Source organism: Salvia hispanica, chromosome 4, assembly GCF_029641045.1.
Source record: "Salvia hispanica isolate PSC_SH4W2 chromosome 4, Shi_PSC_v1, whole genome shotgun sequence".
Classification (NCBI taxonomy): Eukaryota; Viridiplantae; Streptophyta; class Magnoliopsida; order Lamiales; family Lamiaceae; genus Salvia; species Salvia hispanica.
Genome location: NC_142695.1, coordinates 35,382,128 through 35,454,216, shown reverse-complemented (window position 1 = coordinate 35,454,216; position 72,089 = coordinate 35,382,128). Strand labels below are relative to the sequence as shown.

Below are 72,089 nucleotides of genomic sequence, written 5' to 3'. Positions count from 1 at the left end.
TCATTTTAACATATCCATGTATGCATGCGCAGATATAATAAATTTTGTTACACCTAAAAATATACCAAATTTATAATAAATCTCTTGATTTGATTAAAAATATACCAAATTTATAATACATCTCTTGATTTGATTATACCATTACTGGAAAATTATATGTTAATGCTATGGTAAGAAATGTCTACGTAGAATATTTACCTAATTACCTGATCTTTAACTTTTCCAAAAGTGAATCATCGTTCAAACAACGAAAGTTGCTCACTTAATCACTTTTCCCGATAAATGGATGAATACCCGGATATATTTTATGTTATGACTTCAAATTGGTTGTTTTTTTTTGGAGTGACTTGAAGTTGGTTGTCAAACCAAAATATTACCCAAAATCCTATAAAAAAAATTAGACCGTCAGATAAATGAAATCCGCGAGATTAACAAATCTATGACATAAACAAACCTGTTTCAAATACAAGGCAGTTTGATAGTAAAGATAAATAAGCAAAATATGATAATAACACACATTTTAGATCATTTTTGGTTATATAACTCCAAAATAAATGAGTTATCCTTTTTCAGTAAAATTTGATGTATAAAAACCAGAAATATTATGTGCAGTAAATTATGAAAAAGATGAGGGTCAGTTTGCAGCTTTGCTATAAAACGAGATAACAAAGGGGCAAAAAATTTTACTGTTAACATTTATTTTACAGATAATATTGGTAAACTACTTCGTTTAGCAACAAATACATTTAAAGCAAATATATTCATTATAAAACAAGTAAAAAAAGAATATTCTATTTGACGGCTAGCACCGATACGACAACACTCGTGTTCAAATATGAGAAGTAATTAAAAATTCTTACCGGTTTGAATGACTTCATCGTTAGGGGATTTGACCAAATTATAACAAGATTAATCACACTTTACTTGATACTACAAGTCTACAACCCTAGGCCTAGTAAAAAAAGTCCAAGTTTTGAAGTTGTAGAATAAACTCAACCTTCTGAAAATATTATGAATAATACAAAATTGTATATTTTCAAGCTTGAAACTCCAACAATGAAGACCCGAATCCAACATAACATCTAAAGACGATGAAGCGCAAATCAATTGGTAAAACGTTTCATCTCCAACTAATATGTTGAAGATTTGAGTCACTAAGAGCATCTCCAATCATTCGACTAAACTCAAACCCATTTTAGTGTAAACCTCACACTAAATATTGATTTTACTCCAACCATTTACCTAAACTCAAACTTAAAAGAATATTCACTATATTATGCCCTTTTGACTCACAAAATTTGAAAAACTTTTAGATTTAGGTTTAGTGTAAATCTAAAGATAGGTATTTTTTTCTCAAAAACCAAAAATAGGATTTGTTTTTTAGTACTATTGGAGCTAAATACCTATCCCATTTTAGATTTTGTACCCTTGGAGATGGTCTAGTGAGGAACTATTATTAATCATCTTTAAAATAAATAAACAAACATAACATCTAAACTAAACAAGTGGGGTTTTCCATTTTAAGAATCTACAGCAAGATTACATGAGGAAATTAGTATAAGGTAGTACTAGATTTCGAATCTGTGTGGGTGATCAATGACTAGAAAGTAGAATTGAACTTCTAGATTGGCCCACCATCTATATTATAAACAGAAATAGGTAGGCATCTAGACATGGTGACAACAAGATGAGTTAAAAGTGAAGATATTGCTCAACTACAAAGGATCCATCCAGATTCTAAATAGGATCCTTTTATTTATGAAAGAACAAGTAAAATGAGTAGAGCAATGCTTTTGGAGTTGGATATTCTTTTATTAGGAAAGCAACTTGTATTTAATTAATGCTCTTCTAGGATATATCTGAGATACCTTACACATTCGGGCCATACCTTGCTTTAATTGATTAGATCCGCATACACGCTCCCTTTGAATTCTATTATTCCTTTGTCGAGATAATTAATAAGAGATTTACTATATCTTGGCTCAGGTTTTAAGAAAGATAATTAATAAGAGATTTACTATATCTTGGCTCAGGTTTTAAGAAATTTAATGTAAATATATAAAAAAAGTTAATAAGAAATGAGTCCTACTTTTATACATTAGTTTTATAATAAAATATGAGTGAAATAAAGTTAGTGGGATGTGAGGTCCATTACCAAAAGGAATATAGAAGGAATAACTTGGTCAATTGATACAAGTGGTCGATTGTCACTCGACCGGGTAAAGGACCGACTTTGCGATCCAGAGAGCTTGTCTCGATCGAGTGGTCTCCTTAGTGGTGGATAGGTACGGTATACCTTACCGAAACCACCATACCGTATACCTTACCATAAATACGGTATGCGAAACAGTCATACTTTTACCTTACCAAAGTTTTCCATACCGATACCATACCTCATTTTCGGTATACCTTACTTTTGCGGTATATCTGAATTTCAACATCAATTAAAATAGAAAATTAGAGTTTTTAGAATATTATTTACTATATTTTATAATTATAAAAATAAATTAAATATAATTTGTTCCTAATTATATTTATATTTCACAATAGATTTTATAATTTAAAAATAAAAATATAATATATTTATATATAATTGTGTTCATATTTTTGTGGTATATACCTTAGTTTACGGTATATACCTTAATTTACGGTATATACCTAATTTCGGTATGCAGCGGTATACCGCGGTATTTGAAAATTCATATCGTTACCTTACCGGAATCTTTCGGTAAGGTATCATACTGTACCGAAAGTCACGGTATACCGAAAATTCGGTATTATCGGTATTTTTTCGGTACGATAAGACCGGTATTTCGGTATTTCGGTATTTTTCCCCAGCCCTAGGTCTCCTTGCAGAGAAGCCATTGTACTCGGCTCCGTGGCAAAGTTGTTTTGAACATGTACGATACATGGGAAAAAATGTGTATGCAAAGAATCGATCGTAGAATTGCGGGAAGAATCATGGCAATTGAAATGTCAGTGTTACTATACTGTGTGCACAGTAAGGAATATCAAGCTTCCTGGGTCCAGCGAATCCACTAGAGCACGGGGTCTAGGAACTCACCGAACGTTGGAAGATCTAGGTCGTCGGACACACAGAATACCTCTTCAAAACCCTCAACCACATATACTAAAATTAGCACAGGGAAGTAGGGATCGATCCCACAGAGATGAATGCGCAAATAAACATGTTCAAATACTCGGGACAATTTTTAGGTTGGCTGCTGCCACGCAATTTGGGTTGAGGAAATTAAACTAGACTTGGTGTTGAAATTTGTTATGCTAACAACTAGATCTAGGCAGAAACAGGAAAAATGCATATAAACCGGAACAAGCGAGACAATAACTAGATCTAAGAAAAACTATTCCCTAAATTACCTAGACCTGGGAAAACAACTGGCGGTGGGGACCATTTGCTGAAAAGGTAAAATACGGATGAAAAGCTGTAAAACAACTAACTAAAGTACTAACTAACAGCGACATCATCTTCTCCAACAATTGGCACGAAATATCCAATAAAACAGGTTGAGAACGTAATTCGAAACGAAGCAACAGAAATTAAAGCGACAATTTGAAGAACAATTAAAACTAAGGCAGATCTACGGCTACTAGACGAAGTAAAGTAAAAAGAAAGCAGACAGTTCAAAATCCATGCACAACTTGGTTTCCCCTGTTCAGATCCACACTTCGGATGCTAAATCCACTCCGGATCCAAGCATCCGAAACAAACTCCTTCCAAAATTATATCCATAACTACAGATTCGCCGATTCACCACAGATCAACAACAACAGCACAGATCCACAACCTATTTCCCAAATCAAGCACAGAAACATCCAAAAAGAGAATAACATTTAACTTCTGAAATTAAACCTCAAAACACAGAATCAACGTAAATCAACACAAAATAAACACCATCGTGACGTAAACTAAATGCATAAATAAACGGTAAGTAGCAAACAACCAATCGACTTCAGAAACGTTGAAGTTCGACGGAATAACAGCACAAAAACTGAATGTAAATAATTGTATCTTCGCCCTTCGTGAGGACGGTGTTACCACTGACTTTCTCCAGAAGATAAACCTCTAACTACCCCAGAATCCCCCTTTTCCCAAGTGTGTGTGAGTGTGTGAGCTGAGAGCTAAGATCATGTATGTTTCGTGTGCTGCATGCTCCTCTTTATATAGGTGTGGAAGTGGGTCCAGCAGGGTGTGAATAGTCTTCGTTACCCTCAGCTTTTGACTCCCTTCGTCCAGCCATTTTTCTCTTTAATTCTGCTCACTTTCTTTCGCTTTTCTTCGCCGGTCCACTGCCTTCAGCTCTTCCTGGACCTAGCGATTCCTTCACACATCTGGCTTAAAACTTGTGTTAGACCCAGTAAAAAGATGATTTTTCACCACATAACCGATGCATGAAATGCTCACACTTAAACCATACTTGTCCTCGAGTATAAAGACAAGAAAAAAAAATAAGACGAATTTCAACGCATGGTTATCCCCTGACCGACTCTCTAGACTCTAACTTAACACATACTCCTAGACCTAGACATAAACTGACGCACAAATAACAAACACTTAAATAAATAAATAAATAAAAAACACATAAACACATATGCATGAACTAGCTTCAACTTTTAGGCAACCGTCCCCACAAGATTAAGGTCAATCCAACAGGCTGCACTTCTCCAAATTGGCCCCTTCCCTTCTTCTACCTAATCAATCTGTCAGTTCGTCAAGATAGCCTTTCACCTCCCCAATTGTTGGATTCACTCGATCACTCATTCCTCACCGGGGATGTTAGGACTGACTCTCTCATAAGTTACTGTCATACCACTGAAGCGTCGGGTTATGAGAGTTTTCTCCTTTCTACACTTCGTTTCCCTTTTTTTTGCTGGGTCAGGTTACTATTGCTTCCTGCCCTTAGACATATTTCCCCTGGACTTCGTCCTCCAGCTTATACCTCCTCTTTTTTTTCATTCATTTTTTTCTCTCTCTGGACTTTGTCCAGCTTATTCCTCCATTTTCTTCTTTTTTTTTCCTCTGGACTTCGTCCAGCTTATACCTGAATTTGATGGAGTCCGCATCGAGGTCAGAAGTGTTCTTTAGTCAGAACGTTGAGAAAAACTCTCGAGCTAAGTCTACGGGCACCTTCTCCTGGCCGTGCTTCAATAACCACTCAAATCCGATTGCGTAGATACACGCGCGGAAGTCTTCATCACATGCAATTATCCTAAGTTCTTTGGAGCTGTACTGCTTGCCAGACTTAGCCATCTTCCCTGCACTGCATCTCTCTTTGTAAGCCGCGGCCCGTTTCTGATCGTCGAAGCGCCTCATTGACTCCAGCAGTTCCCTAGTCAGCCACACCTCTGGGCGCTCATGGCTAAACTCCTCATCAGATTCTCCAAGTTCGGAATTGGACCCAGGAGTAAGCTCGGCTTGTTCCTCGGTAGAGGGAACTTCGGTCACTGGGGAAAGGGGCTCCTCAACCTCCTTGACGGAGGGAGCTTTCCTTGACCGCTTCGACTGCGTCGCAGCTGCCTTACCTTTCCTCGCCCTTTCCTGGGCCAGGCGACGATCCTCCGCCTCTTCAGCTTCTGTCCCTCGGGCAGGGAACTCCTCTTTCTCAGAATAGACCAAGTCATCCACTTCGTATAGTAGACTCCTCCTGGCCCTTCGCCTCTTTGCTCTCTCGTCCATCCGGGGTTCGTCTTCTTCCTGGTCATCCACTAGGTCCACAATCAGATCTTGCCCTTCCTCGACGGGCTCTGGTACTCCAGTAGTATTTAGGTCTGTCTCTTCCAAAAGCTTTTCCGGGGTTTCCCCCACATCATCCACCATTGGGGTCCCCCCCTCGATATAAATAGGGGATTCCCTCCTGACATCACTCGGGGTCGCCCCCTCCTCCATCGGTTCAGGGGTCGCTCCCCTAAAATCCTTTGGGGTTTCATCCCCAGTCTCCATAGGGGTTTCCCCCTCAGCCATCAACTCTAGAACAGGGGTTTCCCCCTCAGCAAACTCTACCAACCCAGGGGTTTCCCCCTCAACAATCTCTTCCATAACAGGGGTTGCAGGCGTGATGTAAGCAACCGTACACCTCCCATAAATATCGGCCAATTTGAAATTCGAATTATCTCCATCCCTCCTAAAATTCCTTCTCTAGACTCTTCTTCCCTAGCTGATTTCCCTGACCACAACTTTACACTTAAAAAGAAATTGAAGACGCCAAACTCCTAGGTCAAGGATAGAATACAAGACAACGGTTTCCCTACGGAGTCTGGTGCTTCGAAAATATTTTTGGAAGATTTAAATTTTATATATGTATTTTTTATTTTTCCTATGTTTAAAACGCAATTAAACTATTTACACATTCCTTTTTAGTATTTCCGAGATCCCCTGGTTCAGTGTATATATTTAAAATGTAAACCAATTTACCTGACCCATGAATTCATCGAGAATACTTCCTTGTCTGACTAGGTGATAATAGGGAGTGCGCGTAGTGGCACTTCCTCCACTACACACAACTCAGAATTATCCCTATAGACTTTCACTCTGTGACCATTAACAAGAAAAGGAACAGAGTTAGAGGCACTTCCCTGGATCTCTACAGCTCCATTCGCGCGGAGGCCGACAATGGTATATGGACCGATCCATTTAGACTTCAACTTCCCTGGTATCAGCTTGAGCCGGGATTGGAAAAGGAACACCTTCTGTCCCACATGGAGTTCCTTGACCCGGAGATTCTTGTCATGTCATAACTTTGTCCTTTCCTTATACCACATAGTAGACTCATAAGACTCCAGCCTCAGTTCCTCTAGTTCTTGTAACTGTAACTTCCTTTCTTCTTGACAAGCCGAAGGCTTCATATTCATCTCTTTTACTGCCCAGTACGCCTTGTGCTCTATACCCACGGGCAAGTGGCACATTTTGCCAAACACCAGCCTATAAGGCGACATTCCGATAGGAGTCTTGAAAGCATTTCTGTAGGCCCATAATGCATCACCAAGCCTCTTACTCTAGTCTTTCCTTGATGGATTAACTGTCTTCTCCAATATTGCCTTGATCTCGCGATTAGAAATTTCTGCTTGGCCGTTAGACAGAGGGTGGTACGGAGTAGATACCCTATGGTGAACACCATATTTCTTCATCAGAGCTTCGATGGTGCGATTACAGAAATTTGTACCTTGCTCCGAAACGATGGCTCGAGGAACTCCATATCTGTTGAAGATATTGGCCTTCAGAAATTTTGCCACCTCCTTCGATTCACATGTTGTGGTGGCCTTAGCTTCTATCCATTTAGACACATAGTCTACTGCAACCAATATGTATGTGTTCCCGCAGGATGATGGAAACGGTCCCATGAAGTCCATCCCCCATACGTCGAAAATTTCACAGACAATTACCGGGACTTGGGGCATCTAGTCACTCCTTGAAATTCCCCCTGTCTGTTGGCACCTCTCGCAACACTGACAAAACTCGAAGGCGTCTTTATTAAGTGTCAGCCAGTAGAACCCACTATCTAGTACCTTCCTCGCTGTTTTCCTTGGTCCAAAGTGACCTCCACATGTCAAAGTGTGGCAATGATTCAGCACATCCCTTTGTTCCCATTCGGGAATGCAGCGTCTGATTACTTGATCTGAGCACATCTTCCATAACTACGGATCATCCCAAAAGTAATATTTAGCTTCACTTTTAATTTTCATCTTCTGGGCCCGGGAAACTTCTTCTGCTTGGCACCTCTCCTCTCCCGTGACCAAGTAGTTTGCCAAATCAGCGAACCATGGTTCTGCGTTTAGTGTTCGCTTCCCTTTGTCGGATTCTCCTAGACCGGTTAATGCCAATATTGCCTCCCAACTGATTGGTCTAGGAAATTCCCCTAGATGATACAAATGCTCTTCAGGAAAAGCATCGGGTATGGCCTCTTCTGTTTCCCCTTGAAAAATTCTGCTCAAGTGATCGGCTACTCTATTCTCTGTTCCTCTTTTATCTCTCACTTCCCAATCAAACTCCTGCAAAAGCAACACCCAACGAATTAACCTCGGCTTAGACTCCTTCGCCAGTAAGTACTTTATTGCTGCGTGATCTGTGAAAACTATAACCCTTGACCCAAGAAGATAGGGTCGGAATTTTTCGAACGAGTATACGACAGCCAACATTTCCTTCTCCGTGGTATCATAGTTCTTCTGAGCTTGATTTAGAGTCTTGGATGCATAGAAGATCACATAACTTTTCTCGTCTATCTTTTGCCCTAGGACAGCTCCCACAGTGAAATCACTCGCGTCGCACATTATCTCAAAAGGGTGATTCCAGTCTGGCGCCCTGATTATTGGTGTTGGACGAGTCTGTCCTTAAGCAATTGAAAGGCCTTCTTGCATCCTTCGTCAAAGACGAATTCCACATCTTTGTGCAACAAATGAGTGAGCGGTTGCGCGATTTTTGCGAAATCCCTGATAAACCTCCTATAAAATCCCGCGTGACCCAGGAAGCCTCTAACTTCTTTTTGGTTCGTGGGGTAAGGTAACTTTGATATCACATCTACCTTGGAAGCCTTGTCCACCTGTATTCCTCTTTCAGAAACCACGTGACCCAGGACAATACCTTCAGTCACCATGAAGTGCTATTTTTCAAAATTCAACACTTGGTGCTTCTCCTGGCATCTTTTCAATACTAGGTCAAGGCTGGCCAAACAAGTGTCGAATGAATTCCCGTATACGGTAAAATCATCCATGAATATCTCAATGCATACTTCAAGCAAATCCGAAAAAATACTCATTATACACCGCTGGAACGTTCCTGGTGCGTTACACAATCCAAACGGCATTCTTCGGTATGCATACGTACCAAAAGGGCACGTGAACGTGGTCTTCCCTTGATCTTCGGGGTTAACGTAGATCTGGAAATAGCCACTGTATCCATCAATGAAGCTAAAATACTGTTTGCCAGCCAACCTTTCTAACATCTGATCAATGAAAGGTAGGGGAAAGTGATCCTTCTTCGTGGTCTCATTCAGCTTCCTGTAGTCGATGCACATCCTCCACCCCGTCACCAGCCTAGTGGGCACCAACTCGTTCTTTTCATTTTTGACCACCTGTATTCCAGACTTTTTGGGCACCATATGGACAGGACTGACCCACTCACTGTCCGGAATGGAGTAGATGATCCCTAGAGAGAGCAATTTCAACACCTCCTTCAGAACTTCCTCTCGCATGTTCGGATTCAGTTTTCATTGTGCGTCTCGGTGAGCCTTTACACCCTCTTCTAAACGGATGTGGTGCATACAGAGATCGGGGCTGATTCCTACTAAATCAGAGAGGGTCCACCCTATTGCTTTCTTGTTCCGCCTGATCACTTCTAACAATTCCTTCTCCTGCTCCTTAGTCAAGTTACTGTTGACTATCACTTGGAATGCCTCATTCTCTTCCAAGTAAGCATACTTGAGACCTGGTGGGAGTGTCTTTAGTTCCTTCTTGGTGTTGTTCGTCTCCTGGGGCAAGGGATTTTTTTCTGCAATATCAGGCAATGTCTCCTTCCCAGACCCAGGAGAATTCTCCAGACTAGCCGCATGGGCTGATCCCCTGGATCTAGCTGACTCGGGATTTTTGCAAAACTCCATGATGGCTTCTGCTAGTTCCTCATCTGTCAATTCCATTGTATTCATTGCTGCACACCACTTTACAACTTCTCGGTCGATCAAATGGCTCAACTCCGAGTTGTCAATTTGTTCCTGTATCAATTCTGTCTCAAGATATTCTTGGACCAGGGGGTTAATAACATCTATAGCATACAAATTCTCAACATCTAATGGCTTTTTCATTCCCTCATCTATGCTAAATGTATATTTTTCCACATTATAGTCCAAACAAATTGTTCCATCGAAGACATCGATAATGTTCTTAGCAGTGCGTAAGAACGGTCTCCCTAGAAGCACGCCACTAGACTCAGCAGACTCATTATTATTCATTTTGATAACATGGAAATCAGCAGGATATAGAAAATCATGCACCTTAACTATGACATTCTCTAACACACCGTCAGGACAAATGCAAGTTCTATCTGCTAACTGGATTACCACCTTAGTAGCGACCATCCTAACCCCTGTCAGTTTCTTGTAGATCGAAAGCGGTAAAACATTTATAGACGCCCCTAGATCACACATAGCATGCTCGACTCTGATATCCCCTAGAGAAATGGGCAATGTGAACATACCTGGGTCTGTGCATTTCGAAGGCATCCTTCTCTTTTGTATCACAGCAGACACGTTCTCCCCGATCACAATCTTTCCGTCTGGCTTGGTCTTCCCAGCTATGAATTCCTTGATGAACTTGCTAAAGGCAGGCATCTTCAAGGCTTGCAAGAAGGGCAGGTTGATTTCCAGCTTGCTAAAAATTTCCATGAGGTCCTCTGTATCATCCTTCTTCTTCTTGGCTTCCCCTCGGTATGGAAACGGCTTTGCTCGCTTTACCGCATTTTTGGAACTCCCAGCTGGGGTTTCGCCAGCCTGCCTACTTCCTTCCTTACTTACTAACTTAGGCTCTGGATCTAGGAAAAATGGATCAGCTGCTCGAGGTAAAGATCCCTCTAAATCTCCCTTCTCGAGGTCATCCTGAGCATGAACTTCTCTGGGTCTAGGGCTATCCCCTTGAAACTCTTGACTTTCCTTCCCCTTACTTGCCTGTGCGGGTACTTCTTCGTCACTCTCCAGTGTCGGTCCTTCATAGCCGCGCCCTGATCTCAAGGTGATCTGACTAATGTTTGCTCGGTCAGGTGGCTTGACTGTGACAGGGAGTTTTCCTTCATTTCCTCGCATCTCATTCAAAGAAACCGCAATCTGAGACAGCTGCTTTGCCATCATGTCCATGGCTGCTTTGTGCTCCAACTGGGCGTCTTGGAGTTTATGCACCACGTCATTGTTGGAATGCAAATTATTCTGCATGAACTGCTGCGAATTCACTAGGTCGTGGACCATGTCATCCAAACTCCTTTGTGGCCTGGAGTTGAATTGATTTGAATTTGATCCTTGACCTTGGTTATGTTCCTGGTTTTGCCGATAGTTCCCTTGATTTCCTTGGTGGTTATTGTACTAGTTGCTAGACCATTGATTTCCTTGGTGATTTGGTTGGAAATTCTGATAGTTTCCTTGGTTATTCCTCTGGTGAGGTGGCACATAGGAGCTCCCTGGATTGTTCTGATTTTTGCTTCCCCAATTGGTATGGTCCTGATTCATGTATCCCAATTGCAGCTGCCCCTCCTGATTTCTCCCTGACCAGTTGGACTGCCTCTCTGGAGGGTGTGCATAATTTGTGATCTGCAGTGGGGGCGGCTAACTTTGATCATTGTTAGTCCATCTAAAATTGGGGTGAGTACTCCATGGGGCCTCCCTTTGCCTTCCTTGGTTCCAACTTCCATCCGGATTCCAGCTCTCCATCGAATTCGCCTGGGCTTGGCACTCCCCTTCACAAGGTTGACCGAAATAAGGTTGAAGTTGCCTTTCCTCTTGACCAGAGGGTTTCTCATTTGGTTGTACTTCTCAATTGCATTCAACAGTGCTTTCTCCAATTTATCTATCCTGTCCTCCACTTTCTTGTCATCTTGTTCTGTTACTGCATTGGCCGATCCCCTTCTCAAAATGCTCCGCGAGTTATCATAGGCCTTTTTCGCCTCGATCAATCTCCCCAAGGTCTCTCTGGCTTCACTTGCTTTATTCTTGGTAAATTTTCCCCCGCTTGAGGAATTCATCAAATCCTTTGATTCAGGGTTTGCACCTTCGAAAAACAGATAGTAAGTCTCTGCCTCGATCATCCTGTGGTTCGGACAAGCATCCAACAGTCCTTTAAAACGGGACCAATAAGAGCTCAGAGACTCATCAGATTCTTGCTTGCACTCCTGGATCTCTTTCTTCAAAGCGTTCGTCTTGTTGGACGGGAAAAAATAATCCAAGAACTCTAGCTTGAAATCTTTCCATGTGTTGATCGAGTCTGGTGGGAGCCTCAGCAGCCAAGTATTAGCCTCCCCCTTAAGGGCAAACGGGACTGCACGCAAACGATAGTCCTCCTCAGTCGCCTCGTTGGGTCGCTTTTGGATGTTGCACAGCTTACTAAACTCGATTAGAAATTCGTAAGGACACTCATTCCTTCGTCCACAGAATGTAGGCAAAACCCCAAGCACATTTGTCTTAATATCGATAGACCTCCGGCACGGGTTCAAGACTATGGCATGGGCGGGCTCACCGTCTAGATGTGCGGTGAGTGAACCTATCTCTGGATCGGGATCCACTAAGTGTGCCATATTTGCGTCTTCCTCACCCTCGGTCTCGGAATGCTCTGTTTCTGTGGACGACTTCAGTTCCTCTTCTCCTGACGAGTTCTACTCCTCACTTTCTGATTCGAACGGGAATGGGTCTACTGTCCTTAACCTTGATCTGGTAGTTACAGTGGAAGTAGAATCCTTGACTTGCCACTTGTATCGGGCGTTTCCTGACCCAGATGAACTAGCCCAACTTCCAGAATGGAAGCCTGTGTTCATAAACTGTCAAGAAAAACAAAATAACAGAAATTATACTATTTACACCAAATCCTCAAACACATAAACAATTTACGCCATCCATCCCCGGCAACGGCGCCATTTGAAGTGTCAATGTTACTAGACTGTGTGTACAGTAAGGAATATCAAGCTTCCTGGGTCCAGCGAATCCACTAGAGCACGGGGTCTAGGAACTCACCGAACGTTGGAAGATCTAGGTCGTCGGACACACAGAATACCTCTTCAAAACCCTCAACCACATATACTAAAATTAGCACAGGGAAGTAGAGATCGATCCCACAGAGATGAATGCGCAAATAAACATGTTCAAAGACTCGGGACGATTTTTAGGTTGGCTGCTGCCACGCAATTTGGGTTGAGGAAATTAAACTAGACTTGGTGTTGAAATTTGCTATGCTAACAACTAGATCTAGGCAGAAACAGGAAAAATGCATATAAACCGGAACAAGCGAGACAATAACTAGATCTAAGATAAACTATTCCCTAAATTACCTAGACCTGGGAAAAAACCTGACGGTGGGAACCATTTGCTGAAAAGGTAAAATACGGATGAAAAGCTATAAAACAACTAACTAAAGTACTAACTAACAGCGACATCATCTTCTCCAACAATTGGCACGAAATATCCAATAAAACAGGTTGAGAACGTAATTCGAAACGAAGCAACAGAAATTAAAGCGACAATTTGAAGAACAATTAAAACTAAGGCAGATCTACGGCTACTAGACGAAGTAAAGTAAAAAGAAAGCAGACAGTTCAAAATCCATGCACAACTTGGTTTCCCCTGTTCAGATCCACACTTCGGATGCTAAATCCACTCCGGATCCAAGCATCCGAAACAAACTCCTTCCAAAATTATATCCATAACTACAGATTCGCCGATTCACCACAGATCAACAACAATAGCGCAGATCCACAACCTATTTCCCAAATCAAGCACAAAAACATCCAAAAAGAGAATAACATTTAACTTCTGAAATTAAACCTCAAAACACAGAATCAACGTAAATCAACACAAAATAAACACCATCGTGACGTAAACTAAATGCATAAATAAACGGTAAGTAGCAAACAACCAATCGACTTCAGAAACGTTGAAGTTCGACGGAATAACAGCACAAAAACTGAATGTAAATAATTGTATCTTCGCCCTTCGTGAGGACGGTGTTACCACTGACTTTCTCCAGAAGATAAACCTCTAACTACCCCAGAATCCCCTTTTTCCCAAGTGTGTGTGAGTGTGTGAGCTGAGAGCTAAGATCATGTATGTTTTGTGTGCTGCATGCTCCTCCTTATATAGGCGTGGAAGTGGGTCCAGCAGGGTGTGAATAGTCTTCGTTACCCTTAGCTTTTGACTCCCTTCGTCCATCCATTTTTCTCTTTAATTCTGCTCACTTTCTTTCGCTTTTCTTCGCCGGTCCACTGCCTTCAGCTCTTCCTGGACCTAGCGATTCCTTCACACACCTGGCTTAAAACTTGTGTTAGACTCAGTAAAAAGGTGATTTTTCACCATATAACCGATGCATGAAATTAGCCTTATCAGCAATGAATGCATCAGAAATTTAATGTCGATCATGAGCAAAGAACAAAGATGGAAAATGATTTTGTGATTATGCAAGAGATGGTTAAGCAACTCATGATGTCCCATGAGTCGAACCACACTTTTGACAGTTCTATATGGATATAATTGGTCAATGTAACACAAACCAACTACAAACTCAATATTATGGAGTATTTCCATGGAAATTCACGCTTTTATTGTTTTTTTTAAGTAAGACTTTCTCCATTTTACTCTAAGTGACACATTTTTCAATTTAGGATGTTCCACTTTAAATGACACATTTTTTAAAATAGAAACATCATTTTCTTTGTTTTTTCTCTCTCTACTTAATTCACAAAATAACACTGCATAAAATCACGTGCCGAACAAGAAATGCTTCAATTAGAGTGGGACGAAGGAAGTATCTTTTATTCTTATTTATCATAATTTTTAGATTTAATGTTTATTGGTTATTCATTTGAGGTTTATTGGAATATTTAAGTAAAACAGTGATTAAAATAAAAGAAAATGTGATCCAAAATGCCACATTAGTGACAGACAATGTCGTCATAAATTAGCAAATAGGACGCAAAATTAGTGACGGAGATATATCTGTAACTATTAATAAATAGGCAATTATACAGAACAAGTAATGGATATACATATGTCAAAAATTAGTGACTGACCCATCTGTCAATGTTAATAGGCAAGACGGATTTATTGACATCGTCACTAAGTAGTGACGGGCCAGTGCGTCACTAATTTAGTCCTACGACCACAATAGCCAATAACTTGTGTGACAACATATTCCATCAATAAGATTGTGGGTAATATTAGTGACAGACAAATTTGTCGCTAACACTTTTTACCGACAATGCTTTTAGTTACTATTAGTATTCAACCGTAATCCGCCAGTAACACTGTTTAGCGTTGGCATTTAATGATTACTGAAAACCGCTATTTGTATTGGTTTATACTCCCTCCGTCCATAAAAAATAGATCACTTTGTGTATGACACGGGTTTTAATGTAGAATTGGTAAAGTAAGAGAAAGGGGGAGAAAAAGTAGGTAAAGTAAGAGAGATAGGGAGAAAAAGTGAGTAAAGTATTAGAGATGGAAGAAAAAGTGGGAAAAGTATGAGAGATAAACTTTCCATTTTAAGAAAGTGATCTATTTTTTGTGGACGTCCCAAAATGGCAAAAGTGATCTATTGTTTGTGGACGGAGGGAGTATTAATGAATATTAAAATATTTAGATTTTTATGAAGATTGTAATTATTTTGATATGTTAATTATTAATACGATATTTTTATATAAATATAAGATTTTTTTTGGATATATATGTGCAATTTCAATTTTTTCAGTTTAGATCAATTATCATAGTTCAGGTTTTGATTTTGAGTAATTCGGTTCAATATGATTTTAATTTTTTTTTAAATAGCTTTCGATTCAGTTCAATTCACAAACCGGAAATTTAATGCACATTATACTATGTAATCATTCATACCTAGAAGGTTCGATCTTATAGTTGATTAGTGATCTAACACTTTTTATTACTGAAGTTTTAATTTTGATTAGTATCGTCTATCTTTATATTTTCTCTGAAAATAGAATGAATAAAAAGAGAAGCAACGTACGCATTAATCATGAAAAGTTATGCAAATAGGTCATAAAATAAACTAGTGGTGAGGTCAAACAATTAAACAATCATATCATTGGTATCTGAACTACATTACAAAGCTCAAAAATATTTTGGATTCATTACATATTGCAAAGTTGCACTAAAATAACTTCACACTAGCTCCTGCTAGTAGAATAGATTATAATTTAAAATTCAGGGGAGATGACCTAATTCCAGTTAACAATTCATTATTTCTCACAAGAATCTGAACTTAATTTAGCAAAGTTAAGATTCAATTAACTGAAGCAGTATATATAATATGTTAATTATTGCTAGGTTTTATAATATCTTGGCCTCATTTCTCTACATATAGATAGCCGGCTCCCGGAGACCAATGAACAAAGTTGAATTCACAGATTGTGGCCATCATGCTGTTGCGTTGGACACCTCATCATATTAGTCAAATAAATATTGCCAAGATAAAATAAAAAAAAAATTAATTGCGTTGGACATCTCACCATATTAAATTATTAATCTAATTAATAATTCCAGTATAAAGAAAATATTTAACACCTAGCTACAACGTCATATGATAGGAACGAATCGTGAATAATAATAATAATAATAATAATAATAATAATAATAATAATAATAATAATAATAATAATAATAATAATAATAATAATAATAATAATAATAATAATAATAATAATAATAATAAAATGATGATGATGACATAAGTTGGGAAAAACAGAAAGACATAATAAAAGGTATTTTGACTTTTATTTTAAATATTGTTAATCATAATCAGTTTATATATACTTTACAAATTCGAAAACACTTCATTATAACATAATATAAAATTTATTTCATCATACATTAAATGTACCTTATCACAAGTATATTAACCATATAATATTATTATCCATACAAATTTCCTCATGTGAATATATACAATTAAAATTTTATTAGAATCCTAAAAAGTTACATTTAATTTGATAGTACTCCATATGGCAGGGAAAAAAATTACATTTGATTTGATAGTATATGGAGCAAAATTTAACATTTTAAAAAGTATTTTTAGAGTCAATTATCATGATGAAAAGTGTTCGATATGAATTAAAATTATAGATGCGCCTCATTATTCCACCAACTCCACAACACCAACCAAAACCAATACTTTCGTGTACACAAATGTACCATTTTACCAATCCAATTATAGAGATAATGAATTTGTCAAACTTAAGAGGCATTGAATTCCCCACGAAAAACTACTCTCGATGTGCACTGAATTTATATATTCTCAGGTAGTTGACAAAAATATATACTCAACTCAATCATCAATAGTGCTTATGCTATATTACTACTAGTATATAACAAATCTCACCTGCCCTGCTTTTCCTCATTACTCCTAGATTCAACAAATAACATTTATGCAAATTCCTAATAGTATTCACATAAATCCATTTCTAGCCTGATCTCCTTATGCATATTTTTGAAAAAAACCTCCAATTTTGATTCCAAATCAAGATCATGAGCAACACAAGAAAGCCAAGAAATGGATCCATGTTTCATTTGGCTTATGACAGAGGATAAATTCCATATACAATTACACATATACATACTTTGTTTGTGCTTTTCTTTGTGTGTATTAGGTTAGATGGATTGGAGAGCCATGGAAGGCGAAGGCGATAGCACGAAAGCAAGCTCCAGCTCCATACTGAAGAAACTGGAGCGTTACGTGCAGATCAAGAAGAAGAAGAAGAAGATGGTGAAGAGCAAGTCGTGGAGTGGGGGAGAGGGGCGGAAACCGGCCCCCACGGGCTGCTTCTCGGTCTATGTTGGACCGGAGAAGCAGCGGTTCGTGATAAAGACCGGGTTGGTGAACCACCCGCTCTTCAAGATGCTGCTTGAGGATGCTGAGCTGGAATACGGTTTCAGCAGCGATGGGCCCCTCCTCCTCCCCTGCCACGTCGACCTCTTCTGCGAGGTCCTCGCTGAGATGGAGTGCGCTGACGACTTTGACCGCCACGGCCTCGGCTGCCTCAGCCCCGCGCGACGTCATTTTCGCAGACGGGAGATGCTCAGAGGCGGCAGCGCCTACGGACTCCTCACGCCGATTAGATCCTATAATTGACATACTTGTCCCACATCGACTTGGTGATAATCGCGTCTCTGAGTGGCTATTTTTTATGGTAATTAAGTCGATGTGAATATCTTTGTCTGTCATGCCGTGTAAATATGCTGCTTATCACTTTTGCAATTCAATCTGATCTTTTTCTTGTTTGGATGAATTTTCGACATTATACTTTCCTCAATTGTGAATATATGATTTCGATAAATCGGGATTTAGCTAGCACTCAAATAAATAAATGTGTGTATGTTGCATAAATAATTGATTTCATTCTCAGCACACGAATCTTGAATTAGTGAAAACGAGAATTTAATTTTACAAATAATATATTTTCAATGGTACAAATATTGGCGTTCAACTAAACAACTTAGATAAAATCTTAGTGAAGAAAATGTCACTTTGGATTCAAAATTAGTGAAACTTATCTAAGAAAATCATCAACTAATATGCTTTTGTTTGAAAGTACGCAATTATCAAAAATATAAATTAAAGTCGTGAACTATAAATAATATTTAGGAATTTATTTTCAAATTCTGGAGTTTTAAAAAATGTTGCTTGAACGTGGACTATAAAAAGTTGCTCAAATTCTGGAGTTTGTTATATTTAGTGTTCCCTCCGTCCCGCTTTAGGAGTCCCGGTTGATCAATTTCGGGCATCCCGTTTTAGAAGTCCCGGTTGAGATAAATTAAAAAAAAAATGCCTACAAAATGTTAAAAATGGGTCCCAACATCCACTACAACTAATAAAAAAACTAATAAAAAAGTGTTAAAAGTGGATCCCAACATCCACTACAACATTTATTTATTGGACACTCAATTAAAAGTGAGTCCCAACATCCACTAGAATATTTATTTATTACACACACAAACACTTTTTTTTTAATATATGTGTCCGACTCAATCGGGACTCCTAAAGCGGACGAAGAGAGTATTTACACCACGACCGAAGTTCCACGTAGATATATTGGAGCCGAAAAATATAGTAAGTATTAATAAATCATTAAGAACTCATAACCTCAATTGATAATTTTTTCGAATATTATTATAAAAACCATTATAGTTTGAAAAGGCGGTAATACGCGTTAAGTCCCCTTAATTTTACTTTTCGAGCACCGAAACGACGGAGGTAAAACCTAACTAGAATAAGCTTGACTGATAATTTATTATGTTACAACACATCTAAAACAAAGACAAATAATTAATCAATATTATTATAGTGATTACCATTTCTAACATAAAAGTCTATAAGTCATAATCCTAGCCAGCTCATCTTTTCAGATTATTGGTTAAATAATACTCCTCGTGTCATTCTTCGTTCTATTGTTAAATGATTCGTGATTAGTTTTTTCAATTCCAATATCATGTCTCCTTGTTCTCTCATTCATTGGCACCGATTCCTTTTGTTATTCATTTTCAATTAATTGACACTCTCATTTTCTATTTTTTTTTTTATAATAGATATCACATTTCACTAACTTTTTTCACACACATTTTATTACCCCATATTTTATTACCCCATACGTCCACGATTTGTAAAATTATTTACTTTATTCCACTTTTAGTATACGGACCTCATATTTCACCAACTTTTTACATTCACAATTCAATGTAAAACTAATATTTTAAATGGATCTCACGTTCCGCTCACTTTCTCTATTTACTTTTCTTCACAAAATCAAACAATTTATTAAAACATGTGTCAGGTCAAAAAGTCTCTTTAAAAGATGGACGGAGAGATATTTTAAAATAGGACATACATTCTGCTAATTTTTTCCACCTATTTTCCAATTATATTTCTTAAAATCCATTTTATCAAACGTTGTCAATGGGATGGAGAGTATCAATATTCAATTATTTTTCAAGGAAAAATCATTGATTCAAAAAAATTTCTTTTATTTTTTAAATTTGTTACTTATACATTAAAAATTGGAATATCTGAATCTAGAGTGTTTATGCACAATTATTTCCTTTTTTTTTTTTTTGTTTCTTATAAGCACCACCTAATCAATTTACATTGATTTGATGGAAATGCATTTAGTTAGGTACATTTACTATTAAACCTCGTTTCTTAATCATATTTTAATATGATGCTATTATGTCTCCGCTTATGGTCTGATTTCCAAGATAAATTAATAACCCTGTGTTGTTTTTTTTTTTTTTTTGGTTTTTTTTAGTATTAAAGAAATGTTCAAGCTAAAGATGCAGCAAACAAAAAGTCATTTATAAACCAATAAACAAGCAACAACAAAAGACACAAAAACTATGTAAAATCCCCCACCTATCTGCCACTTAACTAAAAATTACCAAGCTAAGCAAAGAAATACTACAAGTCAATATCATACTTTAATGAAATGAGAGGGTAAATAGATTGAATTGCCCTTCATGGCCTTAAGGGTACTTTTGTCATGAAAATATTGGAAATAGCCAGAAAGTAGTAGAATTGATGTTAACTTATAGTTGATGGACCTCAAAAGGTATTATGAAATATTTCGGACTAAAAAAGATGTTCCCTCTAAATTATAAATTTATTGATGTATATGGGTAATAAGTTGGGGATAACTTTCCATAAATAGAAATGCTTATATTTTTATAGGACGAACGGAAATGGAAAGTACACATTTTCTATGGGATATAAAGAGTATTGATATCATAATAAAATGTGAGTGAAGTGAATTAGTACAATATCGGGTCCAACTTGCCGAAAATGATGAAAAAGAAATAGAATATTTATTGATGGATGGATGAAAAAGGAAAAATTGGACATTTAATGGCGGGAAGAGCGAGTAACTAATCTAGACCTTGAGTCTTGGGATAAAATTTTGAGTTATTCCAATTGTTTAATTCCTCTTTAGAATTTTTTTTGTAAATAAATATTGTTGTGTGGTTTTGAGTAGAGAGGAGACAGATAATAAACAATACTTCTTTTGTCACGATCTAATCTAGACGTTTCTATTTTGACACAAGAATTTTATATAGTGGTGTTTAGTGAATTAAATTATTAATTGTTACAGTAAAAAAAGGATAAAGTAAGAGAGAGAACAAAGTAATAAATAGAGGATAAAGTAAAAAAGAGAAAGAGATAATAAAGTAAGAAAGAGAATATCTTAGGAGATATGAGAGGATAAAATAGGAGAGAAGAGTGAGTTAATTATTGTTAAAAAAAGAATTGTCTCACTTAGGTTGGCACGTACCAAACAAATGAATATGTCTCACTTGAGATTGGACGGAGAGAGTATTAATTATTGTAATTAAGTAATTAAAATAACTCAATTTTTTACTTGATCTTGTATCTCAATTGACGCCGTTCTTCATGGGAGTCAATACTCTTCTACGGCAAATGGAAAAATCCAATAAAAACAACCGTGGTCCAGTTATTTTTTACAAATAATTTCAATAGAATTAAAGATGTAGTTCCCCTTCATGGAAAAAAAATAAAAATAACGATGTAGTTTTAATTAAGACAATGGTAGAACATTAGAAAAGTTAAACAAAAAAATGATGATGTTGCAGGTGCTGCAAATCAAAAGGTAATGCTGCATTGGAAGCGTTTTTAAAATTGTATCGAAATTTTTAATATAAATTTTCGAATTTTTAAGCCTTTCAATTATACAATGACATGTTATAAAATAAATTTTGGTAATGATCTAAATAAATATGATACCGAAATAAATTAGATAAATACGTTTCCTAGAACAGAAATATGTAGGTAACGACTTCTATTTTCCAGTGTTATTGAAGGGGGATTGAGGAATTCTAACTTCTGTTGACGTGGTAAAGCCCATGCAAAAGTTTAGAATTAACATTTTTGCAGTATTCTCTCTTTGAGGTGATTTTATATAATATAATTCATACGTTCCATAATAGAAATCACACCTAGATGATGGTATATTATATTAAGAGGGCGTTTTATATGTTAATTAATAATGAGAAAAAAATATTTTTACACTACAAATTATTTTTCAGGGACAAAAAAAATTGAAACGCAATTATTTGCATTAGAAAATTTTAAGAAATAACAAACAATTTATGATGCAAGAGAAAGCATGCCTAAATTAAAGATAAATTAACTTACTTTTTTATTTTGTTAGGATGCTTACAAATGTCTTCTAAGTTTAGTTATGACACCAACAATAAGGACAATTTTTGAAGCGTTGGTGTTATATTTAGTAACATAAATTAGCATCTTTAATTGTATAAAAAATATCTTTAATAATTTATTTTATTTTTTTGGTGACACCAAAGATAAATTAGCGAGCATAAGAAATACCAAGTTTATCGTGTAACATCCAAATACCAAGCCGTATGGGAGGGGATTCTAAAGAATGAACTCCTTTAGGAAAACTATAAGCGTGATGAGATAGAAAATCCGCAGCAAAATTCTCCTCCCCATGCGAATGGTTGACCACCACCGCATAAAAATCTGGAAGCAAGTCACGCACGCCTTGCTCTATTTTTCTCTAGGTGTAGTGTTATATACTGATGTGAGAGAGTACTTTTCTTAAAAAAATATGATACTCTCTTCGTCCGCCATTAGGAGCCCTATTTGAGTTCGCCATGTGTTTTAAAAAAATATAAAGGAAAGTGAGTGAGAAAAGATAGTGGAAAGTGAGATTATTTTTATATATTAATTTTATAATAGAATGTGAGTGGAATGAGTTACTGGAAAGTGATTTGTACCTACCATTTATAGTAAAAGTGAACCGAGACTTTTAATGATGGGCGCACTAATATGATAAACCGGTGGACTCCTAATAACGGATGAAGGGGTATCTTTTATTAGATAAACTAAAATGTAATAGATTAAGAAATTAAAAATTGTCAGAATTCATTGTCTAGAGAGAGAAGTATAGAGTGAGAATGAAAGAGTGAATGTAAATAATGGGGTATGAATAGGCCTGTCAAAATAGATAGCGGGTATTGGATACCCGATATCCAAATCCGAAAAAATCGGGTAATTGGTTACCCGAAACCCGTTCGGATTTCGGATCAGGATCGCATAGTGAGAATTTTGGATTTTCGAGTATCGGGATATCCGATACCCGATCATGTATACCCGAATAATTGTGAAATGCTTATTTTGTGTTTAATTTTTCTCTTGAATATTACTTTAACTTTGTATTAAATTCCAACTAAATATTAAATAAATTCTAATAGTTTGTAGTTAAATTTTTTTTAATCAAAATCACAATCACAATCGGGACCGGATACCCGTGTCGGGTATCCGGGTATACCCGAAATCAAATTCGGGTCAGGAATCGGGTATTGGATCTTTAGAATTTCGGGATCGGGTACCCGAAAATTTCGGATTGGGTATCCGCGGGTACCCAATTTGACAGGCCTAGGTATGAAGGTTATAGAGGATTTAAAAATAATTTGAAAAAAAAATCATTTCGATAGGGCCGATCATCGACCCTATCGATCGCCGCAATGATGAGTCGATCATGGCCCCATGAAGATCGGTCATGGCTGTTGACGGCCCTTTGGGGTGTGGTGAGATGGGCCGATGACAAACCCCTTTTCCACAATGGGGGGTCGACTCAAAGCCGATCATGGCTTCGGGATCGTCCCCCATTACCAATGCTCTAAAGCTTGTCACTCACAATAAAACACTCTACAGATCAATTCTCACATTTTGAATATAGTAAATTGTTTTCAATTTTAAACCATGGGTAACTTAGTCGAAATTAATGACAGTACTATAATTTTCGTAAACACAGTTGATGATCGGTCTGTGAGTGTGACATCTTTATCATGGCGTTAACTCTGAAAATGAATTAGTATTGTAACTTAAGATTTGCTTTTTTGTGTTGAATATTCATAAATAGAAATCATATTTGCATATAGAAGTTAGACAGATAGTCAAGTCATTCAATTAAAGACAAAATCGACAACTAAATTCCTTTTCCTAGAAATTAACAAGTGGAATATCTATTCACTCACACTGTAACGGAAGCAGATCCTCTGTTGTGATACAAATCACAGCACTTGAGCACCAAGTGCTGTGCATAAAACGCCGAGGATAACAAATGAAACGCATCACTAATTCATTGTGTTCAAACACCACTACCTCCCTGGGCCCCACCTCACCGATCCATTCTCTCCCACAAAATATATTAGTAGTAATATATAAAGCTAATCTAAGTGATTAATTGTTAAAAATAATTTTCATTGTCAAATATTTCTAGAAATAATGTTTTTAAGTTGATTTCAATAAAGCTGATTTTGATTGAGACTAAATATGTGCTGCGTTTGAACAAAATGGTGTGAGAGAATGGATCTGTGAGGTGGGGCCCACTGTAACGCATGCCTATAAATAGTTGTAATAAAAGCTTAAACATGCATCAAACAAACATTCTTATAAAAATCATGGGTATTAGCCTTTTCAGTTCATCCCATTTCTCTTCCTTATTTTCCTACTACTATTGTCAATTGGCAATGCCAAGACGAAAACTCCAAACCACAAAAAATCCTCACCTTTTGATTTCATCAACAATCTAAAAGGTTGTCATAAGGGAAACAACACCAAAGAGGTCCACGAGCTCAAAGCCTACCTCGAGAAATTCGGATATCTGAAATATCTGAACAAAACCCATGCTACCGACGATGATTTCGACGACATCCTAGAATCCGCTGTCAAAACCTACCAAAAGAATTACGACATCAAGCCCACAGGGATCTTAGATGACGAAACAATCGCGAAAATGACAGCCCCTCGTTGCGGGGTGGCCGACATCGTCAACGACACCAACTACATGCAACCCCGAAACAGGACGAGTCGTAGCATCCACACCGTCTCTCACTACACTTTCTTTCGTAATAACCCTAGGTGGCCACCAACTAAAACCCATCTCACTTACCGCCTATCACCCAACTTTCCCCCAGCTGCCGTCGATCCTGTGGCACGTGCCTTCCAACAATGGGAAAGTGCCACACATTTCTCCTTCTCGCGTGGTGAAAACGTTGACATAGTTATAGGGTTTCACCAGGGAAACCATGGCGACGGTGCCCCTTTTGATGGCCCGGGTGGAACCCTAGCTCACGCGTTTGCACCAACCGATGGCAGGTTCCATTATGATGCCGACGAGCAGTGGTCCATCGCCCAAAATGCCAATGCTTTCCATTTGGAAACTGTTGCTGCACATGAAATCGGCCACCTTCTTGGTTTGGGGCATAGCTCACACGAGACAGCAATCATGCACGCGACTATTGGAGCAGGGGCGGTTAAGACTTTGGATCAAGATGATATCCAGGGGATTGCTGCTTTATACAATCGCCAAAATTAGCATTCCATCTATATTAATATGTATAATAATTCCTATGTCGGAAATGTAATACTACTATTATGAAATGAACTGCTTTTCCATCTGAAAAATATATTCTAAATATTGAAATGAAAATGTCAGTTACTTAGACATAGCAAAATCCCTACCAATCACTTTCCACATCTCCCTTTCATACAGAAGCACAAATTGCAGCAACAGCTATATCCAGACAAGTATATAGATTGGCAATTTATCCCATAAAATACGATTGCACATTTCATTTTATCACGCTAGAGTTTCAGCTGGTCTTGCTAAATGAAACCACACCAAAAAGAGAAGACCATCAAGAAGTAACCATCTCTAATTCATGCTTTCTCCTGATTCGGATTGCACCTCGTCATCATCATCGTCGTCATCATCATCATCCTCTTCAATATTCATGTTGCCATCGTTCAAAACACTCTTGAGATCTCTAAGCTCAGTTGCGATATCAAGTTCACCCGTTGAGCCCCCTTTGAATTTAAAGTCACGGTGTTTGATCAGTAACCAACGGAGCAACCGGTCTTCCTTGTTCAGATAGTATAACTCAGAGTTTATGCTAGGTGGTGTCATCATAGTCATCTGTAGCAGTTGGCCCTGCATCATATAACAATTGATTCTGTCTGAATATTTGTCTTTTCTGTCAACAAGTAGTATTTTCACTGAAAAGATCGATGAATCATATATATGCAGTATATGATGGAGTACACAATATAAAAAATTGGCTATTGAAAAATGTTTACTGGGGCAGATAGAAAAGAAATTAAGATCTGGAAAACAAGTATGTACCCACATCTTAATTCCATAGTGATTGATAGGCGTAGAAACGCTGTTTTCCCCAAATCAATAAAAGATCTAACAGATGATTAGATTCAAAGTAATAGCAACTAAAGAAGACATGTCTTGACAAGTCTCATATAACCCAGGCTCGAGTAAGATGTTATCTGTTACTTCCAGAGCAAGCATGGTAGTTCGACAGCGTCATGTAAGGAAAAGAATGCAGGAAGAACATTAGCCAATCTCAGCACTATACAATGTTGAGTAAAGCAGGCAACTTTCAACAATTGAGTATATAACTTAAGTAAATAATGCAGAATTCTACCAAATCCAACACATCAGAACTAATTTTATTAAGTCAAAACCGCAAACCCTGAAATAATTAGGGCTAAAAACTAAAAGTTCATGAACATTCAATTATCTATAAATGCAATGTAAGCTTTTGATATTATCAATGTTTTTACAAACTTGCGATTTTTATTTTTAGTTCACAAACGACAAGTTCAAGTTGATGAAATGATACACGTCAAACATGGCAGACAGGCTTCGGTTGATATGTCCACTTTCAGATGGAAATTCTAGTCCGAACTGAATAGTACCTATTAAACAAAATTGATTTTTTACATCTTACCCATTTTTTATGAAACCATGCCGAAGGTGAGCAGAATCTACCTGATAATATCGCCCATCCAGTTTTCTGATTCCATAACCCAATTGAACAGTTCCTAAAGATTTCAAATCAGTCACCACTCCATTTCTTCTGTAAACATGCTTTCCCACCCGCGCAATCAAATCAAAGAGGGCTTCCTTTGGTACAGTGGGTTTTAACAAAAGCATGCAGTCATAAAGAGGCATATTTATGTTCAAACTATATCAGCACCCTATCTGCAAAAAATGTTATAATCAGTGACTCAGTTCAAGCGATTCCTCAGTAATTAAGAAATCGGAAAATCAACGAAATGTATATACCCATAATTAAGGTATGATTCCCACAAGACAAACATCCAATTAACAGTATAAGCAATTAAACAAGATAACAACAGGTTCAACAGCAACGAGAAAAAAAAACTGACAATGTGGCTCAACTCACTTCAAATTAGGCTCAAAATAAACAAAACCGTATATAATTACAGCCTCCTTTTTTTCAACCCTCTAAATTTATAACCCGTACGAAGCCTAAAATTCCATACAAATTGATAAAAATCTCTGCCAATTCATCTAAAACATTTTCTAATTGAATAACCCTAATATCGAGAAGAGAAATTTGATTGTCAAAACAAACTAGGGCTAAGTCACATTATGAATCAATGATCGGGCGGTTAACATAACAAAAATACAAACTCGAAAAATAGATTGCTCTTGTGATATGGATCGAGGCTTCTAGCTAAGAAGAGTCAATCGAGCGACGAAATCTTAATTCAAAATAAGCAAAGAAATCGGAGTTAGGGATTACGCTAAGTTCGTGAAATTTCGAAGCAGTGCAGACGGCGGCGTTCTCCCTTCCTACCACGGCGGCGGCGTAGGGGTTTTGGGGTGAAGAAGATGCGAGTGGATGGCGGCGGAAATGGGAGTTTGTATCTCACTGACCACTGTGTAAATTAGATTAAAAAATAGTCATGTAGTAATTATTTTAAATTTCTTGTTAGTGAATAGTTGAATTACTATCGAAGTCTTAGATGGAGTATTATTATTCTTAATGTGATATTAATTCATAGATTTATTACCTGAATTATAGTTTTTATCTAACTAATGGACTTCTTAACTTAGCAAAATTGTTTCTTAAATTATGAATAAATTGGCTGCTAATATCACAAACTATGATCATTTTGATTTTTCTATAATTAAATTAATTAGATGTTTTCGACCTTCAGCTTTTAAGTTTCTATTATCCCAATAGTAAATTACTAATACCACGAACCATGACCAAATTTATGATTTTTATGACCAAGTTAAACCAAACAGATGTGTTTGAACTTCGTAGTTTACTATTAAATTTTGATTTTTCATAACTTAGGTCATAAAAATCATAAATTTTGCTATTGTTAAATTTCCTATGATCACCAACTTGGCCAACAGTAAATTAATAATCAGTTAAATCAACCAGATGTGTCCTGTTCGTAGTTTTTAAGTTGCTATTCTCCCAATGGTAGATTACTATACGACTCGATAGAATTAAATATAAAAAATAATCTAACCTATAAACATGTAAAAAAGCAAACTTTAACCTTTCAAATGACTAACAAAGTATGGCGTGAGAACAAATGAAATTGATAATATTCCAAGTATGTAGTAGATGGAGACGAGGTTAAGGAGCCCAAAAAAAAAGTTAAAAACTATCATATCTACAAATTTATTGCATAGTCCTTCGAAATTTCTGTACAGCTTCTCTAAAATTTCTCAAACTAATTTTACAAAACTATTTACGTAACAAAATGTACGTAACAAAATGTACACAAAATGATTCAAGCTCATCGTTTGTCGTCTCCATCATCTTTTCGTGCTTCATCCCCAGAATCGTCTGACATGTTTTTCAATATGCTTTCCATTACTTCAGCAATTATTTCTTTCACTTCTTCTATCCTTTGCCTCAGATCTACTCCAAAGTGCTTAGCTGATTGTAGCCAACAAGAACTAAGAGTGAAAAAAAAAACTAAGTACTTCTTTCAGTAACAAATGACCAAATAGGGATTAGCCATACCAAGTTGTCGAAAGACGTCAGCTACTTTTACCTGCATTGTAACAAAACACGGAAATTTTAAATAAGAATCAAACATAAGCAACTTGCAATGATATGACTTAGTACTTACTACATCAAAATCTACTTCGTTCAGTATATTCGTAGCTGCAGCATGCATTTCTACTCTGCTAGGCTGTTTTTTAGCTGCTATTGAATCTTCCCCTTTCCCTTCTATATTCGAAACACTAGATATGAAGTAAACGAAAAGTTAAGTAAAGAAGAAACAAAGATTTACCTTGTTCTTTTTTTTGAAGATTTGCTCGACTTTTTCTTGCTGGCAGACGCACCCTTTGTAGGGACATCATTGTCTTCCTCCTTTTTCTTCTTGCTCGAACGGGTCATAACTTTACCCCTTGATTCAGCTTCAGATTGTTTCTGTGATGTTGAACCGGAAGGGTTTTTAGAAGATCTACCCGTTTTTGATGCTGTTACATTGCTTCCTTTACCAACGGACTTGTTACACTTCAACTCAGTCTTCCCATTATCTTTCTTACCATTTTTCCTTGAGGAACTTTTCTCAACATCCATATGTTTAGCAGGCTCATCTTCATCATCATCTGTTCCTTCTTCTGAGTGATGCTCATCTTCACTTTCTCCTTCACCACCTGTGCTGTCGTCATCATCATCTGTTGCTTCTTCTGACTGATGCTTGTCTTCACTTTCTCCTTCACCAACTGTGCTGTCATCATCATTGTGTTCTTCTTCTATAGAAGGCTTTGACTTCTTCCCAGATTGAGAACTCAACTTTTGTTTCTACATGTCAGATAGAGCAATGAACAACAGCACAATGAGGTATATGCAGAAGGATACATGGCAATCGAAAGAGTCAAAAAACCTCATGATTCGACAATTCTAAGTCTCGTGTATCGCACATCACCATCTCATTTAACACCAATGTCAACCCGCACAGAAAATAACATGAAGAAATGCACTATACAGAAAAGCCCCACCTGTTTGGATTTTCCAGCAGTCGCATTAGAAGAAGTAGGACTTTTGCTTGTTGATTCCGTGGTCTTCCGCTTCTTACCCTTTTGATGATGTGTGATTGGGTAAAAAATGGTAAAAATAATGCTAGTGTAACATCGATACAACATACAGGACCAAACTACGACTGATTTACCTTCTCCATGTCAGCAAGCAAGCTATCTGTTGTAGCATATGGAGATTCCAAGAAATCCAACAACTTTGTTATAAGTTCCTAAATAATAGAGTCTGCAATTAGACAAGGAAATTCTAGAAATTCCATAAGAAGATACTGTAAGATGTTACCTTCTTTGTAGGCGCTTTGGTGACAGGGATATTGAGGATACCACAGAAAGTGAGCAACTTCTCTTTGACACAGTTTTCAAATTTCTTCTTGACTTTTGTCCTTTGCTTTAGTTGCAATTAAACGTAGACATACCCATGAGTGTTGACTCACCAAACTCATAAAAAAAAAGAAAGGATTTAAGAAGGTTACCTCATTCTTAGCCCATACAAAACCAGAAAAGAGGCCTATGTTTTTCTTGAGTGTGTGCACCTGGATATTGTATAAAACAGGAGTACGTAAAAAATGCTTAGAATCAAACATAAAAAATGCTCATTTGAAAAATTTAGGCTGAAAGAGACCTTAGATTTCTTGCCAAAAAGGACGTTGTGGAGCAGCTGTAGGGTCTCATCAGGTTTCGTCTTAGACAACTTGAATGCCACTGCAACGAGGGCTCATTTTCTCAGAACAGGAATCTCATGTATCATAACTGTATTCAGCCTAAGCTACGGGCCAGAAGCAAATTTGAACTACAGTAGAAATCCTTTATACTTCTATGTATTAGCAGCTTTCACAAGCTATGGGGAGTACTTGAAAAATCCTCTGATCCAATGATAAAACATATATTTCAGCATAATGATGTCCAACTCTTAGCTGTGATTACAAGCTTCTCTATTATGTAAATGCTTAAATATCGGATCGGAGTAAGACTTGAATAATTGATAGAAATCCACAATAAAGACAAAATAAAGACGCCAAACAGAAACCAAAAAGAATAATCATACCGTTTGGAATGTCTTTAAGTTGCATCCCTTTACCCTGTCACCATAATCAACAGCCATTGGTCAGAATTTCAATAGAGCACGAGATGCAATGCACCACCATTGATTCTTTGTGTTACACTAAATCATTAAGAAGGAAGAGAGTCATACTTAAGGGAGTCCATTCTTTGATAAAAAAAGAAGTTCGAAAATGGAATTTTCCATGTAATAACAGTAAAAGTTTACAAGGAGGCCAATCCCAAATGAGACATGACTATTCAACCAATTACCAACAAAAGAAACACTTCTATCCAATCACACAGTATAGAATATAATCCAGTAACAAACTATCAAGAGTGAGAACAAAAATCTTGTGCAGTTCACAATACAAAATCTTGAAACTCACATTGTCTTCCTCCTTTTTCTTCTTGCTCGAACGAGTCGTAACTTTACCCTTTTGAGTAGATTTACCAGTTTTTGATGCTGTTACATTGCTTCCTTTACCAACAGACTTATTAGACTTCAACTCAGACTCACCATTATCTTTCTTACCACTTTTCTTTGAGGAACTTTGTTCAACATCCATATGTTTACCAGGCTCATCTTCATCATCATCTGTTCCTTCTTCTGAGTGATGCTCATCTTCAGTTTCTCCTTCACCAGATGTGCTGTCATCATCATCATTATCTTTTGCTTCTTCTGAGTGATGCTCCTCTTCACTTTCTCCCTCACCAACTGTGTTGTCCTCATCATCTGTTCCTTCTTCTGAGTGATGTTCATCTTCACTTTCTCCTTCACCAACTGTGCTGTCATCATCATCATCATCTGTTGCTTCTTCTGAGTGATGCTCCTCTTCACTTTCTCCCTCAGCAGCTCTGCTGTCCTCATCATCTGTTCCTTCTTCTGAGTGATGTTCATCTTCACTTTCTCCTTCACCAACTGTGCTGTCATCATCATCATCATCTGTTGCTTCTTTTGAGCGATGCTCCTCTTCACTTTCTCCTTCGCCAACTGTGCTGTCATCATCATGATCATTGTCAATTTGAAAAGATTTGCCTTCTCCATCATTGTCTTCTTCTTCTTCTTCAATAGAAGGCTTTGACTTCTTCCCAGATTGAGAACTCAACTTTTGTTTCTACATGTCAGATAGATCAATGAACAACAGCACAATGAGGTATATGCAGAAGGATACAGGGTAATCAAAAATTACAAATGATTACATACATAGCAAGCAATAGTAAAAAAACCTCAGGATACGACAATTCTAAGTCTCAAGTATCGCACATCACCATTTTTTTTAACACCAATCTCAACCCACAGTCCACAGAAAATAACATTAAAAAATGCATTATAAAGAAAAGCTCCACCTGTTTCGATTTTCCAGCAGTCGCATTAGAAGAAGTAGGACTTTTGCTTGTTGATTCCGTACTCTTCCGCTTCTTACCCTTTTGATGATGTGCGATCAGGTAAAAAATGGCTTAAAATAATGCTAGTTTAACATTGAAACAACATACAGGACCAAACTACGACTGATTTACCTTCTCCATGTCAGCAGGCAAGCTATCTGTTGCAGCATGTGGAGATTCCAAGAAGTCCAACAACTTTATTATAAGTTCCTAAATAACAGAGTCTGCAATTAGACAAGGAAATTTTAGAAATTCCATACCTTGATACTGTAAGATGTTACCTTCTTTGTGGTCGATTTGGTGACAGGGATATTGAGAATATCACAGAAAGCCAGCAACTTCTCTTTAACACATTTCTCAAATTTCTCCTTGACTTTTGTCCTTTGCTTTTCCTGTTGAACATTGAAAACAACAGCAATATTAATTAGTTGCAATTAACAGGTAGACATACCCATGAGTGTTGACTCCCCAAACTCATAAAAAAAAGATTAAAAGAAAATTACCTCATTCTCAGCCCATACAAAACCAGAAAAGAGGCCTATGTTTTTCTTGAGTGTGTGCACCTGGAAAATATATAAAACAGAAGCACCAGGATAAAAGATACATAAAAATGCTTAGAATCTAACATAAAAATGTTCATTTGAAAAGTTTAGGTTGAAAGAGACCTTAGATTTCTTGCCAAAAAGAACATTGTGGAGCAGCTGTAGGGTCTCATCAGGTTTCGCCTTAGACAAATTGAATGCCACTGCAACGAGGGCTCATTTTCTCAGAACAGGAATCTCAGCAGTGATGTTTCATAACTGTATTCAGCTTAAGCTATGAGCCAGAAGAAAATTTGAACTACAGTAGAAATCGCTTATACTATGTATTAGCAGCTCTCTCAAGCTATGGTGATACTTAAGAAAAATTCTCTGATCCAATGACAAAAAAATATCAGAGTATGACTTGAATAATTGATAGAAATCCACAATCCTCCTTGTAGAAGTATTCAGCAATCAGCACCAACAAACACATACCAACAAATTGAAGCAAAAAATAAAGACACCAAAAAGAGTAATCATACCATTAGGAATGTCTTTAAGTTTCATCCCTTTGCCCTATCACCATAATCAACAGCCATTAGTCAGAATTTCAATAGAGCCCAAGATGCAATGCACCACCATTGATCCTTTTTGTTACACAAAATCATAAGAAGGAAGAGAATCATACTTAAGGGGTCCATTCTTTGATAAAACAAAGTTCGAAAAATGGAATTTTCCATGTTATAACAGCAAAAGTTTACAAGGAAGGCAATCCCAAATGAAACATGATTATTCATCCAATTACCAAGAAACACTCCAGTCACAATCTATCAACAGTGAAAACAAAAATCACAATACATAATCTTGATTTAAACGCCCTTCAATCTTCAACCCCACATCAGACAAACTCACATGCATCCAGATCAAAATCATCCAAAGATTCCATTATCAGTACATCAGTTCATTACATATCTACAGAAAAAAAACAAAGGGTACCTTTTCAATTGACAATGTGTTGCTGGGCGAGGCCCTTGGAGTGCCCCCCATCATAAATCTTTCCACTGTTTTCCTCTCCCTTATCGGCCTGTCACTTTTCCACAGCGGTAACACCACTTTAGCCTCATTTTTGTTACGTTTTCTTGATCCCTTTTTCAAACTTTCATTCCCCTCTTTCGCATCCTCTTCTTTCGCCTCAGACTTTTCTTTTTCACCATCTTCTTCTTTGCCAGCGTCTCTGTCTTTCTTCTTGCTCCCATCGGAATCTACTCGTCCCTTTTTTTTAGCCATGGATTGGATTTGGAAGCCCTCAAGATTTCACAAAAACCCTAAAACCCGACTGAATTTGGGAGCAGATTGTCACAGAGTAAAGAGAAGAGACAGTTTGCGATGCACAAATTGGGAATTTTGATTGCAAAATGAGTTCAATTTTTGAAATTTTATGCCGCCTTCTTGTTGAGTAACTAATTGCTTGAAAAAGGAATGTACCAAAATTATGCGTTGTGTACAATTCAAATACTCAATACTTCGGTTAATTTATTTCGATTAATTTCAGAAATGGCTTATCAAACTATAGTTGATTTTTTGAAAATAAGGAATGATTTATTTTGGTTTGATACCTCTAAAAGGAAATACAAGTCGATTAAGTTGAGTTATATGAAAAATAGTATATTAATTAATGGGAATAAAAGAAATTTTTTAACTAATTAATAATATAGCCCCACTCTCCATAATCCACTGACAATATTTTTATTACTTTTTCATTTTTTTTTTACTTTATCACTTGTGTATTAAAATTTATACTATTTAATAATCCATATTACTCGCACTTTTCTATTTCGATTCGTTCCAAACTACTTACATTATTTATATTTTAAGTAAAAATTTGGATATTTAATTAATATACTAGAGTAATTAAGTATTAATTATTAAGTGATCTCTCGTTACACTTAAAGTGCTAATTTAATTACACTAAAAAATCAATCTCAAATTAATGACCTAAAATAAAAAGTCCGAGTAATATGGTACGTAGGAAGTACATGAATAAGAAATAATAATCACATAGATCTCTTATCTTGGTAATCGGCAAGAAGGACTAATTATATCACTGTTGGTCCTGTTCAATGTTATATCACACCAATGTGATTCGTAATCTTAAGATTAAGATAAAGGCTAGACACTACAATCGTGCACGATAGATAGTCCCCTTCTTCTCTAGATTGTGAATTTTGTTTTATTTCTAGAAGAAGGCCAAGAGACTTTTAGTGATCACAATTTATTTTATAATGTATAATATGTAGACTCTTCATCAAATTAATCACTCATTCCGTCCTAAGGAAAGATGACCTCTTTTTTGAGTGGCATTGAATTTTATACAACTTTATTTTGTATGGTAAGTGTAAAGAATAAAGTACGAGAGAGGGAACAGTTGAGATAATTGTGCTTCCATTTTTTGTAGTAATAGGTCATCTTGATTGTGACAAACCAAAACGAAAAATGAGTCATCTTCAGTGGGATAGAGAGTATTTACTAATTCAGTTTAATGAATTTTTTTCATCATATAGCTTGAAAATAAGGTTACCGACGTCTTGAATCATGCTAAAATTTTCAATCCATTTTTCTACATTTAACTGATAAAACACCAATTTAATTAAATTAGGATGAAGGAACTAATATAGTACTATATTTTATTAATTATTTTCTTATATCGAAAATAATCATTTCATTTCTGTATATATCTTAATTTTAATACTTCCCTTGTTTCATTCTAATATCGAAAAACAACATTAACGTCTCCTAATTCCATTCCAATCTACTCTTAACATAAATCCGTCTTCTTGCTACATTATTTAACTACGTTATTTCTCTTCTAAATTGATGTAATCTAACAGTGTCTCTTTTTAGTAACAAGTCTTGCATGAAGATGGTTGCTAATATGCGGTTTACTATTCAAAGTGAAATATCCATCTTTCGATATTAGGCAGAGACAGAGTAGTCTTCCTTATTCATCGTGGCCAAATTTATTTAGATGTTTTCCTATGTCTATAAATTTTCTTAATTTCCACACCCACTTGAGCACTTTGGCTTGATTAAGCTCCGTCTGTCGCACTTATATAATCATATTTACATATTGCCGGTTGATATTATTTTGTTCATCAAAATCCGGTGTATAACATTAATTGAGTAGGAAACTTGATTTAGTTAAAACTCGTTACACTATAGTAGTACTTGATGAGCTACAACATTATTAGAATAGTTTTTTAACAAGACTCAACACCTCACACACATCATAAACACACACACACACTATTTAGTATTTATATAGAAAAGAAAACATCTCTTTTAGAGTCACAGAGAGGCTGGTCTGTCCACAGTGACTGCGCAGTTGGTTGCAGATGGGCTAGCCAAGGCAAATGCAGTACTTTCCTTTCGGACCGGTTGCACATGTTGCGCTAGCAAACTTTCCCTGCAAAACTTTCTTGCATGCAGCTATGCATTCCGGAAGCGTACAAGGATTGAGATCTATCCCAATTGCACACTCCACTGATTTTGGAGCCAATACCAGATACACCATTATTATTGCTACAACTACAACAATCATAGTATTATTAATTTTGTAAGCCATAATGTAAACTGTCTATTTTGGGTAGGTGGAGGCAGATGCTCTCTTTGTTGTGCAAATATGGACAGCCAACTCAACGGTATTTATAGAGGTACTAAGAGTCATGATGAGTCATGAAAAGTTTGGTACAACTTTTAAATTTTCATGTTACATTATTCGACATCTAAGTGGTGCATAAATACCAATCAAATTCTAGGATTTCTCCACCGCAATCGTCACATATATAATCTAATTTGTATGCATCAAATGCTTTTTGGAGTGTGACACTCGTCAAGCTTCATTACTAACCACCCAAGAAGCTTCACTGTCGATCCAAATTGACAGGACAATGTTCTATTGGTCTAACGAATGCTTTAAAAGTTCGATCCGTAATTATTGATTCATGGTTCATTCGCTCGAACAAGTCTGCTCACTAATTTGACCGAAATAATGTAATATGGAAAAAAAAATTCCTCGGGTATAACTAAACAACAAATCTGATCTCTTAGAACAATAAATCAATAGTGAAGATTAAATATCCCATTTGTCATTTTATAGTCATGAAAACTTTTTGGTTAATTAATTCAGTTAAGGAAAATAGATGATCTAGATTTATTCCTCCGGAATATCAGTCCTCAGTTACTAATATATCAATTTGAAGGTGAAATTGGAAAGTACAGATAGCAGTTAAGTTGACCATTTTCATTCTCCCAACAAAAAGTTAAAACATTTGAATTTCACATATCTCTCGTATGTTATTTTTTCATAAAAATTATATTATTCCCTTCAGGCACGAAAAATAGTCTCATTCAACAATGAAAAGTTTACCTCAAATTATTACTCTTATGCTCCTACTTATTTACAACTTATATCTACTATTTATCCACTTTTTTTCCTCTCATCATTTTATCCATCTTTTCTTATTATTTCTCATATTTTATCTATTTATTCTCTTCTCTTTCTCTTTTATTTTATTAACATATGTTTAGATTATGAAATTTGACATTCCCACTGTCCCATAGAAATAGACATTTTTTCCATTTTTCTGTCCATCAAAATAGTCAAATTCTATTTTTGATAATTTCTTTCTCTTTAATGAGGTGAGTTATATTCTCTATTAAACAATACTCTAATAACTTTTTTTCTTTTTTATCTCTCTCATACTTTATAATATCAATTTTTTCGCAAACAATATCAATATACGTCATAACGGTTTTTCTATACCAACCAACATACTAATATACTGACCATCAATATATTAGTATTATGCATCACTATAACAAAAAAATTCGAATAAGGACACGTTTTAATGCAATTAAGGATGCTAATTTGTTAGTGTACCAACTAAAATTAGAGGACACAAATAGAAGCGTCCTGAAAAGCAAAAGATTAAGATATTTAGTTCTCAACTTAGGAAAGCTTTTTTTACGTCCTATTTTATGGTTATTTTTAAAAATTTACAAAACGCTAGTAATTAGTTCTCAATTTTATGGTTATTTTTAAAAATTTACAAAACGCTAGTAATTAGTTCTCAATGTCTTTCTTTTCTTAAAAGATAAGTTTTTTTTATAGGACAAGCATAATATCAGTATCCATCACTCATAATATTACTAGTTTTTTCACGCATTATACGTATTGACACTTTTGTTCCATAACTAGCTTAATTTTAATGTACAATTGTACCCTTTTATAAGTAGTTATTGATTTTACAAATAATAGTCACAATTTAATATATTTTATTCAGTTATTTAAAGTTATGTATAAATCAAAATTGATATTTATGTTATTTGTAAAATTAACAACGTTAATTATAATTTTGATGCATTAAAATCAAACAAAATAACAAAAACAATAATGTTAGCCTAGATCAAACTAAACTAAATTAGAGCAATATTGATGCATACTTAGCATTCAATATTAAAGTAAACCCGATGGCCTTTTAGTTTTAGACACCTCTAGCAAAAAAAGTCCTTTTTAATTGAGGAACCAAATCTAATTGTCTATAAGGGTCTTGTCTATATTTAGTGAATTAGTTTATATTTGGAAATGATCACTACCCATTAATTAGTTATTTATAAGTGCACCTTATTTTGATGACTATTTGCAATTGGTCACTTATAACATGCTATGTCTAGTGATTCCACGTCCGTAACGATGATGCATTTGATTGGACACCATATGATTAACTTTTCATTTGTGTGTTCTTTAAAAATTAAAGCAAGATTTAGTAAGAGTTAAAAATGGAAGTTGGGGAGAAAAGCATAGTTTTATATTATTGGGGCACCAAACTTTTAAGGTTTGCGAATTAGAGAACAACAATTGCTGGCGCCTTTCCACGCGTTGGAGTTCGATAATACTATGTTTTGAGCACTATTATAAGCAAAGATCCTCTAGTATCTCACCTGAATACTCAAATATTTTTATATACTATTAAATAAGTATTTCTAGAAGGGAAAATGACATAGTATAGTCTGTACTTTCCTCCAATTATTAGAGGGAAGATACACTCTAGTGCATGAGTGTATCGACCTTAATTAAATCACATTCATAACTAATAATTTCTAATTAAGAATTCATAATATATTTAATATTATTGAAATTTAGTAATATGTTGTATACATACACTTATTATAATAGGGTCCTCTTACAAAAGTTAATATGTAATGTGTGATTTAACAATTTGATGTTCATAATAAACATATTTTTTTTTATTCAAAAATGCTCAAGTCAAGAAAAGCGAGCTGTGAAGTATAAATACAAACAAAACAACACCAAAACAGCAAGAAAAGGAGCTTGGAACAAACTCCACCTCAAATCCTCAATCAAAGCTAGAAAAGAAAACTACGATAAACAAAAGGAGCCATAAAACCACAGTCAAGAAGGCCACGAAAAGCTTACCACCTAGCCTCAGATTGACAAGAACCTGCCCACTTCCTGACTTCCTCCAAATTATCAAGAATTTGTCTGGGCAAGAAGGGAAAACCGTGGCACCAACCCCGAGTCCACATGCTGAGGCGCCAAAACAACATTTTTTTTCTCAAACTCCCATATCGGGTTGAGCCTTGGAAAACAACCTTATTCCTGATATTCCAAACATTCCAAGTAATAATAATGTAGAATATTGACAACGAAGATTTCATATCAAACTTTGTGAACAGTGCACCACGCCATGAGAGTAGATTTGCCATTGCCATAATAAACACAATTTAACAAATATATTTGACAGAAGGAGGAGTACAAAGACCATTTATTTAACGATGAAGTGTAGCTCAGTAGGTGAAATATTTTCTCTCTAGCCAATTACTTTAGGGTTTGAGTTAATACAAAAGTAGATAAGAAACTATTATTGATCCCATTTAAAATGAGAAAAAAATTAAAAGACCATTTATTACAAAATTCTTAAAAGAGTAAAGATAAATTAACAAAAATTGTACATACAAAATGCCCCTTCTTTTTAAACCGGTTTTTATTTAAACCGGTTTTCTTATTAACTATTATTTCTTCACATAATTACCCTTTTGTTATATTTGTAAAGTTAAATCACTCTTCAATTACATAGACTATATATGGAAAATTTGAAAATATGGAAGATCACTAGCAACAAAAAATATGAAAACAGTAATGCATTAGGTTTTCTCCACCATTTTAATCCTATGTATTTGGTGTTTTTATTTAGCGTGGAATCATATTAGCTTCAAAATTCTAATTGTTTCTTATTCTTAGATTGTACTCAAACAACTTTAAAATTAAATGTAAATATTATTATTCAATAATTATAAATTAATCTTTTACAGAAATTTATGAAAAAACCAAAAAAAAAATTATTTTTTTTATTATAAATTTATGAAAAGAACGAAACATAAAATAAATAATTTCCTACTTGTTAACATTAAAATTTACAAAATGATAAGAATATAACAAAAAGCAAACAAATGAAAACATTGTTACTTTTAATTTAAATTAATTTCGTATGTAAATTTAAACGGAAAAAATAGTAGTGTAGTAGTATAAGTTAAAAAGAGAAAATGGGTATCCCAGACTCCAAGTCTCCAACATGACTTGTGCTATTACATTACTATAATAATGTTAATTCTAATTTATAGGAATAATATAATAAAGACTACAAATGTTTGCAAATGCCAATATTTATTTTGTGTAATGTTAGTATTACGAAATCAAGTATGCATGTATATACTCATTTTATACTTTAGAATTTTAAGAATTAAATAAAATAATTAGATTCGAACGACTATGATAACTCTAAGATTTTAATTATATACATATGTAGTGATCATTTTTATAACTTAGAATTTAAAGATAGTTTAATAATAAAATAATTGGATGCAAACGGCTATAATTATTTTGTAATTCGTTGAATGATAACACTAAGAAATTAATTATATGCGTATATAATCGTTTTGGTAACTTAGAATTGTAAAGATGAGTTAATAATAAAATAATTGGATGCGAATGGACATTACTATTTTTTATTTCATTGGAGGATAACACTAAGAAATTAATCATATATGCGTGTAGTCATTTTTATAATTTTTAATTTTAAGAATTATTTAATAATAAAATAATTCGATGTAAATGACTATAATATTTTTTTGGATGACAATACTAAGAAATTATTATATACACGTGTAGTTGTTTTTATAGTTTGGAATTTTAAAGATTGTTTATTAATAAAATATGTGGATGGAATGACTATGATTATTTAGTTCGATGATAACACTAAGAAATTAATTATATACACATGATGTTGCTTATATTACTTATGATTTTTAAGATGATTTAATAATGAAATAATTGGATGCGAATGACTATTATTATTTTGTATTTAATTGGATGAAAACACTAAGAAAATAATTAAATATGCATGTAGTCATTTATAACTTAAGATTTTAAGAATTATATATTAATAAAATAATCGGACGTGGATGACTATAATTGTTTCTTTGGATGATACACTAAGAATTATTACAATAGTTAATTTTATATTTTTGAATTTTAAAGATTATTTATTAAGAAGTATATGGATGTGAACGACTATGATTATTTAGTTAGATGATAACAATAAGATTTCAGTTGCATATACTTGTAGTCGTTATAACTTAGATATTTAAAGATGATTTAATAATGAAATAATTGGATGTGATTGATTATTATTATTTATTATTTTGTTAGATGATAATATTTAAAAAGTACTTTTTTATATATATATATATATATATATATATATATGTAGGTAGTCATTTTTATAACTCAGAATCGTAAAATTGATTTAATGATAAAATAATGAAATGCCGAAGTTAATTTAAAAGATATAATTCAGTTTGTATGGGAGAGTTTAAATGGAATGAAGAAATATCCTTTTTGTTGTTAATGTTGTTAATGGAAGAAGAAATTATGCAACTAATTCAGTTTGTATGGGAGAGTTTAAAAGATATAATTCAGTTTGTATGGGAGAGTTTAAATGGAATGAAGAAATATCCTTTTTGTTGTTAATGTTGTTAATGGAAGAAGAAATTATGCAACTAATATTATCTACCTAATTGAATAGATCGATTCAACATTATTGATAACAAACTATGCCATTGATTATGTAGTAAATCAATTACTAAATATATAAACGTTGATGAAGGATAACGCTATCCTAAATTATTATAGGAGGGTAATTATGTAATACAGCAAATTAGTTAATAATTATAATTTTATTTTGTACGTAAAATACCTAAAATGTCCAACTTTGTACATACAATTTTTGTTAATTTATCACTACCCTTCTTAAAATTTATGAAATACATTCAGACAAACTCCCAAATATTCATAATTAAATTTCCATATCAACACCAAGCTTAATTAACAATCCAACAACGACATTATTTGTAACTGTGCGGCCTTTTTATTCGAATTCAACGAAATTATAGAAATTTGTGTTGCTTAAATTAATGATCTCTTATCTGAAGGTATATTATTATCCGGATGGCCTTGTGGTTATTTAGAATCCTTGGTGGATTTTGTTACTAGGAGTACTAGATACTCTCTTTGTCCATTATGAGCGAAATGTTTTTCTTTTTTTATTGTCCATTAAAAATGAATATTTTCTAAAATGAAAATAATTCAATTTTTATTTTTTCATCTCTCTTATCTTACTCTCTTTTTATTAACTCACAAAACAACACTATATAAATTCTCGTGCCGAAACCAAAATTTCATATTTATTGGGACGGATGGATATTTAAACGTCATTAATTTTAGTTGTGCAAAGATTACTAGCTACAAATGTTCGACAAATTATCGGATAAATTATTAATATAGCAAAATAGATATACAAATTATAATCCAAAATGACTTCCACCTAGCTTGTTAATTAAAGAAGTCCAATTTTCCTAGCTTTGATGATTCACGGTTCACACCCTGCAATGACTTGTTAATTAAAGAAGTTCAATTTCAAGTTTGGCTAGACTACCTGACTTAGGCCATCCACGTCCGTGTTTCAATACCGTCTCTTAATCGTCTCATCCTTTAACTATTTATGGGTCCCACTGCATTTCTTATCTTATTTCTTAACTAAGTGACAACATCTGCATCCATTCATCTCTTAACCATCTCATCCCTTAACTATTCATTCAATTTCATTTTTTATTTTTATTACCAACAAATTCAATTAATAAAAACACATTTCATTAAATAAAAGAATTTTACAATTTAAAATCCTAAAAAACTAAAAAAACACATAATTAAAATCCTAAAAAAATAAAAAAGACGTAATTTAAAATATTAGGAATTAAAAACTGCACCCTTAAATTGTGGGGGGAATTGAGTCATATTCATAGATGAATGTGGGAAAAAAAAGAAATTTTTATTTTTTAAAAATGGCAAAAAAAAATGGTCGAAAAAAAGGTCAATTTTTTATTTATTCAGATTTAAAAAATAATAATTAAAAATAGCCTAAAATCGACGCCCATTCACACAGCCACGCCCCAACCGCTGCTCGCAAGGGCGAAACAATGGGGGCGGGCGGGCTCCTCACCCATTTCAATATTCACTATATATAATATATATATTATCATTTTTAACATGAAGTGCTAGTGCAGTTAGTTGGATTGATATATGGCCTCTTAATTGTGAGGTTATTACCGTGGTTCGAACCGTTCGAACCCCATCTGAAGCTTCTGATTCACTTTATGTTTATGACTTTTTATTTTTTCAAATTAATAAATTTTGTTAGTTTTCTGACTTTTCTCCTATTGGCTTATATTTTATGGGTTTTCTCACATTACTAACTTTTATTGATTTCTTCACTTAATAATTTTGTACATAAACCATTTTAATTCATAATCATAAAAGAATGGTTTTTATAATTTAAGAATATAAAATAATTCTTTAATTTCATAGATATTTATAAAATATTATGATTATTAATAAAATCAATTTTGCTGTGATGCTCTTTATTATAAAAAAATATTAAAATAGATAATAACTCTTTGATCTAATAAATAATATGAAAATATATCATAAAACATTAATAGTAAAATATGTGTTTGTTCTAAAAAATCTATTCACTATTTAGTAAAACGTCTTGACATTCTTGGTGAGGACATTACCATTCAATCCTAGATATGCCAACAAAAGAAATTGAATTTAGTTAATAATAATGTATACTCCATCCGTCCCATAAAAGTAAGTCTTAACTCATCTTAACTCATCAAAGTAAGACCTATCTGAAAAGGAAAAATATAGTACTCATTCCGTCCGACAAAAGATGTCACATGGGATGACACGGAATTCTAGGAGGTTTTATTTTTTGTGTTAAATGGAGAGAGAAAATATAATTTCTATATTCATGTGAGAGAGAACTTTTTCTAAAAAGGAAAATATGATATCGGGCAAACTAATAAGGAAAGTGAGACATCTTTTATGGGACGGAGGGAATACTTCTTTCTTCTTAGAAATCAATATATGAAGAAAAAAAAAACTATTAACAATAATTATAGTTTCCCCAATTTGGCAATATTCTATTTAATAATTAAATTAATTATAATTTTATTATTTTTAGTTGATTTACAGTATATTTTAAATATTATTCTTTTTACTTATTCAGTGTGGTTTTTATTCATAATATATACTCCGTACCACATTTTGTTAGGATCTACTATGTGTGAACAAATTATGGTACATACGAATACTATGAATATGTTTATTTTAATTATACAGTATAAAACATTGATAAACCTTTGAATACTAATATCTAATAGATGGCATAGAAGATCTAAAACTCTAATTATATGATACATGCGATCGAATACTTTTAATACTGTATCAAATAGATCGTCCGTGTATAATAAAAATGAGAAACACCTGAAATGCATTATTTTATAATGAACACATAGATTTATATCACTAAGCCTTTAAACGACATGAATTTATTTACACAAACAAAGATGACTACTATTATTTGAGAACATAACTTTTAAAAATAAAAAATTTAATCTTAAAATAAAATACAATTCCTTGCATGTTCCCTTCCAACTAATAAGTTAATTGCAAGCTTGAATTACTACGGAAAAATATGATAAATTATTATTGATGTTTAATTGATAGTATAAGATCAGAAAAAACTCTAATTTTTTTATGTTGTGTCTATAGACTATAATAGTTTAGGTGCATGATTCATGATTGGCCAAATTAGTCAGTCACAAATCTAAATCTTACTGCCGCATATATTTATTAACACTAGTGGGGTGATAACTCATACAGAGATAGAATTCTAGATGAGTTATCACCCCTACCAAACATACCATTAATTTAGCGTTTTCTACGTTGTCAAAGGATCATGGAAGAGAAAATGCATCTCTAAAGAGTATGTTAAAATATAAGAAATCGTATTATGAAATTAATTATATATTCGAAGTTCGAACCTTAATTGGTGTTATTTACTGTGTCTGGATCTGATCCAAAAGTAATAGAGCTTGTGCTGCCTCCCCTGATGCTCGAGAAGCTAAGCTTACTCTCAAACACAATTAAACAAAATCTCTTAATTCATAATTAAAGAAGGTGATAAATTATTAATGAACAAATTATTAAAAATAATGAAAATTTAGTCAAATTATATCATATTCGTAACTTTGAACATTAGCTGGAAAAACTATGAATTTTGAATTTTGTTCACAATTATCTTGTGACAAATATTTTTGGTAAAATCGTACGGTAGCTTGAAAATTATACTATGGATATCATCGCCGTTAAGATCTATTCATATAAAAACCCGTTGTTTATTTAATTTGAAAAATATTAGTAATATATTAAACATAGGATATCAGATTTCTTTGCCGCGAGATAATCGCGAATAAATCCAAATTTTCTAGTTTTTCTCACTGATTTATAAAATTGTGGGAAGAATTATACTTTTATCAACACATTTTATGATTTTTATGATAATTTTCCCGATTAAATTGTTTTGACAATAAATTAGGAAAATTTTTAAAAGCAGTCACCTTCCTCTGGAGATTAGTATTTTCTTCTTGAAGGTCTGTGTGCTGTATATTATATTATTGAGTGAACTACAAAAATAGTCACTGGGCTATGCGTGTATCTCGCCAATGAACCCTGGATTTTAAAAATATCCCCGGACAATCCTGGACTAAGCGTTTATCTCGAAAATGGTCCTTTTTCACTGTTTCGTGATGAAAATACCCTTTTGGGGGTTTTGGGGGGTTTGGGCAATTTGGTCTTTTTACATTTTAAATCTGATATTATTTCAGTTATGTACTAAATCTGATATTATTTCAAAATTATCATTCTTCTTCCCTTTTGGCATCCTTCACTTTGTTTCTTTATTTCAAAATTAGATTTAATTTTAAAAATTAAATTTTAAATTTCAATTTTTAACTATCAATAAATTTTTTTAATTATTAAAATTACTATTAAATAACAAATTAATAGTTTTAATCCATATTTGATAGTGTCTAATATTTAATCAATAAGGTACGACGCCCCTTAGTTTTAATCAATATTTAATAGTTTTAATCATAAATAGATCATATAACACGATTTAGTCAACTTCATAATATTTTTAGTCAAATTCTCCTATACATTAGATGCATATTTATTTCGGAATAAATCGTGTTATATGATCTATTTATGATTAAAACTATTAAATATTGATTAAATCTAAGGTGTCGTCGTACCTTATTGATTAAATATTAGACACTATCAAATATTGATTAAAACTATTAATTTATTATTTAATAGTAATTTTAATTATTAAAAAAATTTATTGATATTTAAAAATCAAAATTTAAAATTTAATTTTATAAAATTAAATCTAACATTGAAATAAAGAAACAAAGTGAAGGATGACAAAAGGGAAGAAAAATGATAATTTTGAAATAATATCAGATTTAGTACATAACTGAAATAACATCATATTTAAAATGTAAAAAGACCAAATTGCCCGAACCCTCCAAAACCCCCTAAAAGGGTACTTTCGTCACGAAACAGTGAAAAAAGACCATTTTTTTAATAAACGCTTAGTCCAGGATTGTCTGGGGATATTTTTAAAGTCCAGGATTCATTAACGAGATAAACGCATAATTCAGGGACTATTTTTGTAGTTCACTCTATTTCATTTGTCACATGTAATACAAGAAGTGCGTTTGTGATTACATCTTTGAGTAAATCTGTAAATTAAATTTGGAATTAGTTTTTAGAATCGTACCTTTTTTCTTCAGATAGTTTATGTGTTGCATATTAATTCGTCTCTGTTAAAGAAACTTAGTACTAATTTTCAACGAAATATAGGCAACATATCCTAAAAGATTTATTTGATTATACCTTCTTAGAGCGAATTCGTTCGATCCCAACTCTTAATTGGCGCTCAAATTGCTTTAATTCTTTCATGCCTAATGCAGATAGATTTTCTCCAGCGAGATGTCTACAAATAAAATAGAAATTGATCAATCATTAGTTCATTACTTAAGTTGTCCAGTACTTCCTCCATCCCATTCAAAATAGCCACATTTTTGAGTGGCACAGAGTTTTAGATGGAATAGTTAATTGTGATAAAATAGAGTGGAAAAAGTGATTCAATATTTTAATGAGGAGAAAGGATAAAAAAATGATTTAATTCCAAATAAAGAAAATGGACATCTTGAATGAATGAGACAAACTAAAAAGAAAAAGTGGACATCTTGAATGAGACGGAGGTGGAATCGTATTTTTCACAAGAGTGGCACAGAGTTTTAAATGGACATCTTGAAAAGGTGGACAAAATAAAAATGGAAAAAGTGATTCAATATGTTTGGATAAATCGTATTTTTCACAAGAGTCAGAGTGGAATCTACTTTTATCACGGTAACAACAGAACTGATTAAATCCTACCATTTACCTTTGCATATAGTGGCGGACCTATTAAGGATCTTGGGGGATCTTTGGAACCCTCAACAATTCATTCTATTATATGTTAGTCTTATATTTTTACAATTTTTTGTGATGTTCTCGTAGCTATCTATTATTCAAAAAAACATTTTATTGTTTATAATAATTCATTGACAATTGAAGGAACTGGCAGCGGAAGCGTTGCAATTCAGATTATCATAATTTAATAATTATTAATCGAGCAAATAAATCACATAATAATCAGATCTATTTAGCAGATTATTTAGACAAAAGCTATTCGCGTAATTTTCACATGTATCATGCTCATAACTTGAATTAATCATGCTTTAAGAATATTGAAACCCAAAACATGCTTTTCTACTGAGCAGAAATAATACATAATTAATTCTTCAAAGAATTGATGATGGCTAGCGACTTCTCCACGTGACGCTTTGAATACTAGACCACGGATCTTCTCTCTAGTTCCCGAACTGTACTCCAATATCTGTGTGGGCTGATCTCACCGAAATACTAGGACTTAAATAAAGAAGACAGAAATTCTACTCCACGGAGGAGAAGAAAAATTCGAACCCTTCTAGGAGAGAGGGACGAAAATTTTAAGAGGAAAAATAATGTGTTGTGTTATTTTTCTGTCTCCTTTATTCTCCTATTTACATTAAGTTCCTTTTGGGCTCAGACAGGGATCTATGGAAGGTTTTGGATATGGGCTCATCCAATTTACTTTTTACTAATTAAATTGAACCCACAATTTAATATAAGCTTTAATTGGAATATTACGAGCAGCCACTACAGAAGTAATATTGAACTCTCCCCATCCAAATCCGAAATTATAAGTAATCCGAGTCTTCGTTTTAACTTTCATTTCTCGTGCTTAAGATAAAAATGTTCATTAATTAATTAATGTCTGCTATGGACTTAATTAATTAACTTCTTATTAATTCCAAGAGTGGACTTAGCATGAAACACTTATTTATTATTCATAGAGTAATCAAACTCCAACTAGCTAGGTTCCGAATAATAATACCTTGTTTCGCGCTCCTCTTGAGGACATTATCAAACGAGACTCACCTCGCGCACGATTCAATATAATAGCAATCCTAGCACCGCTAGATATTAATCACCACTACCCAATATATCAGGATTATTGGGTTACGAAAAAACCGCACCATTTGATAAGTTAAAGTAATGCATAATCAATACCGTATGCTCAATGCTAACCTACATTGATTAAGAAATAAATATTTATCAAGACCTCGCCTTCCAGTAGATAGCCCAAGGACAAGACTTGCTGTTAGATCCGTTCAGTGCTTTACCACACCAATGTCATCTTATTTCAGTAAGGCTTAGAAATATGCGGACTGACATTGCAACCTTTCACGATGGATAGTCTAATTCCATCTAGGTCGTGAAATTCTTCTTTTTCTTTGTTTAGGACTGACCGTGTTACCTTAAAGTGGACGCCGCCCACAACCGATCGACTTAAACAAAGACTTAGACTTTGTTAAGTTAACTTATACATTTAAACATGTAATAACATCCATTAAATGTAAAACATAACAACATTATGACAAAATAATCTGTTTTAACCCTTAGAAAATAAAATAAGAGTTTTACAGTATTCAATCACTCGAAACGTGATTTCTAGTATACAAACTCTAACATAACTTATTTCATAATTTATTCATAATTGATCATTTCAGTTTTTTTGCTATTTTTGTCACGTTTTTTCTATTTTTCTACAACTATTATACACAAAAATTTCATATTTATACTTCACTACTTTACTTATTTCAAAATTTACTCATAATTAAAAAAATTAAATATATACATATCTTATGCGCATCTGATAAGGCTAATTTCATGCATTAGTTATGGGGATAAATTCTGTGATTTCCTGGGTCTAACAAGATTTTATAAGCCAGGTGTGTAGAGAAACCGCCAGCCCCAGAAAAAAGAAGAAGATTACCTAGAGGAAGAAGTTGGCGGGAGAAGTGAGCAGAAGAGGGAAGAGTTGCTAGACGAAGGAGCATCCAAATAAAGGGCAAAATGAGAATCACAAGAATAGTCTAGAAGCTCTACCTACTATAAATAAAAGCACGCGTTCAACATGAAGAGGATCTTTTCTCAACATCGGCTCTTAGCTTAGCGTTTCCATTTTTCTATACACACCTTTAGGGGAATCATCTTGGGGGTTCACGTTTCTGATTCAGTTGTGGTATAACACCGTCTCCACGGAGGCGAAGATACAATCGTTCATTTGCTTTCTGTTTACATTTCGGATTTCCCGAGTCTTCGCTGTTCGAAGCTTGGTCGTAGTTTGTTATAATCTCGTTGGATATTGCACTATTTTGTTATGGGATTTACATTTCTGTTCTGTTTTATGCTATCTTTACATTTCCTCTTGCTTTCGATGCTTGTTGATGTTTGATGTGATGTTGGAGTTTGAATTGCGCGGAGAATTGTAGTTGATTGGTTGGCTTGTTTGGATCTGCGAAGATTGGAGATGAAAATGGTGTTTGATTGTTTTGGATGGCTTGGATCCGGAGTGGATGAAGCGTCCGATGTCTGCATCTGTTCACATATGCATGGATATGATAGTTAATTTCTGTTTGTGTGTTTACCTCGTCTAGTAATCATAGATCTGTTTTAGTTTCAGTAGTTCTTTGTGTTAATCGGTTTAATTTCGTTTGCCCTGTTTCGATCCTTGCTTGCTCTGTTTTGCATCAGTTATTTCGTGATAAAAGTTAGAGAAGATGATGTCGTTGTTAGTTAGTCCTTTAGTTGGTTAATCTGCAGCTTTTTTCCATCGTACTATGCCGTTTAGGGAAATGGTCCCCACGTTTCATTTTTCCTCTGTCTAGGCTAGTTTAGGAAGTCGTTTACCAAGTCCAGTAGTTGTTTTGAATGCTTTTGGTTATTATGCATGTTATGTTGTCTCTGCCTAGATCTAGATGTTAGAATAGAACATTTCATTTCCCAAGCCTAGGAATTAAATCTCAACCCCGAGAAAATTGCGTGGCAGCAACCAAAAAATAGTTTCCAGATCTTTTAGCATGTTTACTTACGCATCTGTTTCTGTGGATTCGATCCTTGCTTTCCTGTACTAACCTTTTTAGCATAGCGGGTTGAGGGTTTTGAAAAGCTAAGGAAGTGATTGTGTGCCCAATGACGGGTAACCAAAGGTTCTCTGAGTTCCTAGACTCGGTGTCTAGTGGATTATCTGGATCGGGAGATTTTTGATTTAAACACACCTCGCTGACTTAAGGCTCTTCAAATGGCGCCGTTGATGGGGATGGATGGCGTAGTTTGTTTACATATTTAAAGATTTGGTGTATATAGTTTTAATTTCTGTTATTTGTTTTTCCTGGCAGTTTATGAGCAAGGGCTCACGATTTGGGAACTAGAATAACCCGTCTGGGTCGAGGGACGCTCAAGTCAGGTGGCAGGTCAAGGAATCAACATCCACAGTCACCACCAGATCAGGGTTCACGACAGTAGATCCATTTCCGTTCGAATCAGAAAGTGAAAAAGAGTGGAATTCGTCAGGAGGAGAGGACTCGAAGTCGTCTACAGAAACAGAGCACTCCGAAAAAGAGGAGGAGGCAGACGCAGATATGGCACACCTGGAGGACCCTGATCTGGAGATCGGTTCACTCACCGCGCATCTCGATGGTGAACCCGCCCATGCCATAGTCTCGAATCAGCGACAGAGATCTATTGATATTAAGAAAAACGTGCTGGGTGTTTTACCTACATTTTCTAGACGGAGGAATGAATGTCCTTACGAGTTCCTAAACGAGTTTAGTAAGTTGTGCAGCATCCAAAAGCGGCCCAACGATGCCACTGAGAAGGACTATCGCCTGCGTGCAGTCCCATTTGCCCTTAAAGGGGAGGCCAATACTTGGCTGCTGAGGCTTCCACCCGACTCGATCAACACATGGAAGGATTTCAAACTGGAATTCCTGGACTATTTCTTCCCGTCCAACAAAACAAATGCCTTAAAGAATGAGATTTAGGAATGTAAGCAGGACTACGTTGAGTCCTTGAGCCAATACTGGTCTCGGTTTAAGGGGCTGCTCGACGCTTGTCCTAATCATAGGATGATGGAGGCTGAGACTTTTTACTTGTTATATGAAGGAGCTAATCCCGAGTCTAAGGACTTAATGAATTCCTCGAGTGGGAGAATTTTACCAAGAACAAGGCAAGTGAAGCACGTGAGATTTTGGAAAGGCTGATTGATGCAAAGAAGGCGTACGATAACCCACGTATCATGAGGAGAAGTTCGGCTAATGCAATAAAGGAACAAGAAGAAGAAGGATTCGGGGACATGATAGATCGGTTGGAGAAGGCACTTCTAAGTGCAATTGAGAAGAAGAATTCACCTACCTCGCAGGAGAAAGAGAAACCGCCAGGTCCAGAGGAAAATCAACTCCATATCTATTATGGTCCACCGCCCGATGGAGAATTCCAAGCCCAAGTGAATGCAGTGGGGAATTGGAATCAAAATAATCAGAATACAGGCTGGAATCAGTGGAGGGTTAAGGAGGCACCATGGAGAGACAACCCCTATTTCAGGTGGGCCGATGGGAACCAACTGTTGGGGATTGGTACCCCTTTCACAGCGGAAGTCATGCTTACACAAATAAATCATACACACGGATCTATTTGAACGATTATGGGATTAATTAAATACATGTTAAACAATCAAATTGTATTCAAGAACACAAATAATTCATGTAAAAGGAATTAAAACCCTAATTCATGAATTTCCTACGGTTTAGAATTACCGATCTGATTCTCCAAAGAATCGACGATTGCTTGCGCCTTCTCCACGTGATGTTCTTCGTACTCAACCACGAATCTTCTAATCTGTATCCCGAACTCATATAATGACCTTTGGGTGGGCAAAGCTTGTCAGAATCGAAAAGGGCTTGATTAGAAAGAAGACAGAACTTCAGTTCTATGAAGAACTAAGAAAACCGTTCACACCAGAGAGGGGAGAACGAAATTTATGTGTTAAATCACATTAAATCTCCTTTCTAATCTCCTTTTATATTGAGTTATGATGGGCCAGATTAGGGATCCATGGAGGTTGGACTTGGGCCAAACCTGTTGGACTTTTTTACTAATTAAATTGAGCCCCAATTTAATACAAGTCCAAACAGAATATTATTATCATCCACTATAGTATAATAATATTGACTGCCCGTCCAATCCCAAATTACGAGCAATCCGGGCTTTACCTCTTTAATTTATTATCTCCCGTGTTTAAGATATAAATACCCATTAATTAATTTAAGTCTGTTATTTGACTTTAATTAATTAATATCTTTTTCCAAGAGTTGTCTAGTTCAAAATCTTTATTTATTATTCTGGAATAAATTACAACCGGCCGAGTTTTTTAATAATAACACCTTTTTCGAACACCTCTTGAGGATATTATCAAACTGGACTCACCCAGCACACGATTCATTGCAATAACAATACTAGCACCTCTAGACATTGATCACCACTGCCCAAGATATCAGGATTCTTGGATTGCGAAAAATCGCACCATTTTGATAAATCAAAGTAGTGCATAATCAATATCGTATGCTCAATGTTATATCAACAATGATTAAGAAATAACAATCACCGAGACCTCATCTTTCAGTAAATAGCAAGAAAGACTTATCTCAACTGTTAGATCCTTTAGTGCAATACCACACCAGTGTCGTTTATTTCCTAAGGTAAGGAACATGCGGACTGACACTGCAACCTTTCACGATAGGTAGCCAAAGCCTATCTAGGTTGTGAAATTTTATTTCTCTTCTACAAAGAATCAACTGCGTCACCTTCTGTGAATGTCGTTCATGACCAGTCTAATATGTAGAAGAATTAGACTTATTTGCTTCTTATACATTTAAATGTTTGAGAAACATCTTATAAATGCACAAGCAAACATCAATGCGATAAAATTACTTCTTCTCGCCTTGGGTTAAAAGTGGATTGTAGAATATATTGTACACAAGCAATTCTATTCGTGCAACATGCTCTAAATATGCTTTTCAGTGTACCAATCCTAACACCAACAGCCACAGCTAAAGTACCCAGGTCCAGCAAAAGCCCAGCAGAATTGGCCTAACCGCAGTTAAGAGGGACCACAGCATAATTCGAACTGATCGGGGAAGAACCAGGAAGGGCCAAACAGCTGGGGTTATCGCAATCAAGGGGACCAACCCAATTGGAACAATAGGAACCAGAGTAATCAAGAGAGTTCTTATGTGCCACCACACCAGAGGAACGCCACGGGAAACAATTAGAATTTCCAGCATATACACCAGGGAAATCAAGGGTCAGGGAGTCAGTTCAGCAACAATCAAGGAAGTCAAGGGAACTATCGCCCAAATCAGGGGAGTGGACCGGGCCATAATCAAGGGTCGAGTTCCAATCAATCGAACTATAAGCCTCAGAGGAATCTGGATGATATGGTACACGACCTAGTCAGCTCTCAACAACATATGCAGAACAATATGCAGGCAAACAATAATGTGGTACACAAAATTCAAGATGCACAACAAGAGCAGAATTCTTCCATGGATATGTTGGCCAAACAAATGTCGCAATTGGCCACTTCCTTGAATGAGATGAGGGGACACGAAGGTAGGATACCGGCTTCAGTGAAACCACCTGGCCGGGCAAATATCAGTCAGATCACTCTGAGGTCAGGACGGGGCTATGAGGGTCCAGTAATGAAAGATGATGAGAGTGTACCTCCTATGACAAGTAAGGAAGACGGGAAATTGACCACTGATCAAGGGGATACTGAGATAAGGAACACCAGGGTAGAAGATGGCCTTCAAAAAGGTGATTTAGAGAAGCCAATACCTCGTATGGCTGATCCATTTTTCTTAGACCCGGAGCCTGGAGTGGAGATTGAGGAAGGAAGGAAAGAAATCGGAGAATCTTCAGTCGGGGGTCCAGCAGGAACGTTGAAGTGCATGAAGCCATTTCCTCACCGAGGGGAGGCTAAGAAGAAGAAGGATGACACTGAAGACTTCATGGAGATCTTCAGTAAACTGGAAATCAATTTACCGTTCCTACAGGCCCTGAAGCTGCCCACATTTAGCAAATTCATCAAGGAGTTCATAGCTGGAAAAACCAAGCCCGACAGGAAGATAGTAATTGAAGAAAATGTGTTGGCTATGATACAGAAAAGGAGGATGCCCTCAAAATGTACAGACCCAGTTATGTTCACTTTGCCCATTTCTCTGTGTGATATTAAAATTGAGCATGCAATATGTGATCTAGGAGCCTCGATAAATGTGTTACCACTTTCGATATATAAGAAGTTGATAGGGGTAAGTCTGGTTGCTACGAAAGTAGTAATTCAGTTAGCCGATAGAACATGCATTTCACCCGAGGGTGTGCTGGAGAATGTGATAGTAAACGTGCATGATTTCCTGTACCCAGCTGATTTCCATGTAATAAAAATGAGTGATAACGAATCTGCTGAGTCTTGCAGAGTGCTTTTAGGAAGACCATTCCTACGCACCGCTAAGACTATTATTGATGTGTTTGACGGTACTATATGCCTAGACTACCATGGGGAGAAATAAACCTTTAGCATTGATGAAGCCATGAAGAAACCATTGGATGTGGAAAATTTGCATGTTGTTGATGTTATTAACCCCCTGGTCCAGGAATACCTTGAGACCGAATTAATGCAGGAACAGTTCAACAATTCGGAGTTGAGTCAGTCTGTTGACAAGGAGGTGGCAGGGTGGTGTGAAACCCTTTTAAGTCGGAACCTGACAGACGAACAGATCAATGAAGCGATCATGGCATTCTGCCACCAACCACTGTCATTCGAGTCGACAGGGTCTGTTCAAGTGAGGAGCCCAGACGAGGGAACTGACTTGGGTGAAATGGCAACCAGAGGCCTGGAGAAAAATCCCCTGCCCTATGAAGCCATCACACCAAAGAAGGAGTTGAAGAAATTGCCCGAGACCCTAAAGTATGCCTACCTTTGGGAAGATGAAACATTCCCCCAGTGATCATCAACAGCCACTTGACAGCAGAGCAGGAGAATGATCTACTGGAAGTAATCCGGATAAACAAGAAGGCCATAGGATGGACTCTTTCCGACCTAGTGGGAATCAGCCCCACCTTTGTATGCATCACATCAGAATGGAAGAAGGGACAAAGGCTCGTAGAGACCGGCAGCGTAAGCTGAACCCAAACATGGGGGAAGAAGTTCTGAAGGAAGTCCCGAAGTTGCTGTCCTTAGGTATTATTTACTCCATTCCAGACAGTGAATGGGTCAGCCCAGTTCACATGGTGCCAAAGAAGTCAGGAATACAAGTGATAGAGAACGATAAGAATGAATTGGTACCTACTAGATTGGTGACTGGATGGAGGATGTGCATTGATTACCGGAAGCTTAATGAAGCCACCAAGAAGGACCACTTTCCTCTATCCTTCATTGACCAGATGTTGGAAAGATTGGCTGGGAAGCAATACTTTTGCTTCCTAGACGGATACAGTGGATACTTCCGGATATATGTGGATCCTGAAGACCAGGAGAAGACAACCTTACCTGTCCGTTCAGCACTTATGCATACAGAAGAATGTCATTTGGTTTACGCAATGCACCGGGCACATTCCAGCGTTGTATGATGAGCATCTTCTCAGATTTGCTGGAAGTGTGTATTGAAATCTTTATGGATGATTTCACGGTGTATGGAAATTCCTTTGATTCGTGCTTGGCCAATTTAGATCTGGTACTGAGAAGGTGTCAGGAGAAGAATCTAGTCCTAAATTTCGAGAAATGTCAATTCATGGTGCCAGAAGGAATAGTCCTAGGTCATGTGGTCTCTGAGGGAGGGATTCAAGTGGATAAGGCCAAGGTGGATGTGATCTCGAAGCTACCCTACCCCACGAATCAGAAGGAGGTTAGAGGGTTCCTTGGTCATGCAGGGTTTTATTGAAGATTCATCAAGGATTTCGCAAAAATTGCCCAGCCACTTACGCATCTCTTGCACAATGATGTGGAATTTGATTTTGATGAAGGTTGCAAAAATGTTTTCCAATTGTTAAAGGATAGACTTGTCTCTGCCCCTATAATCAGAGCGCCATATTGGAACCACCCCTTTGAGATGATGTGCGATGCGAGTGATTTTGCGGTAGGAGCGGTCCTAGGTCAGAAGATCGACGGGAAAAGTTATGTCATTTTCTATGCCTCGAAGACCCTCAACTAGGCTCAAAAGAACTATGATACCACAGAGAAGGAGATGTTGGGAGTGGTATACTCATTTGAGAAGTTTCGGCCGTACTTACTAGGGTCGAAGGTGATAGTCTACACTGATCACGCAACCATTAAGTATATCCTGGCCAAGAGAGAGTCTAAACCTAGGTGGATTAGTTGGGTTCTATTACTGCAAGAATTCGTCTGGGAAGTAAAGGATAAAAAGGGGACGGAGAACAAAGTTGCAGATCATTTAAGTCGAATATTCCAAGGAGACACAGAAGAAGCTATATTTGATGCCTTCCCCGAGGAACATCTTTATTATCTATGGAAATCTGCTAGACCTATCAACTGGGAAGCAGTGTTGGTGGTAACAGGTCCAGGAACTTCAGACAAAGGGAAGCATCCGTTGAATGCAGAGCCATGGTTCGCTGACCTGGCTAATTACTTAGTCACAGGAGAAATGCCAGCTTCCCAAGAAATTTCCCGGGCCCAGAAGATGAAGCTAAGGAGTGAGGCTAGATATTATTTCTGGGATGATCCTTATCTCTGGAAGATGTGCTCAGACCAAGTAATTCGACGATGCATTCCAGAGTTGGAACAGAGGGATGTTCTCAACCATCGTCACGCCCTGGCGTATGGAGGTCATTTCGAAACCAGGAAAACTGCCAGAAAGGTCTTGGATAGCGGATTCTATTGGCCAACCCTGAACAAGGATTCTTTTGAATTCTGTCAAGTTTGCGAAAGATGTCAACAAACAGGAGGGATTTCAAGGAGATATGAGATGCCTCAAGTGCCAATAATAGTTTGTGAAAATTTTTACGTCTGGGGAATGAATTTCATGGGACCGTTCCCGTCTTCTCATGGTAACACTTACATCTAGGTTGCAGTGGATTATGTATCCAAATGGATAGAGGCAAAGGCTACATCCACCTGTGAATCAAAGGAAGTAGCTAAATTTCTGAAGGCCAATATTTTCAACAGGTATGGGGTACCCAGAGCTATTATCTCAGACCAGGGAACGCATTTCTGCAACTGCACCATAGAGGCTTTGATGAGAAAATACAGTGTGCATCATCGGCTGTCTTCACCATATCACCCCCAGTCAAATGGTCAAGCTGAAGTCTTGAATAGGGAAATCAAAAGCATTCTGGAAAAAACGGTGAATACCACGAGGAAAGATTGGAGTAAGCGCATTGACGATGCTCTATGGGCATACAAGACTGCTTACAAAACACCGATCGGGATGTCACCTTATAGGTTGGTGTTCGGTAAGATGTGTCATCTGTCCGTGGAAGTGGAACACAAGGCATACTGGGCCTTAAAAGAGATGAATATGAGGGCGTCGGCCTGTGAAGAAGAACGGAAGCTGCAACTACAAGAACTGGAGCCATTTGACTCAGCCATGTGGTATAAAGAAAGAACTAAGCTGTGGTATGATAAGAATCTCCGGGTCAAGGAACTACGAGTAGGGCAGAAAGTACTTCTTTTTCAATCTCGGCTCAAACTTATGCCTGGGAAGTTGAAATCCAAATGGATAGGACCATACACGATCATTGGCCTTCGAGCAAATGGACCAGTGGAGATCCAAGGAAGCGCCCCAAACTCGGTTCCTTTCCTAGTCAATGGACACAGGGTGAAGGTATAGGGATAATGCAGATCTGCATGTGGTGGAAGAAAGGCCACTGCATGCATCTGCTTTTATTTCCTAATTGGTCAGGCAAATGGATATTCTCAATGAACTCCTAGGTCAGGTAAAATGGGGAATAGAAGTTTATCTGTACACTAACCTAGGAAGTCTTGAGAATACTCGTTTGCTAGTGTAAATAGTTTAAGTGCTTTCTAATATAAGAAAAATCCAAACAAATTAAAAATTTAATCTTCCAAAAATATTTTTGAAGCACCAAACTCTTTGGGGAAATTGTTCTGTCACTCATGATCCTCGACTCGAAAATTTGGTGTTTCATTTTTTTTTTTGGAATTGTGAGTTGCTAGGGGAGGAAGAGTTTTCACAGTGAGAATTTGGAGGGAAGGCAGTTACTTTTTGAATTTCAAATTCCGTTTTTCTAGTGGTCGTACGGTTGCTTACATCACCGAGAAACCGTTCGCCTGCCCACCCTGAAAAGCCCATCGCCTTTTCTTTTCACATAAAAAATTTCAACCAACTTTTCTCTCTCTACTCTCACAATTCTCTTCTCTATTTTCCCCAAATTTCTCCCAAACCCTAACCCAAATTTTACCCTAGTTTTGCAAGTGTGTGCAGGAAGAAACCATGGAGAAGGCCCAGAATCCTATTGCGAGGAAGGAGGACCCCTCCACCAAACTACCGTCCGGCGATTCGTCCAAACAGCCGCCGGTTCTGGCGACCTTTCCAGTCCTCGATATATGCTCGGAGTGACGCCCAACTCCCATTCCAGAACCCCCTACCGTCGGAAATCCCGAGGAGGAGGCGTTTTTAAAGAGTTGGAGGAGAAATTTGGCAGTAAAGAGGAGGCCATGAGAATCTTATCCCGCTTTTCGGCGATCCGCCAACAACCGCAGATGATACCACGAATCAACGGCCCAACCACCTATTCCACACTCAGAAGGAGCCCAACCCCAAGATCTATCACATGCAGAAACTGGGCCGAGCCCAGGCATCGGAGAGCAGGGAAAGGGTGGTGATGGACCTGAAGAGGAGAGCGTCAGCGGTTTCGCGGACGAGATTGATGGGATGGCGGTGGACTACTCTGTGAATGGAGCCGCGAGGGAAGGTAACATATTTGTATTACCGTCTGTTGAGGGGGAAAGCCCTATTGTGAAGTCTGTGGAGGGGGAACCCATGTGTTGAAGTCTGTATATTGAGGGGGGAACCCCGTTTGAATCTGAGGGGGCAACTCCGACCGTGTGTACTTAGGGAGAAATCCCTGGGAAATCTAAGGGGGAAACCCCAATCGTATCTGAGGGAGAAATCCCTGAAAAACCTGAGGAGGAGACTCCGAAACTATCTAAGGGGGAAACCCCGACCATGTCTGCCAAGGGAGAAATCCCTATAAATTCTGGAGGGGATGAGGTCCCCGTTATTGCTGAAGAAAAAGGGCCTACGGATGATGGGCCATTGGAAGTTGTAGATCTGGACGAGGTGCCAGAATATTCACCGGTGAAACCAAAGTTCAAGAGAAGGACGAGAAGGAGTCTGCTGGATGAGGTGGATGAAGGAGAGAATCGTGGGTCTGAAGGAGAGGTGGATACTGCAGAGGAGCACCGGAAAGCCATGGAGCGCAAAAGGAAGGGTAAGACAGTGGCTGCTCCTAAGTCCAGGAAATTGCAGCGAATCTCCTCGATCAAGGAGGAAGCACTGACGCCGCCCTGTGCACCATCAAAATTTCCCAGACCTGGCAGTCCAGCAGAGGAGCCCGAGTCAGAGGAAAAGTCTGAAGAAAAAGAGGTGCCTAATTTCGAGCGGACAGAGATCTGGTTAACAAGAAAACTCCCGACGTCCATGGTGAAGTTTGATGACCCAAGCGAGCACAGACATACAAGGACAAGAGTGCAGTGGGCAAGTTGGCCAAGTCAGGGAAGCGCTTTGATCTGAAGGTTCTGGAGTACATCGAGTTAGAAGAGGAATTCCTGTCTTACATCAAGGACATTGGCTTCGAATGGTTGCTAAATCATAGTGATCAGGAGGTACCGCTCATAGCAGCGAGGGAGTTCTTCTCGACATTCAAGATCAAGGCAACCATTGACCCGGATGCAGATGTGATCTCTTTCCGCCTTTTCAACATAGAGCACGAGATGAGCATTAGGGAATGGTCTCTGAGGATGGGATTGTTCACAACTGCTGAAGATGATGAAGGGATCTGGAATGAGCGGATGTTTGGACCGCCAAAGCATACCCCAGGATTCTCACCTCAGACCGCATGGGAGTCCATCACGCATGGAAGAAGTGGTAAATTCAAGACAAGTGTTTCGAGAGGCTTACACATCACAAACCATCTCTTAAGATTTGCGCAAGAGTTTATTGGCTACAATTTGATGGGAACCGCGAGCTCTGCCCTCATCACCACTGGGTTATACTTCACATGGTGCATGGCTAAACGTATTAAAGTCCACTTTGGATACTGGTTAGCACAAGCCTGCCATCAAGTGGCCGCAAACACCTCTCGCCACATGTACACTTGTCACTTGCTGGGTGCCTACATACAACGTAACTACATCCTGAAGCTCGGGAAGGCGGAACCAGATGTGACAATGTGTGAGCCACCAGAGGTGTTTAGTCTGGATTATTTCTTTAACAAAGGGTTGTTGTACATGGAGGGAGAAGAGGTCTGCTTCTACGATGTAGGGGCAAATGTGGACAAGGTGAAGCGTGAACCGATCCTGATGGAGGAGGTGACCACTGTGGACGTGGACGAGCCGCAGAAAGAGATGGTTGTGATGAGAGAGGAGACCGGTGGAGTCAAGAAAGAGCTGCAGGGGATTAAGGGGAGTCTGGATGCCCTAGCCGAGCGGTCATCTGCCCAAAATGATAGGATGACCGATGCGGTCAGGATTATGAAGAAGATGGCAGAATGGTTGGGGGAGATGTTTCCCCAGACCCAGCAGAAGCTGCCCTCTGGACCAAGTAACGTGATTAGGCAGCCCGGTCAGGGAAGCTCCTCCCAACAGCAGCTACCACCCCACTCTAAGCCTTTGGTAGCCTCACATGCATCTCCAGCCTTTGCGTCCGTCTTAGTAAGAAAGCCCATGTCGAAAACCCCTGTGATCTCTGAGGAGGAAACGCCGGCATCACCGTCAAAGAAGAAGTTGAAAGTGAACCGCCCCAACGTACCACCCAGGTCTGGCTCCCAAGGGAGCCAGACTCAGAATTGAAACCCCCATTGACCGAGTAAATTTTATTTTCAGTTGTTTAGTTTTTGTTTTATATGTTTATGTTTTGTTTGTGTTGAGCATGTATAGTTGTTTTTCTGTGTGTTCTCCCACTTAGCCCAATCTTTGATCTAAGTGTGAGAAGTTTTATTTAAATAAGCATGCTTTTTTTCTGTTATAATGTGGTTTTCTCCCACTTAGCCCAATTCTTGGTCTAAGTGTGAGAAGTTTATGTATATATTCAGCATGATGTTTCTGTTTTGTGTACTTGTTTTCTCCCACTTAGCCCTTGGTACGGTCTAAGTGTGAGAAGTTTTCTTTTTTTTTTGTTTTGATTATGTGCACCAACTCCCTTATTTCCCCCTTCACTAGGATAGCTTGGAGACAAGCTGGAGTGAAGTGGGAGGGAGGGGGTAGGAGAGTTGGTACAGTTTGTGCTCAGCATTTGTAAGAGTCCCTAAGTCTAGGAGTTAGTAAGTTTTTTTTAGGTTATGTGTTTTAAGCATGAATTAGCAAGGCTAATAAGGCAAGATTCCCTTAGGGAGAGTAATTGAAAATAGGATGCACTGCAACTTTGAGGCCTCTTTCCTTAATAAGCTAAAATCGGTTTGGCAGAAGTGAAGAAGATAGAAGATTCCTTAGCGGATCTAGTTGTGAAGCCTCGTAATATCAGTGAGTTATAAGCCTTAACATCGAGCGCTAACAATTTAAAAAGGGGACTGCCACCTGATGCTTAGGGAGAAAAATATAGAAAGGAGAATAGAAAAAAAAGAGGGAAAAAAAAAAAAAAAATATATATATATATATATATATATATATAGGGGTGCGTTAAAATGACAACACTCTTAAAATGACACTGTGACACCACGCTAGACTGCAATATTATAAACGCTAGACTGCAATTGCAGTCCAGCGAATTGGATATTGCAGTCAGCGAAAATTTACCCTTGAGCAATTTTTATGATTGCCACATGGCAGCTGATTATTCGTCCATGTGTACCAATAATTGGTTAGGATTGGTGGTATGGTGTTACCTTAAGAGGTGTTGTCATTTTAACACAAACCTATATATATATATATATATATATATATATATAGGGGAGCACTAGGGTGCCCCCTTATTTAGAGTCACAACGTACATCCAATCTGGTGCTGCCATGTGGCACAAAACATGCAATATTTTAAACACAAAAATGCAATCTAGTTGTATATGCATTTTCGCAGATTGCATTTTAGTTGTATGTAAATTGCATTTTATAGTGTTGAGTTTTGCATTTTCACATAAATTGCATTTTTTATTGTTAAGTTTTGCATTTTCACATATAAAAATGCAATTCGTCTATATATAAAATGCAAATTAAACAGTCAATATCAAAAATGCAAAACTCAATGATAAAAAATGCAATTTGCATATAACAAAAATGCAATCCGCCGAAATTCATTTATAGCTTCTACAAATGTGTATTGCATTTTTCTGTATACAATATTGCATTTTTCGTGCCACATGGGAGCACGTGGTTGGATGTACGTTGTAACTTTAAAATTAGTTGTTATACTAGTACATCCCTATATATATATATATATATATATATATATATATATATATATATATATATAGGGGTTCACTATGGTGCCACCATAGATAGGATAACACCATACCACCAATATAGTCCGTTAGATCTCATTTATGGACGCCTAGGATTAAGTTTTATGAAAAAACACGGATTTGCAGTCTACTGTATTAGATATTGCAGTCTACTGTATTAGATATTGCAGTCGTGGTAAACTGCAATTTTGTTGTGGTAAGACTGCAATATTCAATGAACAACACTGCAATCTGGTAACGTAAAATTAGAAATTTCCTATTTACCCCTCCGTGTTTTTACACGTGGCAGCATGACAAGCACACGATTTTCAGATCCAATAGCCTAAAATGGTGGTATGGTGTTACAATAAAGAGGGTTGTCATCTTAATATATATATATATATATATATATATATATATATATCTGGAGGAATAAGCTGGACGAAGTCTAGAGGAGGGAAATAAAAAGAAAAAAATATATATTTTGGAGGTATAAGCTGGACGAAGTCCAGGAAACAGGAGGTATAAGCTGGACGAAGTCCAAGAGAAGAAAAAAAAAAGGAAAGAAATAGGAAAGGGGGTTAGAAGGAGAAATTCTCATAACCCGAAGCATAGGTGGCAGAAAATAACTTAGAGCGCTTGATCCTAACATCCCTGGTTAGGAATGAGTGATCGAGTGAATCCAACAATTGGTAAAGCTAAAGGCTATCTGAACAAGCTGACAAACCAACTAGGTGGAAGAAGAGAATGGGAAGATTTGGAGAGTGTAGACTATTGGATTGACCTTAAACTTGTGGGGACGGATGCTTAAAAATCTGAACTAATTCATGCCTATGTGTTTTATTTTCTTAAGTGTTTGTTTTTCTTTCCTTTTCTTTTGTATGTCAGTAGGGTGTCTAGGTCTAGGAGTTTTTAGTGTGTCGGTCATGGAATAACCATGCATTGAAATTTGCCTTATTTCTTTTTCTTGTCTTTATACTTGAGGACAAGTATGGTTTAAGTGTGAGCAGTTTGATAAGGCTAATTTCATGCATTGGTTATGGGGATAAATTCTGTGATTTCCTGGGTCTAACAAGATTTTATAAGCCAGGTGTGTAGAGAAACCGCCAGCCCCAGAAAGAAGAAGAAGATTACCTGGAGGAAGAAGTTGGCAGGAGAAGTGAGCAGAAGAGGGAAGAGTTGCTAGAGGAAGGAGCATCCAAACGGAGAGCAAAATGAGAATCACAAGAATAGTCTAGAAGCTCTACCCACTATAAATAAGAGCACGCGTTCAACATGAAAAGGATCTTTTCTCAACATCGGTTCTTAGCTTAGCTTTTCCATTTTTCTACACACCTTTAGGGGAATCATCTTGGGGGGTTCACGTTTCTGATTCAGTTGTGGTGTAACACCGTCTCCACGGAGGCGAAGATACAATCGTTCATTTGCTTTCTGTTTACATTTCGGATTTCCCGAGTCTTCACTGTTCGAAGCTCGGTCGTATTTTGTTATAATCTCGTTGGATATCGCACTATTTTATTATGGGATTTACATTTATGTTCTGTTTTATGCCATCTTTATATTTCCTCTTGCTTTCGATGCTTGTTGATGTTTGATGTGATGTTGGAGTTTGAATTGCGCGGAGTAGTTGATTGGTTGGCTTGTTTAGATCTGCGAAGATTGGAGATGAAAATGGTGTTTGATTGTTGTGGATGGCTTGGATCCGGAGTGGATGAAGCGTCCGATGTCTGGATGTGTTCACGTATGCATGGATATGATAGTTGATTTCTGTTTGTGTGTTTACCTCGTTTAGTAATCGTAGATCTGTTTTAGTTTCAGTAGTTCTTTGTGTTAATCGTTTTAATTTCGTTTGCCATGTTTTGATCCTTGCTTGCTCTGTTTTGCATCGGTTATTTCATGATAAAAGTTAGAGAAGATGATGTCGTTGTTAGTTAGTCCTTTAGTTGGTTAATCTGCAGCTTTTTTCCGTCGTACTATGCCGTTTAGGGAAATGGTCCCCACGTTTCGTTTTTCCTCTGTCTAGTCTAATTTAGGAAGTCGTTTACCAAGTCCAGTAGTTGTTTCGAATGCTTTTGGTTATTATGCATGTTATGTTGTCTCTGCCTAGATCTAGCTGTTAGAATAGAACATTTCATTTCCCAAGCCTAGGAATTAAATCTCAACCCCGAAAAAAATTACGTGGCAGCAGCCAAAAAATAGTTTCCAGATCTTTTAGCATGTTTACTTACGCATTTGTCTCTGTGGATTCGATCCCTGCTTCTCTGTACTAACCTTTATAGCATAGCGGGTTGAGGGTTTTGAAAAGCTAAGGAAGTGATTGTGTTCCCTACGACAGGTAACCCAAAGGTTCTCTGAGTTCCTAGACTCGGTGTCTAGTGGATTCTCTGGATCGGGAGATTTTTGATTTAAACATACCTCGCTGACTTAAGGCTCTTCAGCATCTTTGTCTTAACTTTCGGCTACGCCGACATTAAAAAAAAACCAACAATTGTTATCAATATATTGGACCCCCAACGTTAAAACCCTGCGTCTGCCACTGTTTGCATAGATGGATGTGTATGTTCAATTTTTGACTAGCTAGTACGCAAACGCACGACATACTATATGATGTTCCGACAATCGTGCACTTGTGCATAAAGATATCGGTTTTAACCGAACACTTATGCAGAAAGATGCTCAGTTTTAACCAAACTGCCAATTCGGTTAGGAATCAGATTTTCAGTTCAAATTTTAGAATTATAACCAGCTATGTCGAACATAATCGAAAATGACTTTTGAGTTCTACATGTCCCATTTGAATTCAGATTTTGAAATCGTGAACGACATTTGTTTCGAGAGGACATAACCAAGAAAAGTCATGAAAAAACTATTCACAAAATTTACATAAAAATAGAGTAAATGCCAAAATTGATCCTAACATATGGCTATTTTACGTTTTTGGTCCTAAACATTATCTTTTGGATTTTGTGGTCCTGAACATATGGAAATTTGATAATTTTGGTCCTCCGTCAACATTTTCGTTAAAAACTAATGTAATTCCGATTTTGACCACATTAAACTTTTAATTCTGATTTTTTACTCCTAATTATTTTTAATACATAAAATAATTATAATTAATCTACTTCAATTTCACCAAATCAAGTAAAAATCCAATCAAGAATAAACCTTCAACGAGCAATTACAAACACAGCAAATCAAATCTAAAATGTAACAAGATTTCACCTTTCCATTCGATCTTGCAACCCCAGCATGTAATTCTTGTAGTGATTCTCAATAATCTGCTTCGCCGCTGCCGCCTTCTGCCTTGTCATCGGCGAAGACACCGCCTCGTCGGGATCCAACCCGAATGCTCGATGGGCCCGCAGCTTCATCCGCGGGCTCTCCATTCCGACCACGCCGCTCCCTTGTCCCCTACCGCCGCCGCCCTCCATCAGCAAAAACCCAGATCAAGAATGGCAGCTACTGCAGCAAAAGGAGACGAGAAGTGGAAGCTTCCCCAATAAAGGCGCAAACTTTGATGCGAATTCAGACTGTTTTAACCGTTTGCAGTGAGAATTACGTGGTGTGAAATGTGAAAATTGAAAATGGCGAAGGATGAGGGGAAGAGAAAGAGGATTGAGAATATTTAATTCTAATTTTAAAAGAATATTTATAAAAAATAATTAGGGAATTAATTAGGTAGTAAAAAGTCAAAATTAAATGTTTAATGTGGTCAAAATCGGGATTAAACTCGTTGACCGTTAGTTTTTAACGGAATTGTTGACGGAGGACCAAAATGATCAAATTTCCATATGTTCAGGACCACAAAATCCAAAAGATAATGTTTAGGACAAAAAACGTAAAATGACCATATGTTCAGGACCAATTTTGGCCTTTACTCTATAAAAATATCCAAAATTAGCCAAAAGTTTTGGACCAAAACCACCTATTACCTAGCGAGGTCGGTTACGATTCCATTTATTTGGAACTAGAATAGTAGTTTTGTGCATCAGAAGAAAAGAATTTTACATTCAACCATATACTAAAATGGAGTTTAACAGAGAAAGAGAGTGATAAGGGTATTTCCCTTATCACGATGTCGGAGACGATAAAAGAGATAAAAGAGAAGTCCCGGGAGGCGGAATCCCGTCACAACTCGAGCTTTAAATAAAGTACTAAATTAAAACAGAAAGAAACGTAAATTCATATATTCATTGATTCGTTGAATGAAAGGAATAACAATGACACCTATTTAGAATGCTAAATACCCTTAACTTAATGAACAAGAAAATATCCTAAACATATATGGAAAAGATATAACAAATCACTAATTAATTAATTAATAAAGATATGGGGATCTACATATAGATATGCACGTATCAACTCCCCCGCGGTTAAAATCCACCCTGTCCTGAAGGTGGAAACCAAAAAGCAATGCAAAACGTCGACAACAGAAGCTTTGCGAGGCATCCCTCCGGGTCAAATGGGCAGAGAACAGATGATTTTCTCACTTCGTACAACTTTGCAACCGGAATGGGTAAATCGAGAATGAATGGTGAATTATGCATATCCAAATCACTAACACACTTAGTTGTAATATCTGATAAAGCAATCAAATCTGCTAACTGAGGTTTATATAACTCTAGTGAATATATATCCCATGTTTTCAAAGTTAAGGTGTTTAGCAAGAAACGATCATCTGCCATAGTCGACTTTGGCTTCTTGAAGATGATGACTTGACCTTCAGCTTTACTCTCTGACTCGTCCAAATCAGCAACTCCCGAGACTACGACCGAAACATTCAAGCTCCCATCCAAGTTCCATTCATTATCCGACTCATTTAATCTAATTCCACAGATATCGGGGCTGCACAACGGAGAGATCGCGACTGGGGGAGGCGGGACAACAGGCAGTGTTGTTGTTGCTGAGCAGGAGGGCTGTCGTGGTGGTGGTGGTGGCGGCGGCAGTGCAGCAAGCATTGGCGCTGCTGAGCAACAATGACTCTGTGGCGGTGGTACTTGTCGAAAGGGCTGGTATTCCTGCTGTGGCGGCGGCTGATAGAGCACGGGCTGCGGTGGTAGCTGCTGGTTGAGCCATGAGTGGTATTCTGTGGCTGAACCTTGCTGCTGCACGTAACAACTCTGGCCAAAATAGGTCAGGTGTTCAGGTGGTTCCGAATACGGCTGGCGGTAGGGATTAAGCTCGTATGTAGGCGGTGGTGGCGGTGGCCAGCCGGTCGGGGGCTTCCAATCGTATGCCGAAATTCCTTGCTGAATCGGTCGTCCAGGTGAATCCCAGCACGTAGGTTGACGTGGCTGTGGGTAGGGTTCTCGCTCATAAGTCGGGGCTGATCCATTGCCGTCGGGTGGGTCAGGATCTGGGCGCAACTGAGGGAACGTGGCTCCTGCCCTACGCTCATGTTCAATCAACCGGGTCTCAAGTCGGGCATGCCAAGCGAGGATATACTCCAACGCTGCGGCTATTGAATTCAGTTGCAAGCCTTCGGATGCTTGCGATATCTCCGGCCATGAACGAAGATTGGCTTCGGCCATGAGTTCGAGGATGAAAGCACCAATTTGATAAGGGTATTTCCCTTATCATGATGCCGGAGACGATAGAAGAGATAAAAGAGAAGTCATGGGAGGCGGAATCCCGTCGACAACTCGAACTTTAAACAAAGTACTAAACTAAAATAGAAAGAAACGTAAATTCATATATTCATTGATTCGTTGAAGGAAAGGAATAACAATGACACCTATTTATAATGCTACACATATATGAAAAAGATACAAATCACTAATTAACTAATTAATAAAGATATGGGGATCTACCTATAGATATGCACGTATCAGAGAGGGTAGGAATTCGTACTTCTCTTTTGCTTCTAGCTCATCAATTGTTCTACTCATCTCCTCAATTTCGTTTCTCCACACCTGCATATATATTTAATTAGAGCATTGTCTTTTACCATAATTTCTTTTATAAAGAGAAATTAATTGCAAATAAAAAGCTTTAAACAAATGATATAAAATTAAACTTGGGTTGATTTCTTTAATTAAAGTACATTAGTTTTACCCCGATTATATCAATATGTTACATGACTCTTCTCAAATCATACCTCCATTGATGTGATGCCTTGTTCATCGATCAGTTTGGGTTATTCCTAATTTAATCTTGTACCTTGTAATTGTCCTTTTTATACTGCAGCAAAAAACGTAATCAGAATCTGAATATAAAGTTGAATAGTAAAAATGAATATAGGAAGAAAAACTACTCGTGAGTCGAAAACTGGCAAGCCTTTCCAGAAGGTGAGAAGACGATGGAGCAACCTCAGTATCGCACAGCACAGAAAGTTCGAAAGTTTTCTTCAATAGCCCATTTCTCCTCTTTGAGAATTTGACCTGCCTATTTGATGGATTCTCTATCCTCTTCAACACTACTTTCCCTCTCCTCATTTTTCCTTTTGCAATCTTACTTTTTTCTAATTCCTCACCAAAATAACGAATCAATGTTATTCACTTGGTTTGGTATACTACTAAACAAAAAAGAAAGCAAAAACAGAGCATGTCTAGATATGACATGATATTCTAGTCCCAATGTCCCATGCAAGTTATATATAGACTATAGAATCGAGAGATAGCATCATGTGTTCACTTTTTTGTGTAAAACTATTTTAATTTAGTACTATAAAAAGTTAATTGCTTCAAATCACGAGTTATCTACTCTGTCGAACCATCCAACAAACAACAAACGGAAAAATTGAAGATAATGATTCTGATATGTGATATAGAGGGAGAGGGACGGTGGGGGGATGATAGACCTTCAATGGTCTATTGCGGAAAATCAAAGAGCACATGAAAATAGAAGATGAACATAAATGATAAAAATCCTAGTTGAGGTTCTAATGGACTTCATTATTATTTAGTCCGGACCCTACTTGATTTGACTTACGAATCGTGGAAGAATAAAGAAGAAAAGTTGACGGGAAAGTAAAGTTGGCAAGGAAAATGATTACCTGGAAAATGAATCTAGGGAAATGATTCCTAATAACTTTACTTTCCTGTGTTTGAAATATATCAAAATATTAAATTTTATATATGATTTAAACACTAACTAAAAATAAACATATTATTATTATTATTTATAAAAAAATAATAATAATATAATTTTTTAATAAATTATTAATTATAAATGATAATAATTATATTATTATATTTATTATTACGATAGATAGTTTAAATATGAACTATCCATCATAATATATAATAATATAATTGTATTTATAGTAACATAGAGTATTATATTATAATCACAAATGACTATAATAATATAATAATTATTATTATTATAACTAAAATATTTATAGATATAATTTTTAAAATTTATATTTTAAAATTTCAGTACAATTTTATTGTTTAATTTTTAATTTATAAAATAATAATAAAAATAATAATAATAATTTATTATTGTATGATTTATATTATATAATTATATTTTAATTAATTAATAAAGTATTATTTATTATTATGATAATAACAATTATATATAAATATTAGAATCATATAGTTATAATTATGATAATTTTAATTATAATATTTATTATACTGAAATTAAGTAAGATTTATAATTTAAAATTATTTTTAAAAAATTAATTAATATAATAATAATTAAACTATACTATATTGCATTAAAAACATAAGCATCCTAAAATTGGAAAAAAGAATACCTAAGAAAAGTTAGGATTCAAAATCCAGGAAAGTTGTACTCTCCTGGTTCCGGGATTCTGATTACTTTCCCAGTTTGATTAAAAACCGAAACAAACACATGAATTTAAAATTTAGAGTGAACTACAAAAATAGTCCCTGAACTATGCGTTTATCTCGTTAATGAACCTTGGACTTTAAAAATATCCCCAGACAACCTTGGACTAAGCGTTTATCTAAAAAATGATCTCTTTTCACTGTTTCGAGACGAAAATACCCTTTTGGGGGGGTTTTGAAGGGTTTGGGCGATTTTGACATTTTACATTTTAAATCTGATATTATTTCAGTGATATACTAAATCTGATATTATTTCAGTGATGTACTAAATCTGATATTATTTCAAAATTATCATTCTTCTTCTCTTTTGCCATCCTTCACTTTGTTTCTTTATTTCAATAAGATTTCATTTTTATAAAATTAATTTTTAAATTTTGATTTTTAAATATCAATAAAAAAATTTAATTATTAAAATTACTATTAAATTACAAATTAATAGTTTTAATCAATACTATTTGATAGTGTCTATTATTTAATCAATAAGATACGACAGATGCCTTAGTTTTAATCAATATTTAATAGTTTTAATCATAAATAGATCATATAACACGATTTATTCTGAAATAAATATGCATCTAATGTAAAACTAATATAAGTATCGTTTATTAATTTGAAAACAATCAAAATTAACTAGAAAATTTCAACAAAAATTCTCTTATATCAAATTTTTAATCAACTTCATAATATTTTTAGTCAAATTCTTCTATACATTGGATGCATATTTATTTCAGAATAAATCGTGTTATATGATCTATTTATGATTAAACTATTAAATATTGATTAAAACTAAGGCGTCTGTCGTACCTTATTGATTAAATAATAGACACTATCAAATATTGATTCAAATTATTAATTTGTTTTAATAGTAATTTTAATAATTAAAAAATTTATTGATATTTAAAAATCAAAAGTTAAAATTTAATTTTATAAAATTCAATCTAATATTGAAATAAAGAAACAAATTGAAGGATGGCAAAAGGGAAGAAGAATGATAATTTTGAAATAATATCATATTTAGTACATCACTGAAATAATATCAGATTTAAAATG

At 36.2% G+C, this 72,089-nt stretch overlaps 4 protein-coding genes and 1 pseudogene across 11 annotated transcripts; 2 read left to right on the top strand and 3 right to left on the bottom strand.

The window, feature by feature from the left end:
* The first annotated feature begins 17,027 nt into the window (after nucleotides 1-17,027).
* On the top strand, nucleotides 17,028-17,989 carry LOC125195048 (auxin-responsive protein SAUR29-like). The gene has a single exon (XM_048093252.2). It carries the CDS (start codon nucleotides 17,356-17,358, stop codon nucleotides 17,830-17,832), a length of 477 nt encoding a protein of 158 aa, XP_047949209.1. The 5' UTR covers nucleotides 17,028-17,355; the 3' UTR covers nucleotides 17,833-17,989.
* Nucleotides 17,990-23,493: 5,504 nt separating this feature from the next.
* LOC125195047 (metalloendoproteinase 3-MMP-like) lies at nucleotides 23,494-25,111 on the top strand. The gene is made up of 2 exons (XM_048093251.2): nucleotides 23,494-23,559; nucleotides 24,215-25,111. The coding sequence occupies exons 1-2, from the start codon at nucleotides 23,494-23,496 to the stop codon at nucleotides 25,109-25,111; spliced, it is 963 nt and encodes a 320-aa protein (XP_047949208.1).
* Nucleotides 25,112-25,184: 73 nt separating this feature from the next.
* On the bottom strand, nucleotides 25,185-27,514 carry LOC125194084 (small ribosomal subunit protein bS6m-like). Of its 2 annotated transcripts, none has more exons than XM_048092106.2 (3): nucleotides 27,360-27,514; nucleotides 26,579-26,791; nucleotides 25,185-25,726 (listed from the first exon to the last, which is right to left on the bottom strand). In XM_048092106.2, the coding sequence occupies exons 2-3, from the start codon at nucleotides 26,759-26,761 to the stop codon at nucleotides 25,451-25,453; spliced, it is 459 nt and encodes a 152-aa protein (XP_047948063.1). In that variant the 5' UTR covers nucleotides 26,762-26,791; nucleotides 27,360-27,514; the 3' UTR covers nucleotides 25,185-25,450. The 2 variants fall into 2 exon arrangements, with proteins under 2 accessions (XP_047948063.1, XP_047948064.1); XM_048092107.2 differs by having other exon boundaries at nucleotides 26,579-26,787; nucleotides 27,360-27,499.
* Nucleotides 27,515-28,211: 697 nt separating this feature from the next.
* LOC125194083 (uncharacterized) lies at nucleotides 28,212-34,052 on the bottom strand. Of its 7 annotated transcripts, none has more exons than XM_048092102.2 (18): nucleotides 33,574-34,052; nucleotides 33,120-33,153; nucleotides 32,722-32,801; nucleotides 32,560-32,619; nucleotides 32,338-32,448; nucleotides 32,189-32,266; nucleotides 32,018-32,095; nucleotides 31,057-31,785; nucleotides 30,675-30,708; nucleotides 30,252-30,331; nucleotides 30,103-30,162; nucleotides 29,913-30,017; nucleotides 29,764-29,841; nucleotides 29,594-29,671; nucleotides 28,879-29,396; nucleotides 28,714-28,828; nucleotides 28,605-28,635; nucleotides 28,212-28,537 (listed from the first exon to the last, which is right to left on the bottom strand). In XM_048092102.2, the coding sequence occupies exons 1-18, from the start codon at nucleotides 33,862-33,864 to the stop codon at nucleotides 28,500-28,502; spliced, it is 2,598 nt and encodes an 865-aa protein (XP_047948059.1). In that variant the 5' UTR covers nucleotides 33,865-34,052; the 3' UTR covers nucleotides 28,212-28,499. The 7 variants fall into 7 exon arrangements, 5 of the variants coding, with proteins under 5 accessions (XP_047948059.1, XP_047948057.1, XP_047948058.1 ...); XM_048092100.2 differs by having other exon boundaries at nucleotides 28,212-28,517; XR_007171703.2 differs by having other exon boundaries at nucleotides 28,409-28,517; nucleotides 28,714-28,814.
* Nucleotides 34,053-37,525: 3,473 nt separating this feature from the next.
* On the bottom strand, nucleotides 37,526-69,674 carry LOC125195046 (agamous-like MADS-box protein AGL11; annotated as a pseudogene).
* Nucleotides 69,675-72,089: the final 2,415 nt, after the last annotated feature.

Coding starts and splice junctions, on each gene's coding strand:
- LOC125195048 (XM_048093252.2), top strand. CDS start 17,356: ATGGATTGGAGAGCCATGGAAGGCGAAGGCGATAGCACGAAAGCAAGC.
- LOC125195047 (XM_048093251.2), top strand. CDS start 23,494: ATGGGTAACTTAGTCGAAATTAATGACAGTACTATAATTTTCGTAAAC. Junction 23,560..24,214: donor ACACAGTTGATGATCGGTCT/GTGAGTGTGACA, acceptor TAGCCTTTTCAG/TTCATCCCATTTCTCTTCCT.
- LOC125194084 (XM_048092106.2), bottom strand. CDS start 26,761: ATGCCTCTTTATGACTGCATGCTTTTGTTAAAACCCACTGTACCAAAG. Junction 25,727..26,578: donor TGGATGGGCGATATTATCAG/GTAGATTCTGCT, acceptor TATATGATGCAG/GGCCAACTGCTACAGATGAC.
- LOC125194083 (XM_048092100.2), bottom strand. CDS start 33,864: ATGGCTAAAAAAAAGGGACGAGTAGATTCCGATGGGAGCAAGAAGAAA. Junction 31,786..32,017: donor CTGCTGGAAAATCGAAACAG/GTGGAGCTTTTC, acceptor TCTGACATGTAG/AAACAAAAGTTGAGTTCTCA. Junction 30,332..30,674: donor ACTTAAAGACATTCCAAACG/GTATGATTATTC, acceptor CCCTCGTTGCAG/TGGCATTCAAGTTGTCTAAG.